Here is a 64,323-nt window from a genome sequence, read left to right on the forward strand (position 1 = left end):
TGAAATTTTTTAGTGTGCAGCTAAACAATTCAGAATGTGGGATAAACGTCAAAGGGACAGCAACCTAGAAATCAAAATAACCAAAAGACATGTTCACGCTTACATTTGAAAAGGATATGCACGTTTTCCTCAATGAAACAACAGCCCAGCGACTAAAACATCCAAAACACGAACGAACTTTTCACTTGGCAGATGCTACCATTTGTATAAGTTTTTGTATGGATTTTATTTTATTTTCCACCTATAAAAACTGTCCACAATGAAAACGCCAATAGTGATAAAAGTGGCATTCAACACCAAGATAGCAATAAATGAAGCATTGTGTATTTTCGACGTTTCCTACATCGATTTTTGGTTTGGTTAACAAAAATCTATTACTCGAATTTTCATTTGACTGAAGAAATATTTTGCAACTCATAATTATTACTATCTTATTGTATTGTGACTGAAATATTTGTCACTGGACATGAATCAGCTTCATCAAATAACACCTCTCTGTCATTACCTTGTAGAATCTATTAACTGTAACTACAAATAGACTATAAAACAACGTTTTGCAACACATATATGGTACTATCTTTTTGTTTTATGATTGATATATTTGTCGCTGCACATGACGCAGCTACATCAAATGGCAATTCTTCATGAATGTTTTGTGAAATAGAAACATTTATTGAGAAAAATTTCAAAATGTTAGCTACCTTCTTTTTTTTAAGCAAGTGCATGTTAAAGAAGTATTACTAGACCAACATATAGGATTGGACGGGTAAAAGCATGATAGGTAGGGCCTAACTTTTAAGGTCATTTAGTCCAACACAATTTAAGGTTGGTGACCTTTTGCTTCAACTTTTAACTTAATTAAACTTTTTAAATGGATAATAAGTCTGTTTTCAAACTTTCGGTAGAAACTTTTACATATACAATTTTTTGTCTTTATAAGAAAGGGTGTGTTTTATGTGCAAGAGTTGCTAAAATTTCTAGGAATATATCGCAATGTCATAATTTTGATGCATTATTTTGTAGCTAAGTAAACATGTCGTTTTAGCAGCATCACATTTCTGAACTGGCTGTGTCTTTTAGATCCTATGTGCAAAAATGACAAAAGGACCTAAAGAGTGAAGTCCCTGCTAAACTGAAGACTACATGTTTCAGCTCTAGAGTCCCCAGTGAAGACATTTCTTTTCTAAAAACACACATTTTAAGATTTACAGTGAAAACATTAAATTGACATGTACTTGTGTGCTTACTTACTATAATCTGTTAAGTGACAAGAAATAAAGTTATTAGAAACATGTTACACGTTGCGCTTTTAAAGTTACGATTGTTTAAAATAAACAGAGTTGCCATCCATACAATTCTGACGATTAGTCCCACAATATAATCTGTATAAGTTTAAATGTAAAATGATGATGATACAAATCACTAAAAAAATATAGCATAACTTACAATTTTAAGCCAACAATGGTCCCCTAAAAGACACATTACTTATAGTTTACATTCATAAAAATGACAGGAACTATATTTGTAGACAACCGATTTACGATAGGCCAAAACAGGTCGGTTTTTTACAGCAAAAAAAAATATACATGTCTTATTTTTTTTACTACTTATTCCTTTGCTCTTCTCTTCTCTTTTTCTCACTTTATAAAACATAAAATAACACATTTACTGCATGTTTGAAATTTTTTAGTGTGCAGCTAAACAATTCAGAATGTGGGGTAAACGTCAAAGGGACAGCAACCTAGAAATCAAAATAACCAAAAGACATGTTCACGCTTAAATTTGAAAAGGATATGCACGTTTTCCTCAATGAAACAACAGCCCAGCGACTAAAACATCCAAAACACGAACGAACTTTTCACTTGGCAGATGCTACCATTTGTATAAGTTTTTGTATGGATTTTATTTTATTTTCCACCTATAAAAACTGTCCACAATGAAAACGCCAATAGTGATAAAAGTGGCATTCAACACCAAGATAGCAATAAATGAAGCATTGTGTATTTTCGACGTTTCCTACATCGATTTTTGGTTTGGTAAACAAAAATCTATTACTCGAATTTTCATTTGACTGAAGAAATATTTTGCAACTCATAATTATTACTATCTTATTGTATTGTGCCTGAAATATTTGTCACTGGACATGAATCAGCTTCATCAAATAACACCTCTCTGTCATTACCTTGTAGAATCTATTAACTGTAACTACAAATAGACTATAAAACAACGTTTTGCAACACATATATGGTACTATCTTTTTGTTTTATGATTGATATATTTGTCGCTGCACATGACGCAGCTACATCAAATGGCAATTCTTCATGAATGTTTTGTGAAATAGAAACATTTATTGAGAAAAAATTCAAAATGTTAGCTACCTTCTTTTTTTTAAGCAAGTGCATGTTAAAGAAGTATTACTAGACCAACATATAGGATTGGACGGGTAAAAGCATGATAGGTAGGGCCTAACTTTTAAGGTCATTTAGTCCAACACAATTTAAGGTTGGTGACCTTTTGCTTCAACTTTTAACTTAATTAAACTTTTTAAATGGATAATATGTCCGTTTTCAAACTTTCGGTAGAAACTTTTACATATACAATTTTTTGTCTTTATAAGAAAGGGTGTGTTTTATGTGCAAGAGTTGCTAAAATTTCTAGGAATATATCGCAATGTCATAATTTTGATGCATTATTTTGTAGCTAAGTAAACATGTCGTTTTAGCAGCATCGCATTTCTGAACTGGCTGTGTCTTTTAGATCATATGTGCAAAAATGACAAAAGGACCTAAAGAGTTAAGTCCCTGCTGAACTGAAGACTACATGTTTCAGCTCTAGAGTCCCCAGTGAAGACATTTCTTTTGTAAAAACACACATTTTAAGATTTACAGTGAAAACATTAAATTGACATGTACTTGTGTGCTTACTTACTATAATCTGTTAAGTGACAAGAAATAAAGTTATTAGAAACATGTTACACGTTGCGCTTTTAAAGTTACGATTTTTTAAAATAAACAGAGTTGCCATCCATACAATTCTGACGATTAGTCCCACAATATAATCTGTATAAGTTTAAATGTAAAATGATGATGATACAAATCACTAAAAAAATATAGCATAACTTACAATTTTAAGCCAACAATGGTCCCCTAAAAGACACATTACTTATAGTTTACATTCATAAAAATGACAGGAACTAAATTTGTAGACAACCGATTTACGAACGGCCAAAACAGGTCGGTTTTTTACAGCAAAAAAAAATATACATGTCTTCTTTTTTCTACTTATTCCTTTGCTCTTCTCTTCTCTTTTTCTCACTTTATAAAACATAAAATAACACATTTACTGCATGTTTGAAATTTTTTAGTGTGCAGCTAAACAATTCAGAATGTGGGGTAAACGTCAAAGGGACAGCAACCTAGAAATCAAAATAACCAAAAGACATGTTCACGCTTAAATTTGAAAAGGATATGCACGTTTTCCTCAATGAAACAACAGCCCAGCGACTAAAACATCCAAAACACGAACGAACTTCTCACTTGGCAGATGCTACCATTTGTATAAGTTTTTTTATGGATTTTATTTTATTTTCCACCTATAAAAACTGTCCACAATGAAAACGCCAATAGTGATAAAAGTGGCATTCAACACCAAGATAGCAATAAATGAAGCATTGTGTATTTTCGACGTTTCCTACATCGATTTTTGGTTTGGTAAACAAAAATCTATTACTCGAATTTTCATTTGACTGAAGAAATATTTTGCAACTCATAATTATTACCATCTTATTGTATTGTGACTGAAATATTTGTCACTGGACATGAATCAGCTTCATCAAATAACACCTCTCTGTCATTACCTTGTAGAATCTATTAACTGTAACTACAAATAGACTATAAAACAACGTTTTGCAACACATATATGGTACTATCTTTTGGTTTTATGATTGATATATTTGTCGCTGCACATGACGCAGCTACATCAAATGGCAATTCTTCATGAATGTTTTGTGAAATAGAAACATTTATTGAGAAAAAATTCAAAATGTTAGCTACCTTCTTTTTTTTAAGCAAGTGCATGTTAAAGAAGTATTACTAGACCAACATATAGGATTGGACGGGTAAAAGCATGATAGGTAGGGCCTAACTTTTAAGGTCATTTAGTCCAACACAATTTAAGGTTGGTGACCTTTTGCTTCAACTTTTAACTTAGTTAAACTTTTTAAATGCATAATAAGTCCGTTTTCAAACTTTCGGTAGAAACTTTTACATATACAATTTTTTGTCTTTATAAGAAAGGGTGTGTTTTATGTGGAAGAGTTGCTAAACTTTCTAGGAATATATCGCAATGTCATAATTTTGATGCATTATTTTGTAGCTAAGTAAACATGTCGTTTTAGCAGCATCGCATTTCTGAACTGGCTGTGTCTTTTAGATCCTATGTGCAAAAATGACAAAAAGACCTAAAGCGTTAAGTCCCTGCTAAACTGAAGACTACATGTTTCAGCTCTAGAGTCCCCAGTGAAGACATTTCTTTTCTAAAAACACACATTTTAAGATTTACAGTGAAAACATTAAATTGACATGTACTTGTGTGCTTACTTACTATAATCTGTTAAGTGACAAGAAATAAAGTTATTAGAAACATGTTACACGTTGCGCTTTTAAAGTTACGATTGTTTAAAATAAACAGAGTTGCCATCCATACAATTCTGACGATTAGTCCCACAATATAATCTGTATAAGTTTAAATGTAAAATGATGATGATACAAATCACTAAAAAAATATAGCATAACTTACAATTTTAAGCCAACAATGGTCCCCTAAAAGACACATTACTTATAGTTTACATTCATAAAAATGACAGGAACTATATTTGTAGACAACCGATTTACGATAGGCCAAAACAGGTCGGTTTTTTACAGCAAAAAAAAATATACATGTCTTATTTTTTTTACTACTTATTCCTTTGCTCTTCTCTTCTCTTTTTCTCACTTTATAAAACATAAAATAACACATTTACTGCATGTTTGAAATTTTTTAGTGTGCAGCTAAACAATTCAGAATGTGGGGTAAACGTCAAAGGGACAGCAACCTAGAAATCAAAATAACCAAAAGACATGTTCACGCTTAAATTTGAAAAGGATATGCACGTTTTCCTCAATGAAACAACAGCCCAGCGACTAAAACATCCAAAACACGAACGAACTTTTCACTTGGCAGATGCTACCATTTGTATAAGTTTTTGTATGGATTTTATTTTATTTTCCACCTATAAAAACTGTCCACAATGAAAACGCCAATAGTGATAAAAGTGGCATTCAACACCAAGATAGCAATAAATGAAGCATTGTGTATTTTCGACGTTTCCTACATCGATTTTTGGTTTGGTAAACAAAAATCTATTACTCGAATTTTCATTTGACTGAAGAAATATTTTGCAACTCATAATTATTACTATCTTATTGTATTGTGCCTGAAATATTTGTCACTGGACATGAATCAGCTTCATCAAATAACACCTCTCTGTCATTACCTTGTAGAATCTATTAACTGTAACTACAAATAGACTATAAAACAACGTTTTGCAACACATATATGGTACTATCTTTTTGTTTTATGATTGATATATTTGTCGCTGCACATGACGCAGCTACATCAAATGGCAATTCTTCATGAATGTTTTGTGAAATAGAAACATTTATTGAGAAAAAATTCAAAATGTTAGCTACCTTCTTTTTTTTAAGCAAGTGCATGTTAAAGAAGTATTACTAGACCAACATATAGGATTGGACGGGTAAAAGCATGATAGGTAGGGCCTAACTTTTAAGGTCATTTAGTCCAACACAATTTAAGGTTGGTGACCTTTTGCTTCAACTTTTAACTTAATTAAACTTTTTAAATGGATAATATGTCCGTTTTCAAACTTTCGGTAGAAACTTTTACATATACAATTTTTTGTCTTTATAAGAAAGGGTGTGTTTTATGTGCAAGAGTTGCTAAAATTTCTAGGAATATATCGCAATGTCATAATTTTGATGCATTATTTTGTAGCTAAGTAAACATGTCGTTTTAGCAGCATCGCATTTCTGAACTGGCTGTGTCTTTTAGATCATATGTGCAAAAATGACAAAAGGACCTAAAGAGTTAAGTCCCTGCTGAACTGAAGACTACATGTTTCAGCTCTAGAGTCCCCAGTGAAGACATTTCTTTTGTAAAAACACACATTTTAAGATTTACAGTGAAAACATTAAATTGACATGTACTTGTGTGCTTACTTACTATAATCTGTTAAGTGACAAGAAATAAAGTTATTAGAAACATGTTACACGTTGCGCTTTTAAAGTTACGATTTTTTAAAATAAACAGAGTTGCCATCCATACAATTCTGACGATTAGTCCCACAATATAATCTGTATAAGTTTAAATGTAAAATGATGATGATACAAATCACTAAAAAAATATAGCATAACTTACAATTTTAAGCCAACAATGGTCCCCTAAAAGACACATTACTTATAGTTTACATTCATAAAAATGACAGGAACTAAATTTGTAGACAACCGATTTACGAACGGCCAAAACAGGTCGGTTTTTTACAGCAAAAAAAAATATACATGTCTTCTTTTTTCTACTTATTCCTTTGCTCTTCTCTTCTCTTTTTCTCACTTTATAAAACATAAAATAACACATTTACTGCATGTTTGAAATTTTTTAGTGTGCAGCTAAACAATTCAGAATGTGGGGTAAACGTCAAAGGGACAGCAACCTAGAAATCAAAATAACCAAAAGACATGTTCACGCTTAAATTTGAAAAGGATATGCACGTTTTCCTCAATGAAACAACAGCCCAGCGACTAAAACATCCAAAACACGAACGAACTTTTCACTTGGCAGATGCTACCATTTGTATAAGTTTTTGTATGGATTTTATTTTATTTTCCACCTATAAAAACTGTCCACAATGAAAACGCCAATAGTGATAAAAGTGGCATTCAACACCAAGATAGCAATAAATGAAGCATTGTGTATTTTCGACGTTTCCTACATCGATTTTTGGTTTGGTAAACAAAAATCTATTACTCGAATTTTCATTTGACTGAAGAAATATTTTGCAACTCATAATTATTACTATCTTATTGTATTGTGCCTGAAATATTTGTCACTGGACATGAATCAGCTTCATCAAATAACACCTCTCTGTCATTACCTTGTAGAATCTATTAACTGTAACTACAAATAGACTATAAAACAACGTTTTGCAACACATATATGGTACTATCTTTTTGTTTTATGATTGATATATTTGTCGCTGCACATGACGCAGCTACATCAAATGGCAATTCTTCATGAATGTTTTGTGAAATAGAAACATTTATTGAGAAAAAATTCAAAATGTTAGCTACCTTCTTTTTTTTAAGCAAGTGCATGTTAAAGAAGTATTACTAGACCAACATATAGGATTGGACGGGTAAAAGCATGATAGGTAGGGCCTAACTTTTAAGGTCATTTAGTCCAACACAATTTAAGGTTGGTGACCTTTTGCTTCAACTTTTAACTTAATTAAACTTTTTAAATGGATAATATGTCCGTTTTCAAACTTTCGGTAGAAACTTTTACATATACAATTTTTTGTCTTTATAAGAAAGGGTGTGTTTTATGTGCAAGAGTTGCTAAAATTTCTAGGAATATATCGCAATGTCATAATTTTGATGCATTATTTTGTAGCTAAGTAAACATGTCGTTTTAGCAGCATCGCATTTCTGAACTGGCTGTGTCTTTTAGATCATATGTGCAAAAATGACAAAAGGACCTAAAGAGTTAAGTCCCTGCTGAACTGAAGACTACATGTTTCAGCTCTAGAGTCCCCAGTGAAGACATTTCTTTTGTAAAAACACACATTTTAAGATTTACAGTGAAAACATTAAATTGACATGTACTTGTGTGCTTACTTACTATAATCTGTTAAGTGACAAGAAATAAAGTTATTAGAAACATGTTACACGTTGCGCTTTTAAAGTTACGATTTTTTAAAATAAACAGAGTTGCCATCCATACAATTCTGACGATTAGTCCCACAATATAATCTGTATAAGTTTAAATGTAAAATGATGATGATACAAATCACTAAAAAAATATAGCATAACTTACAATTTTAAGCCAACAATGGTCCCCTAAAAGACACATTACTTATAGTTTACATTCATAAAAATGACAGGAACTAAATTTGTAGACAACCGATTTACGAACGGCCAAAACAGGTCGGTTTTTTACAGCAAAAAAAAATATACATGTCTTCTTTTTTCTACTTATTCCTTTGCTCTTCTCTTCTCTTTTTCTCACTTTATAAAACATAAAATAACACATTTACTGCATGTTTGAAATTTTTTAGTGTGCAGCTAAACAATTCAGAATGTGGGGTAAACGTCAAAGGGACAGCAACCTAGAAATCAAAATAACCAAAAGACATGTTCACGCTTAAATTTGAAAAGGATATGCACGTTTTCCTCAATGAAACAACAGCCCAGCGACTAAAACATCCAAAACACGAACGAACTTCTCACTTGGCAGATGCTACCATTTGTATAAGTTTTTTTATGGATTTTATTTTATTTTCCACCTATAAAAACTGTCCACAATGAAAACGCCAATAGTGATAAAAGTGGCATTCAACACCAAGATAGCAATAAATGAAGCATTGTGTATTTTCGACGTTTCCTACATCGATTTTTGGTTTGGTAAACAAAAATCTATTACTCGAATTTTCATTTGACTGAAGAAATATTTTGCAACTCATAATTATTACCATCTTATTGTATTGTGACTGAAATATTTGTCACTGGACATGAATCAGCTTCATCAAATAACACCTCTCTGTCATTACCTTGTAGAATCTATTAACTGTAACTACAAATAGACTATAAAACAACGTTTTGCAACACATATATGGTACTATCTTTTGGTTTTATGATTGATATATTTGTCGCTGCACATGACGCAGCTACATCAAATGGCAATTCTTCATGAATGTTTTGTGAAATAGAAACATTTATTGAGAAAAAATTCAAAATGTTAGCTACCTTCTTTTTTTTAAGCAAGTGCATGTTAAAGAAGTATTACTAGACCAACATATAGGATTGGACGGGTAAAAGCATGATAGGTAGGGCCTAACTTTTAAGGTCATTTAGTCCAACACAATTTAAGGTTGGTGACCTTTTGCTTCAACTTTTAACTTAGTTAAACTTTTTAAATGCATAATAAGTCCGTTTTCAAACTTTCGGTAGAAACTTTTACATATACAATTTTTTGTCTTTATAAGAAAGGGTGTGTTTTATGTGGAAGAGTTGCTAAACTTTCTAGGAATATATCGCAATGTCATAATTTTGATGCATTATTTTGTAGCTAAGTAAACATGTCGTTTTAGCAGCATCGCATTTCTGAACTGGCTGTGTCTTTTAGATCCTATGTGCAAAAATGACAAAAAGACCTAAAGCGTTAAGTCCCTGCTAAACTGAAGACTACATGTTTCAGCTCTAGAGTCCCCAGTGAAGACATTTCTTTTCTAAAAACACACATTTTAAGATTTACAGTGAAAACATTAAATTGACATGTACTTGTGTGCTTACTTACTATAATCTGTTAAGTGACAAGAAATAAAGTTATTAGAAACATGTTACACGTTGCGCTTTTAAAGTTACGATTGTTTAAAATAAACAGAGTTGCCATCCATACAATTCTGACGATTAGTCCCACAATATAATCTGTATAAGTTTAAATGTAAAATGATGATGATACAAATCACTAAAAAAATATAGCATAACTTACAATTTTAAGCCAACAATGGTCCCCTTAAAGACACATTACTTATAGTTTACATTCATAAAAATGACAGGAACTATATTTGTAGACAACCGATTTACGAACGGCCAAAACAGGTCGTTTTTTTACAGCAAAAAAAAATATACATGTCTTCTTTTTTCTACTTATTCCTTTGCTCTTCTCTTCTCTTTTTCTCACTTTATAAAACATAAAATAACACATTTATTGCATGTTCGAAATTTTTTAGTGTGCAGCTAAACAATTCAGAATGTGGGGTAAACGTCAAAGGGACAGCAACCTAGAAATCAAAATAACCAAAAGACATGTTCACGCTTAAATTTGAAAAGGATATGCACGTTTTCCTCAATGAAACAACAGCCCAGCGACTAAAACATCCAAAACACGAACGAACTTTTCACTTGGCAGATGCTACCATTTGTATAAGTTTTTGTATGGATTTTATTTTATTTTCCACCTATAAAAACTGTCCACAATGAAAACGCCAATAGTGATAAAAGTGGCATTCAACACCAAGATAGCAATAAATGAAGCACTGTGTATTTTCGACGTTTCTTACATCGATTTTTGGTTTGGTAAACAAAAATCTATTACTCGAATTTTCATTTGACTGAAGAAATATTTTGCAACTCATAATTATTACTATCTTATTGTATTGTGACTGAAATATTTGTCACTGGACATGAATCAGCTTTATCAAATAACACCTCTCTGTCATTACCTTGTAGAATCTATTAACTGTAACTACAAATAGACTATAACACAACGTTTTGCAACACATATATGGTACTATCTTTTGGTTTTATGATTGATATATTTGTCGCTGCACATGACGCAGCTACATCAAATGGCAATTCTTCATGAATGTTTTGTGAAATAGAAACATTTATTGAGAAAAAATTCAAAATGTTAGCTACCTTCTTTTTTTTAAGCAAGTGCATGTTAAAGAAGTATTACTAGACCAACATATAGGATTGGACGGGTAAAAGCATGATAGGTAGGGCCTAACTTTTAAGGTCATTTAGTCCAACACAATTTAAGGTTGGTGACCTTTTGCTTCAACTTTTAACTTAGTTAAACTTTTTAAATGCATAATAAGTCCGTTTTCAAATTTCGGTAGAAACTTTTACATATACAATTTTTTGTCTTTATAAGAAAGGGTGTGTTTTATGTGGAAGAGTTGCTAAAATTTCTAGGAATATATCGCAATGTCATAATTTTGATGCATTATTTTGTAGCTAAGTAAACATGTCATTTTAGCAGCATCGCATTTCTGAACTGGCTGTGTCTTTTAGATCCTATGTGCAAAAATGACAAAAAGACCTAAAGAGTTAAGTCCCTGCTAAACTGAAGACTACATGTTTCAGCTCTAGAGTCCCCAGTGAAGACATTTCTTTTCTAAAAACACACATTTTAAGATTTACAGTGAAAACATTAAATTGACATGTACTTGTGTGCTTACTTACTATAATCTGTTAAGTGACAAGAAATAAAGTTATTAGAAACATGTTACACGTTGCGCTTTTAAAGTTACGATTGTTTAAAATAAACAGAGTTGCCATCCATACAATTCTGACGATTAGTCCCACAATATAATCTGTATAAGTTTAAATGTAAAATGATGATGATACAAATCACTAAAAAAATATAGCATAACTTACAATTTTAAGCCAACAATGGTCCCCTTAAAGACACATTACTTATAGTTTACATTCATAAAAATGACAGGAACTATATTTGTAGACAACCGATTTACGAACGGCCAAAACAGGTCGTTTTTTTACAGCAAAAAAAAATATACATGTCTTCTTTTTTCTACTTATTCCTTTGCTCTTCTCTTCTCTTTTTCTCACTTTATAAAACATAAAATAACACATTTACTGCATGTTTGAAATTTTTTAGTGTGCAGCTAAACAATTCAGAATGTGGGGTAAACGTCAAAGGGACAGCAACCTAGAAATCAAAATAACCAAAAGACATGTTCACGCTTAAATTTGAAAAGGATATGCACGTTTTCCTCAATGAAACAACAGCCCAGCGACTAAAACATCCAAAACACGAACGAACTTTTCACTTGGCAGATGCTACCATTTGTATAAGTTTTTGTATGGATTTTATTTTATTTTCCACCTATAAAAACTGTCCACAATGAAAACGCCAATAGTGATAAAAGTGGCATTCAACACCAAGATAGCAATAAATGAAGCACTGTGTATTTTCGACGTTTCTTACATCGATTTTTGGTTTGGTAAACAAAAATCTATTACTCGAATTTTCATTTGACTGAAGAAATATTTTGCAACTCATAATTATTACTATCTTATTGTATTGTGACTGAAATATTTGTCACTGGACATGAATCAGCTTCATCAAATAACACCTTTCTGTCATTACCTTGTAGAATCTATTAACTGTAACTACAAATAGACTATAACACAACGTTTTGCAACACATATATGGTACTATCTTTTGGTTTTATGATTGATATATTTGTCGCTGCACATGACGCAGCTACATCAAATGGCAATTCTTCATGAATGTTTTGTGAAATAGAAACATTTATTGAGAAAAAATTCAAAATGTTAGCTATCCTCTTTTTTTTAAGCAAGTGCATGTTAAAGAAGTATTACTAGACCAACATATAGGATTGGACGGGTAAAAGCATGATAGGTAGGGCCTAACTTTTAAGGTCATTTAGTCCAACACAATTTAAGGTTGGTGACCTTTTGCTTCAACTTTTAACTTAGTTAAACTTTTTAAATGCATAATAAGTCCGTTTTCAAACTTTCGGTAGAAACTTTTACATATACAATTTTTTGTCTTTATAAGAAAGGGTGTGTTTTATGTGCAAGAGTTGCTAAAATTTCTAGGAATATATTGCAATGTCATAATTTTGATGCATTATTTTGTAGCTAAGTAAACATGTCGTTTTAGCAGCATCTCATTTCTGAACTGGCTGTGTCTTTTAGATCCTATGTGCAAAAATGACAAAAGGACCTAAAGAGTTAAGTCCCTGCTAAACTGAAGACTACATGTTTCAGCTCTAGAGTCCCCAGTGAAGACATTTCTTTTCTAAAAACACACATTTTAAGATTTACAGTGAAAACATTAAATTGACATGTACTTGTGTGCTTACTTACTATAATCTGTTAAGTGACAAGAAATAAAGTTATTAGAAACATGTTACACGTTGCGCTTTTAAAGTTACGATTGTTTAAAATAAACAGAGTTGCCATCCATACAATTCTGACGATTAGTCCCACAATATAATCTGTATAAGTTTAAATGTAAAATGATGATGATACAAATCACTAAAAAAATATAGCATAACTTACAATTTTAAGCCAACAATGGTCCCCAAAAAGACACATTACTTATAGTTTACATTCATAAAAATGACAGGAACTATATTTGTAGACAACCGATTAACGAACGGCCAAAACAGGTCGGTTTTTTACAGCAAAAAAAAAATATACATGTCTTCTTTTTTCTACTTATTCCTTTGCTCTTCTCTTCTCTTTTTCTCACTTTATAAAACATAAAATAACACATTTACTGCATGTTTGAAATATTTTAGTGTGCAGCTAAACAATTCAGAATGTGGGGTAAACGTCAAAGGGACAGCAACCTATAAATCAAAATAACCAAAAGACATGTTCACGCTTAAATTTGAAAAGGATATGCACGTTTTCCTCAATGAAACAACAGCCCAGCGACTAAAACATCCAAAACACGAACGAACTTTTCACTTGGCAGATGCTACCATTTGTATAAGTTTTTGTATGGATTTTATTTTATTTTCCACCTATAACAACTGTCCACAATGAAAACGCCAATAGTGATAAAAGTGGCATTCAACACCAAGATAGCAATAAATGAAGCATTGTGTATTTTCGACGTTTCCTACATCGATTTTTGGTTTGGTAAACAAAAATCTAGTAGTAAGAAATAATTCCAGCAGCTGCGTGTAAATCCCGTATCATACCACCGTATTGTACTAATGCACCTTACTGTAATACAGTTTATTTAGAGTAACCATATGCCGGATGAACAAAAAGTGTGCCATTTATTGCAAAACATATGGTTTGGTAATACAAGAAAACTTCTCTAGTGTTCAAAAACATTTCTCACATTATTGAACAAGTTCATCTCAAATTTTTAAAGCATATACTACACCTCAACTTTTATGTTAAGTTTTCTGGGTTTGTCATTTTATCAGATACTATAAGCAATAGGTTAAATATATTTGATGCATAGAATCAAACATTCTGAGCAAAACTAAAACAGAGAGACATTTTGGCATGTGAAATAGTGTTGGTCTGGAGATACAGATATCATCCTTTGATTTTTGTTTTCTTCAAATAGAGTCCCTAGTGTGGACAGTGTACTACTTCCAAATTTATTTCTTTATATTTTTATGCATACAATAGTAAGTAGAAGGGTGAAATGACATTTTTTTTTAAATTGTGAAATGACTCTGACTTCTTGTATTATGTCACCTTAGCCCACACATTGCCAAAAAGAAACAAATTTTAATTCCTATAGCTGCTGATTGCATATTTATATGGACCTTGGTATGCTATTTTTAACTTTTCTTTCCATTTGAAATACATTAAATATATATATAAAAGAATTATTTATAGAAAAATTACTTTAAAAATTACAATTTGTTTGAAAAAATTACAATTTTATATTAGCCTCCTCCCCCTTTCAATTGAAAATCTCTATTTTCAGGCACAGGCTCATATAAATTTGAATTTTAAAGAATTTTAATACATCTGAGACAGCAAATGAGTGTTTAGCTGATTTAAATACACACACAGTCACATATTAAAAGGCATTTAAAATGCAATTTTGGCAATATTTAAATGATGTAGGCCCAAATCTTGATAGTTGACATTGTTCGATTTAAACGTAAAAAAAAATAAACACCCAAAGTTCAAACATAAGAATGACCTTATAGTCTTTAATGTATATGCTAACTAGGTAAACTGTCTTATAATTCCCTAATCTTAGTTCATGCCAAGTTTGATTAAAATTAGTAAAGTATTTCTACTCTATTACGTCCCTAGTGTACATATTGTATAACTTGCAAATTATTTTCATCCTCAATCCAAATTTCTTTCTTTACATTTTATGGATAAAATAGTAAGAAAAGGGATGAACTTATATTGGAAAAAATATGTGGGCATTTTTTGTTAGGTAAAGTATTGATTGGGTATAGTTTTAAAAGGTCAACAATTAGTATGTGGGAAGTTGTCAAACTGAATTATAGACCCCCTAATCATAAGGTTGTCCATATGTTGAGTTATAATAAAATAAACTTTTCCAGACTAGATCTACAATTGAGTCAACATTGCCAAAGATGTCAGTTGGCTACTCACTGTAGTTATTTTAAATACATGATAATTTTTACACTTTTTATGTTTAGGGTAAGACCTATAGAAGATAAAGAAAAATATAAACAGCAGAAATATACGGCAAAACAAGATTACCAGAAGACAACAAGGCCTAAATAGTAAGGCAACTTCTATAAAAGTTATTGCCCTGTAATGATGACAATTATAAATACATTGAAATATAAGAAGATGTGGTATGGTAAATGAGAAAACTATCCATCTTCTATATTTTGTTATAAATAGTGTGATAGATTTCTAAATCACGGGTGAAACTCTTGCCCCAGACTCTGGGTACCCGTACGTAGTATCTGAGTTTGCCCCGTTTTTAAGTTTTGATAAGTGTAGCTCAATTGACAGGTTACTATGTACCTGTTAACTTAGTCACGTGCCTTCTACGCGAAATATCAACCCACTTTTGTAAGTTACAACAGATTTAGCAGGAGAAACAAACCGTGCAGGACGTCTTCTGAACAACTTGTGTCAACAAGGTTTAGTTTAAATTGTGCGTCAAATATATACACATGTTAGTATCATAACGCATACCAAATCTGTCATCTGAAAAAATAAGAATATTTTATATCTGGTCTCTCAATCTTTTAATCTAAAATGGAAAACAAGAAATTTGAAATATGTTGGCCTTTCAACTCGTCTATGGAAAATCTATGCGTTTTATGCCTTGCGTTTTTGTATATATGGTGATCACATAAGATTATTTCATACTTTAATCAGTAGAAATATTTTTTTAAATTGTATAGCTTCAAAAACATCTTTAAAAGAAAAATAATATGCACCTATATCGATCGATTTTTTTTTTCAAGATAAGTCCTGAATATAGACCTAGTCACATACTAGTTTTGTGTATAGATATTATGTTTGAGAATTTTGTAAATTGTATATCAATTACTAAAAATAAGGAATATATCATTGTATGAAAACGAAAAAGACAGCTGCGTATATAAACTTAATAGTTGCCTGCTCTTTTATAACGTCGTTACTGCCTATTAGCTCACATTATTTATTATGTACAAGTGTGTTTTCCAGGGTAGACATCGGTATAAACATATGGTCACAGGACTTCTTTAATTTAGCAGTTACTTACGAGGGACGTTCATTTGGCTGAGGAAAATGTTTGCATATACAGCCAAGATCTGACAATCTCAACTTTACCTAAGGGAACTACAATTTAACTCCAAAAGAGGGGGGGGATTATGTTTTTTTCCTAAAACAATATTCTGATCCCCAATTTGATGAACAAAAAATTATTGTGGTCAAGCAGATGACAAAAATAAAATATTCTGAATCCAGATTTCATTATACCTTATAGTGTTGAGTTTTGGAAAAAAAAAACAAATTCTGAATCAGACAAAACACCATTACCCCCACCCCCTTTTGAAGTTTAATGGTTGCTCCCGAAGTACACGTTAATGGTCTATAACCAAATGATATCGGATTAGGATCGCAAGACAACTGTTCATGAAATAATTTTAATCGTGATCAGGTTCGTTCGAAGCCAAATGTAAGGAAATTCGAAAATTTAATGTACGCTAGCATTTATAATTTCATCTCCAAGACTTATCCATGATAATACATTCACAGTTAAAAGAATTACTATGTGTTTTATTTATAATGTATACATATTAACGGTAAAACATATTTCATATTTTAGATCATAAACAAGAGCAAAGGACAGACAAGCTGAAAATTACTTTGTTTTCTTTACTTCTACTCTATAGCTATTTGAACCCTTTCTCCAATGACAATGAATAAAATATGGGCAAATATTTTTTCGAATTTAGTTTTTTATGTTTAGTTAGAAAAGAGTCCTTTTTACAAAAACCATTACATGTAATAAACAATATGCAAAAAACCCATACACAAATAAGACGCACAATAAAATAAAAATACTATTGATAAACGCTATAAATAGATCAACTAAAACAATAACAACAAAACCAAGCCTGCGGGAAAATTAAAAAATATATTAATTAATGTTGCGTTATTCATTTGCGTCATTTGTTTTAAAAATAATTGAGATAATAAGTTACGACTTCACAAATGATTTTTAAATCCGCCACATTATTGTAAGAACGTATATCTGACCTAAGGGTTGTAAACCTAATCCAAGATATCAGGGTCATAGTTTTGTACGCCATACGCACGTTTCGGCTATAAGACTTATAAGCATGCAGTAGCACTTACATTAAAACAATTGAAATGACTTGTACATTTGATGCAGTTTAGTTTTCACAATTTCTCAGTCCAAACATATGTCTGTCAAATAAATGTTTGCAAGAAACAATGACAACAAGCAATACTAGAGGCTGTGTAATGGCCTGACCACTAAGTATAACCGACGATTGGGCTCAAGCAGAAAAGACTATCAGGTGCTGATTCTTTAATCAAGAGTCAATCTAACAAATGGTAAAAAGCTGAAAAACAAATGAAAATACACTTTTACAATGTTTCTAGTGTATGGAATGTCCAAAATAATTGATTGCACAGTCCATTGAATCCGAGAAAATGTTGTACTTTCAAGAACGGTGAAATTTCCAGTATTTCACGGAGAAAAGGTTCAATTATACGAAAGGCAATTTGAAGGCTTTAAATACAATGTTATATAATTAACTCCCTCTGTGGTTAGCCACAAATTGTGTCCAAGATGACGTCTCAACGAAATGTTCCTCATGATCGTAATGACCTTGCAGTTTTCCAGTAACGGATACGTGTGAGAGAGGGAAAGTAAGCGATGATACGATGTTTTAACGTTCCTATAAAGTTAAAGATGAATAATCCTCCTAAATGATTAATCTGTTTATGTGTTCCTAGACTGGAACACATAAACAGATTAATAGTGTAATCAAACTAACTACATAAATTAAGGAACGGCGTAACAGAATACTCCCCGTCTGATGTCTTTCTAATATCACTTTTCCAGAACTAAATCGTATATGAATATATGAAATAAATAAATCCAAACATAAATTGATTATGTACAAGAGTAATGTCCACTTTTGTTCGTATGAGAAATATCAGGTTTCAACTTACGACCTTTCAATATAAAGTTTCCAGAATAGATTAATTCCACGGGAAACTGGGTTCGGCACATTTTCTTGTCCTTAGAAGAAGGGTCTCTCCAATATTGTTGCTGTGATTTGCAGAATGTTCCATAGTTGCTGTTGAGAAAGTAGGAACTATTTCTCCAACGTTGTTAGGCGGGGACGACGGTTGAAGGTGTACCTCCGGTAGGTATGACTAGAGCTAATACTTTATCCTTTTGCGGTTTGGCGAAATGTCAAATCTTTTTGAGTATCAGACGAAATTAAACGTTTCGCCCTAACGTTCCATCCTGCTGATCCAGTTGTTCCAGCTGTGAGATGGGGTTCTCTATGTTTAATTTTGTTGTAGTAATGTCCAAGAAAAAGGTGTTACTTTGTGATGATGTCCAGATAAAACTACTGGTTCCTTTTCACTAAAATTCAAGTCAGATTGGGAAAACTGCTTCCTCCTCGGAGTACAGGTTGATTGATCAAAGGCAGATTAATATTGGCAATAGGTCCTTCCATCGGAATAGGTTTGTGAATGCTACTGATTTCCTCACCATGCACTTCAAGTCCTGTTGATTTCGGAATGAAATTTTCTTTATCATTAGATTTGTCTATAGAAGTCATAGATTTTGCTTTCAGTGACGCGATTGATGTCCCTTTAGAGTATTTCGTGCGTTTACTAGGCTTGGTACTAGGTCCTGTACATTCAAAGAATTGTATTGAATGCGATTTTGCGACCCTGGCATTCGAATGAAAGTTTTTGTCGTTAGACTGAACAACAATTGGATTCTTGTCCTTGACGGAAATTTGCAGTCTTGAGGCAAGACGTTGTTCTGATTCCGTTATTGAAAAGTTAGTTATCTTTGTGTTGACTTCAATAGGAACAGTTTGCTTGTCAATGTATGTATTTCCAATTATGACCCAACCAAGTCTCATTCGGGATGGTCCTACATTGTCCTAGGCGTTGTTCAAGGACGTGGTGTGCCTTTATAAGGTCTCTTCCAATTAGAAGTAGAATTTGACAACGTTCCTCTATTGGTGGAATGCTTCCTCTGAGTTCTTTCAAATGGGGATGATGCATTGCGACTTCAGGAGAAGGAATTTCGTCTTGATTATTGGGAATATTATTACATTCAATTAATGTAAGCAGATCAAATTGTACGTGACTATGTGCAGACTTTATGACGAAATCTTTTCCTCTTTTCCCGGAAGTAGCTACTCTGCCGGAGCATGTTGTAAGAGAGTAGTTTCCAGGTTGTTCCCGAACGTTGAACAGACTGAAGAATTCAAGCGAGGCAAGAGACCAGTTGCTTTGGTCGTCATTAATGGCGTATATCCTGATAATGTTGTCTTTCTTGTCCTTGTAGTACAAGTCCACAGGTAATATCTTGGCTAACGATTTCTCGTTCTTATGACCTTTGTAGATCTCTGTGCAGATAGAACTCACAGAGGTTAACTTTGTTTCAGCTGACTCTGTCTGCTCCTCGCCGTAGGCTTGTCTGTGTGAGCTAAAATGAGAACTTTCAGATTGTTGTGGTCTAGTGAAGTGAAGTGCGGTGGTATGTCGTTCACTTCCACACTCACTACAACTGATACTTGCATTGCAGTCCCGACTACGGTGTGTGGTTGACTCACAACACTTGTAGCACACATTGTTTTGTCATAACAGTTCCTTGCGTTCCTCGATGGATTTGGCTCCGAATGCTCGGCATTCAGTCAAGGTATGCTTTGTCTTGTAAAGGATACACAGATTATAGTTGACTGCTGTCTTCAGTTTGCTGTTCAACAGCCGTCATATGAACGTTGACTTTGGAGTACGTCTGAGGTGTGAACCTTGGCGTAGCGTCTTTTGTATTTGGTGTTACTTTTGACCCAAAGATAAACCCAGGATCGTTGTTAATTTTGCTAATTTCCCTGATGAAGGCAGATAATCCTGTGAAAGGTGGAAAGGCAACTTCATATTTGGACTTTTATCTTGAAACCCTTGTTATCCACTTTTCTTGGAGCCCGTATGGCAGTTTTTCCACAATAGGATTTATCCAGGAGGAAGAGTCGAAATAAGCAAGCAAACATCCCATCTTGGGATTTTCCTTGTGATATTCGATTTCTGATAGAATATCAGACAAGTCATAAAGACGTGCGTTATATTTGTTCGTCAAGGTAGGGAAGTTGACGAGTTGACTTGTGAGAGAGGCCTCCGGCATTTCTAAAGCACCATATCGCTCATCCAGTCTCTGCCATAACCTCTGTAGGCATCTTGTTTGGGTTGTTGGCATTTGATACCCTTATGCTCATGGCATGTTTAGTAGACTCTAGCCCTAGCCAATTAATTAATATATTTATCTGTTCCGAGTCCGAAACTTGTAATTCGTCTATGACATTTTTAAAGCTGGCTTTCCATGTATTGTAGGATTCTGCCCTGTCGATAAAGCTTGTTAGCCGGGAGAACAACAGGTCCTTACGCAGGAGAAATCTGGTTATTTCCGACGTAGGATTGATTTGTTGCTGGTATGCAACAGGGGTCTCTTCTATTACGCCTTGTTTTTGTTGTAAGACAGGGATCTCTTTTATAACGTTTCGTTTTTGGTGTAAGACAGAGATCTTTTCTTTAACACCCTGTTTTTGGTGTTCAGCAGGGATCTCCTCTGAAAGGCCTAGTTTTTGTATGCGGGTTACTATTCCCAGATCTTGGATTAAGGTGACTTCCGGTGACTTAGTATCAGAAGGCAAAACTGTAGATGTTTGTGACGGCAGTTTCAGTGCCATGGATGGCACGAACGCTGGTGCTTCATGACTCAGCTCAATCTTAACAGGAATTTCATTTATCTTTTGAGGTTCTGTTACTTCCTTTACAGCAATTGATACAGGAAGTTTATTGACGAAATCTTGAACACACTGTAGCGGGTCTCCCATTTCGTCAGGGAGATCGCTAAACGCTTGGCTGTCATCATATTCCAGAATACAAGCCTCTACTTCTGCGGCTGCAGCTTCTCTCTTTGCTTCAAGAAGGTTAAATTTGGCTTTAAGCTCGGCCTTTTCCCGGCTTTCTCGTGCGGCTTCTTGTTGCATTTGAGCCTTCCTGCGCTTGGCCTCTTGTTCTAATTGCACTTTTCTGTGAGCGTCCTCTTGTTCTAATTGCACTTTTCTGTGAGCGGCCTCCTGTTCTAGCTGAACTGTTCTCTGTGCGGCCTGCTGTTCTAGTTGAACTTTACGTTGAGCGACTTCTTGCTCCATTTCTGCCTTTTTACTAGTCCGAGATTACTCTGACGTCCAACGGCTGTTTTGCCAGACAAGCTTGAGCCGTGGGACGTCAGAGCTCGTCCCATATCAAAAAGTGGATATTTGCCCACCCAAAATAGATGCGCTGCTTCGTCGCTTCTGGTGTCGACTGACGGCCTTGGAATTATATAAATCGGGCATCAATCTGTTCATTTTTCATTTATCTCTTCATTTATGTAAGTTTCACTTACCTGTCAACCTTTATTTTCTCATTATTAGACAGTTTTTACAGTGACCCATCGATTTCGGCATTTTGACTTTCACTTTCAAATGGACGTCAAGTTACGAGAGAGTTCGTGGTCTCGAGACTCAAAATATGCAAATATTTATATTTTTTCACCTCCTTTATAGGAGATCGATGATTAACATTTAGTAGCAAACCATGATTTTCACCTCCTTTACAGGAGATCGGTATGAAGCATTTAGTTCCGACCATGTTACAATCGGAAGCTCTCGGATATTTAGATAACTTGCATCGTAAATGAACGAGGTGTTACATTATGGTCATTTGCATAAATAATCACTGTTTTCTCGTGGTCATGTGATAATCTTTGAAAATGAAAGGCAAAATGCCGAAATCGATGGGTCACTGTGAAAACTGTCTTATGATGAGAAAATAAAGGTTGGCAGGTAGGTAAAACTTACATAAATGAAGAGATAGATGAAAAATAAACAGATTGATGCCCGATTTATATAATTCCAAGGCCGTCAGTCGGCACCAGAAGCGACGAAGCAGCGCATCTATTTTGGGTGGGCAAATATCCACTTTTTGATATGGGACGAGCTCTGACGTCCCACGGCCCCAGCTTGTCTGGCAAAACAGCCGTTGGACGTCAGAGTAATCTCGGACTACCTTTTTACGTGCGGCTTCCTGTTCCATTTCAGCCTTTTTCGGTGTAGCTTCTTGTTCCATTTCAGCCTCTTTGCGTGCTGCTTCCTGTTCCATTTCTATTTGTCTGAACAAGGCTTATATTGTACTGTTATACCACTGTCCCAGGTTAGGGGGAGGGTTTGATCCCGCTAACATGTTTAACCCCGCCACATTATTTATGTATGTGCCTGTCCCAAGTCAGGAGCCTGTATATTTTGTGGGTGTCGTTTGTTTGTGTTACATATTTGTTTTTCGTTCATTTTTTTACATAAATAAGGCCGTTAGTTTTCTCGTTTGAATTGTTTTACATTGTCTTATCGGGGCCTTTTGTAGTTGACTATGCGGTATGGGCTTTGCTCATTGTTGGAGGCCGTACGGTGACCTATAGTTGTTAATGTCTGTCATTTTGGTCTTTTGTGGATAGTTGTCTCATAGGCAATCATACCACATCTTCTTTTTAATATATTGTTCCTCTTCCTGTTGTAGGATAAGGGCATGTTTTTCGACAAAGGCTATTTTAGACTTGGCAGCCTCTGCCTTGGCACGCTTTCTCCGTGCTAGGCTTGACATGTCTGACACGTTAGAGCTTTGAGGTCTTTGTTTTAGTGGATTTGGCCTTTGTTAGGGCGGGGCGATGCTAGTGTTGTTTTTCCATAACCAGTTCCACTTTGGACAGACGAAAATCCAATGAGAGATTATATCCTTCTATTTCTTTTTGACTCTCCGATGTTCTGGTCCTTTTCTGAAAGTCCAGTAATTCATCTGTGATCCTATGATAATTATTACAGGCTTTAAAAAGTTTGTCCTAAGATGTTAGGAGTTGCTGGAGCTCGTTAGGAGGCGCAGTGACTTCCAATAACTGGGATTCAATGTCTGTCCAGAGAGTCCTGACAGATTTTGTCACGTTTTTCTGTAAAAGCTCCTTTTCCTTTTTCCGTGAGGTCACGTACTCGCCTAGTCTCGGGATTTTCATCTGAATGTGTTGTATTAGACGGATTTTCTAATAGTTCAGGGACATCTCCCTCTGGGGGTTGAACCTCGTCTAGCTGTTCTGCTTGACTGGGATCCATGATGGCTCAACGTTATTGGGTTGCTGCCTAATACACACAAGTTATTTAGTCCACTGTCAGTGTAAACGCAGGTACGTTGCTGCGTTATCGTTCCTTGTCTGGATATGTAAAGACAGGTTGTCGTCAATTTACTTTATGCCAAGGGATGACGCGTTCTTGCAGGTCTCAACAGGTTGTAGTGGTTGAACTGACGTGGAGTGGCGTTATCTGTGAGACACAGCAGGCAAGTTGTAGACTTTTTTTTAAGAGTCTATCTAACAAATGGTAAAAAAGCTGAAAAAATAAATAAAAATACAAAATTTGTGTTGAATTAATGTTTCTTGTGTATGAAATGTCCAAAATAATTGATTGCACAGTCCATTGAATCCGAGAAAATGTTGTACTTTCAAGAACGGTGAAATTTCCAGTATTTCACGAAGAAAAGGTTCAATTATACAAACGGCAATTTGAAGGCTTTAAATACAATGTTATATAATTAACTCACTCTGTTGTTAGCCACAAATTGTGTCCAAGATGAGCTCTCAACGAAATGTTCCTCGTGATCGTAATGACCTTGCAGTTTTCTAGTAACGGATACGTTTGAAAGAAGGAAAGAGAGCGATGATACGATGTTTTAACGTTCTTATAAGGTTAAAGATGAATAACACATAAACAGATTAGGAAAATAATCAAACTAACTACATAAATTGAACGGCGTAACAGAATAGGCTGTGATGTGGTAAGTACCACGTCTTAGATTAAGGTTTACCATCTACGTCGTCTGGTTTGCTAAATACGAAACCTATTCCCGGTTATGACTGTTTAGCCGAGTGAACTCGCAATGCTATACGACGTGTCTCGGTATTTAAACCTCCAACATCAATGTATTTAGTTATAATGTTTCTTTTGTACGCCTAGTTGGATATTGTGTTATGTCTTATCGTTTGTGGTATAAATTCTCTAGTTTCTCGTGGTTCGTCTACAGTGTTTTCGTTTTATATAGTTCGTTTTTAAGTGGTTACTGTTTGGTCGTACATCATCTTGCCTATATTACAGTTATTTTTTGCACATAATTGATTTGTTTATACACTGTTTTGATTTATGATAAAATCCGACATGGTTAGAAAGTACAAATGAAAACATCATTACAATCACGCTTCCATTTTGATACCCTGATCATGGTTAGAAAATACACAGAATAACACCATTACAGAGTCAATCCCAATTGCGTATTTGTGTACGTGTCTGCAATTAAACAAATCTATTCTATTTTCAAAAATTTCCCTTTGAAAATATAAACATCACAAATAAACGTCACTTTTTGTGGCGTTGATTCATTCGTGTATGGCACTCATACAACATCGTATCTATATTCACTATAAAAGATAATTGCAATAGACTGTAGCCGAATTATTTTATTTTTATTTATGAATCAAACCATTATAGTCTGGGTATTATACAAACCATTGATAGTTTTAAAATTCAATGGATATTGAACTTTTCCTGCAATTCTATGATGTATAAAACATTGATTACGCAGTATCTACAAGTGGCACGGTAGTATTTGCATTCCAGAATTTAGGTTGCTCTTTTGTGTACCCTACTTAGGTAAATGTATCTAAACAGTGTGATTGGACAAAAAATACAGTATCAACTGAACATACTTTCCCAAACTGAGGGATGAATCAGGTGTAGAAAAATATGAAATGATTTTACATACAGATGAAAATGAATGTTTGAGATTTTTTTAAATTTTGTATTCACTGCACCATAAAATACCTAAAAGTACTAGTGGCCTTAGGTTTTTAAAAATAGCAAAAAAAGTAAACGGTCATGATACATATTCAAATTCATTTCTGAATAGTAAAATGAAAGTACTTCAGTTAACTGTGAATGTAGAATTTTTTGCAGTGTTAGAAAGTGGTGAAAATTCTAAAAAGGCTATCATTATCGCTTATGGGCCAGGAAATACTACCGTGCCACCTACAGAATCAAGACGATATAACTAAAAGACTAGACTACGGTAAAACACAACATAATCCGTCTTTACTTTTATTTTACCTAGTATAAATGTGTTACGAAAAATAATTTTAGTATTTTGTGCGTTTGTGTGAAGTTATATAAAAGTGCATGCACAACTAGTTTGTCAACAAATGCAAAGCCAAGTTTATGCTTGTAAGAGTACGAACGAGTATAATCTGAACTATTCATATTTCAGTTGGAAACCCTCTTTTGTTTTCTACATCTTCCAAAATTGTTCTTTCAATACAGTATGACAGATTTTTAGTGCAATCATTAAACCTAACAAACTCCAGACCAAAAACGGTAAGGTTATCTTCTTCGAAACGGTGTGACGATAACCTTTTAGTAATACATCTTATTATATAATCGTTCACCGTGGCAAAGTACTGCATACATTTCTTTCGTTGTTTGGATCATTGATTTATAGATGATTTCGTAAGTACAATGTACATTAGTTTATGCATGTTAAAGATGAGAAAATAGTAACAACTAATATAATGGTCAGTTCACGGACAAGTCGTCTTGGGCCAATTTCAGAAAGCTGTTTCAGAACTAAGACATTTCTTATGATGGTCTTACGGCATATCTCAGTCTTAAATGGGTTTTACAAAGTGGTTTAAATTAGAACATCTCTTAAAGCTGGTCATAACGTTAGGACTATACGAGAGGTGATCTTAGGATAGGCATAGTGTTATGTTTAAAATTTATACTCATTTTTTATATCATTTTTGCAAATTAACCTATTATATAGTCTCCTTTTCTTGATCATTACTAAATCTTTGTAGTTTGACGGTTTTACATGATATGTCAACAATGAACATTCTATGTATTGATATCAAGAATGCACGTTTTTATTCTTTAACCCTCTTATAACCAATACAGTGACAAGTTAAATTCAGCTAATTTTTACAAAAAAAATTGTTTTATTCTTTTTTTTTCAATTATGTATCTAAAGTTGCATAAGTATATTGGTGTATTATGATATATTATTTATAAAAAAAAATACAATCATTTTTAGTTTTATTTTGCAAATTATCTAATTATAATAATAAATACGTTTAGTAATTTATGGGAAAGACGTACTACATTTAACAGATTGTTTCTATGAATCCATGTTAATATTTGGAAATTTTAAGAACTTGCGACAGGTTTGGGTTATCTTTGCTAAGATCATCCTTAGACAGCTTCGAGGCGAGGTCTAAAATAAGTGATAAGATACATGTAGCCATAAGAGGATCATAAGACATGCCCTAAGATATATCTTATAACAGGTCTTGGAATAGATTCGTGAAACCGACCCTTGTTTGCTAGAAAATGAGTTTATATTTGATACAGACAAAAATGAACCCTTGCAACAAGCCACTTACTGAGAGATGCAGCACGGTTTATTAACGCGCGCAGAATGGCGCATTCTGTATCGTGTACTCAAGGTGTCAGATCTTATGTCCATATTTTGACCAGACTCTTTTTGGAATTCATACAAAAGACGCCCCATTTAGCAGGTGTTTTACTGCATGTCAGACAGAAGAAGACCAAACGTGACCATATTTCTTTACCCCAAATACTTTTAGAGTACATCTTCTTTGTACATGAATTGTCATAACAGTTCACCGGTTAATGGGTCGAAAGAATATCCGATTTACCGGTATCATAAACTTATTCAATTAATCTTAACTTTGAGCACCTGTTTTCTATGACGGCTAAAGAGAGTTCTAGCTCATTCGTTAATAACACATTTTGTTTTTTTGACAGATTTCTTGTTATTAGAATATGCTGGTAAACTATTTAAAAAAATAAGTAATTGCCATGGTTAATGAATTGTACATCTTGCATCCTGTTTGGTCGTTCACAAGAATAAATCTCACTCTGATTTTAAATAAAATATCAGTTAATATACATACAACAAACACTGATTCGTAACATGGGGCCTGTTTATCGAGGCAGTCTTAGGATTAGGACGTTTCCTTAGACCAACTTAGTCCTAACTTTAAGATTTATTTAGGATGGTTAGTGTATAGACAAATATGGCCTGTGTTGGTTTGCATTTACTTTACTGCATATTGAATCCCTATCCTCTTTTCACCACCATTGGTTGCAACATTTGACAATTTACTAAAAAGCAAAGTCTTACTCTTTTCCACACGGTCCAAGAGAGTCTGTAGTTTTGCATTGGTAAAATTCGGATTTCGTCTCTTGCTCATACTCTCACGTATTTTGTTTTTTGTTTTTGTTTTTGTTTTGCAGTAATAAAATAGTTGAAGTAATCCGTATGTATATGAAATATGCACGAGCTTTGCCTTTGAATTTTTAAGTACGAATTCGTGACACTTCGATTTTAACTCACTCAAAGCATATAATGATTTTGCCGATAATATATTTAGTTTTAACTATTTACAATGTGTTTGTTAAATTCTTATATAAAACATAGTTATATTTTTTTTTGTGTTATGATTTTGTTTCATAGAGCTTAAATGTACAATTATAATATAGAAATTATTAAGACCTCTAATTTTAAAGTAATAATTATTTTTCAAATAATTATCCTTTTTTTTAAGATTAAAATTATTGGTTAAATTTTATACAGTATTTTCATATTTTTTTTCATTTATCATTTCCTATTTTCTTTTACGCCAATACTTGGGACAGCGGTTAGGACATCCAGGCTAAGATAATCCTAAGATGTCGTAAGTCGGTCCTAACTTTATCATAATTTCTGATTCGTGTGATTACTAATTAAAACTGGTTTTTTTTCATTCCATTAGACGTGAACATTTGCATATTCACAAAAATTTGGTAAAAGCATCCGGATTTTCTCCGTTGTACTTGAGTAGTAGATAATTTCCAATCGGTCCAAGCAGCATAAACGAATTATTACATTTACAGCGCAGTTCTTAATTCGAAAAAAGACTGATTAAGATGTCATGAACCTATTGCGATACATACAGAACCATCTAAGGCAACTACAAGCCGAAATTCTAACGTTAAATCATTTTTTTTATGTGTTAATTACTTCACTTTCATATGCATTTTTGAACTTGAAAAATATAAGGGAAAGAACACGTGGCAATCTTCTCATAAAGCTATCAGTTTCTGATAAAATCAATTTGATCTGTTCAACTCTGTATTTTAGTTTATGTCATTCCTGATAAGGAGTACCATTTGAAGGTTATTATTTTCAAGTTTCAAGAGCTTAATTGTTTATAACTTATGATGACTATACAGTTATGATATAAGCAACATCTGATATTTTTTGAAGAAAGAATTCGATAAAATAAAATATGGGTTACACGTACATGAAAAAGAAACCAATGACACTAATAAGCAAAAAACAGCTGGGGGTCAACAAAACAGATGTTTATACAGGGGAGATAACTTCTAACCTCTCATTAGTACTGTCAGAATAATCTGTCATAGAACTGTTCTAAACTGTCCTAGAACAGTTCTATCTAGAACAGTTCTACCCTAGTAGAAGTAGAAATTTCAGAATCAGTTCTAGGTAGAACTGACCAAATCAGTTATAGGTAGAACTGTCAGGATCAGTTCTAGTCGTAGAACTGTCAGCAGAACTGACCAAATCAGTTCTAACCGTAGAACTGTCAGCAGAACTGTCGAAAACTGTTCCAGCCGTATAACGGACCAAACCTGTCAGGATTGTAGAACGGTTCTAAATGACGTCACTGCAGTTAGGGCATGTTAAAACAGTACTGTGATGATAATTTTTTAATATATAGTATATACTTTTGACCTATTTATATTTAAGACAAAGAGTTCTTAAAACTGTTCTATGGATAGAACTGACTAAATCAATTCTAGCCGTAGAACTGACAAAATCAGTTTTAATCGTAGAACTGTTATAGTTGTGAATGTCAACACCAACTTTCAATTTCGATACAGTTGTCGAGCCATTTACATGTTTTATCTGAATGAAAGCTGATACAGGGCAAGAGTAAAAGTTATCAATCATAAACTTACCTGTGATAACTCATTCCATGAAACATTTTGGGTAAAATACTTATAAACAAGTGTGAAAATAAGGGTTTTCTGTACGGTGTACATTCACTTAACTATGCACCGTACAGAAGAATTTATGTGGTCAGCTATATATACACCGTACACAACGCTTCTTTTCGGAATAAAATATCGAAAAATAACATATGTTTGAAAGATTGCAAGGCCAATTATTGAAACAGCACTACTTATTACGCACACACAGTGGCCTTCTATCAGAAAAAAAAGTTGCAATTAATATAGAATCATATCGGATGAGACGAGCGTCAACTTCTTTGACAAGTATTTGCAAATGTTTTTAGTAAGCGTTCTTGTTTTGGGAAAATAATGAGACATCTCTAATCATCATCCTACGACCAAATCATTTCTTAAAACAAAAATTATGTTTAGATTAAAGTACGCATTGATATTATATAAACAAAACAAAGATTTTCTTACCGTGTCATGTCAAAATCGATCACGCTCGCTTGGTTAGTACCTATATATCCGCTGTACCGATGATACACGGTGGCAAAGTCAAACCAATATATATATCAACACTGAGAAAACAATGGACCGAAAAAATTAAGAATAGAGAATTATAAATTGTAGAAATATAAAGAATAGAAAATAATGGGAAAAAGTAAAAAGGAAAAAAGAAAATAGCATAAAACTTTGAGAAAATACTATGGACGGAGTTTACATAATAGAGAATAATTGGGGAAGAGTGCAAAATCAAGGACAAAAAAATATAAAGAATAGAGGACAATCAATAAAAAAACCGGAATAATGGGGTGCTGAAATATTAGGAATAGTGTACAAAAGTCAAAATAAATAAAGAACAGAGACAAATGGTCTCAAAAGTAACGTCTCTTGCATGTAGATTGAATAGAACATATTCAGTTTCTTATAAAAAAAAATCAATTAGAAAACTAAGAAATATTGTAACATGAATCGTAAATTTTTCCTTTGATCTTCGAGTGAGTTAACTTTTTATTTTTAGAGGAGTGCATCATGTGAATGGTCTTGTTTTAGTTATTTCACTCTCCAATCCCGCCGTTGACCGCTTATCATAGATAAGCAAATAATACGAGGAGCTAGGACGAGTGCTCTTACCAAAAATGAATGATTTGCCTAAAATCGCTACGTTTTTTTCGCGAAAATATTACATACGGATTTTTCATTTGTTTTAGGTATCATACAATGGTACGATCATATATATGTAAGTATGATAGATCTTCTACTATACAGACTACATGTTTCCCTTGTCCATTTGTATGTCCGTCTGTCTGTACGTCTCGAAGATGGTTTCAGGTATCTATAACTTGTGTTTTCCTCAACCAAATGCTATAAAACTTATATACAATGCTAATTCCCATAAATAAAAGATCAATTTCGAATTTGGTTGGCGCCACTTTTACCATTCAAGAGTAATGCCCTTCAAAAATGGACAAAATGCTGAATTTTTCGTTTTCTTTCTCTAACTTAAGTTTGCCTCAACAAAATGTTTTGAAACTCATACAGATTGCTAATAACCACCAAACTCAGGTCAAGTTCGAATTTTGGTGGTGTCACATTACCGTTATTAAACTATGTCACTTTAAAACGTTATAGGTGTAATACCACCAAATCAAAGTACGTCACATCCGGTTGGATACGAAAATAGGGCAAAACAAATATTCCCTTGAGTTTGACAGTTGTAGCTTATTAATCCTACATTTCATTGCAGTAAAACATTTCTGGTCATAAATATATATCTTTGGTATTGCAAAGCAACCATTATTTCATAATTTAGGGTTTCTATAGAATATTTTGGAAACTTGAGGTTACATGGTTACTAAAACTTGTACACAGATAAAAAGAGGTGAAAATGTGATTGGTTAACTTCCAGTGATGGCTATGTTCTTATATGCAATGAAATGTTATGTCATTTTTTTTCTATAGTGCTGGACAGGATAAAACTTTACTCATGCCAAGTATTTCTTTATTTGAAACAAAGATAAATTCTGCACATTTTTTTGAAAAATGCAAATTTAACAAAGGCTAATAGGGGAAAATCAGAAGTGGTATTAAACCTAATATTGGAAGATGTACATGCACCTTTGACCTTGTTAGTACTCTCATTTGTTAAAATTTCTTGCTATTCAAGTAAAATATTATAAAAAATGAAATATTCTGAGTGGATTGAGTCTCTAAAACACATTTTTTTGAGAACTTTCCCTTGAAATAGGACTCTGTCATGAATATTCGTAGACAGAACAAGCAAGGTATGCTTAGTGTTTTGGGGAGCTTTTTCTCCTTATTTCTTATATTCTGCAATAATAGAAATTTTTTCCTAAATAATACTTTAATAAATATATGGTTATAATTGAATGCAATTATTTTTAAAGCAGTAACAACAAATCATTGACTGAAAGAGAAGCTTTTTATGTCCCTCTCTGGACACGGCGTTAATTCAAGTTTTACGTAAGACTTATTGAAACCTCCTTGGAGTCGGCAAACTTTTTTATGGATAGTTCTTTCTGCTGAAATACTTCAATTACCTATTTATTATAACATTTCTATCATAAATAATGAAAGTTACCCCAATATTTTTATTTATTGGCCAAGGAAATTGAAATTTTGAGAAAATGAGAGGTAAAAATGGACCAGATGAGCCCTTATAAGGGAGACAAGTAGGTCCATTATTGGTATTTATCATCCTAAAGTCATCTTTTGTATTAGATTCAACTGATTGAAATATTGGATCATTTATTGGTCCACATTATATTCTATCATGATGATAAAGTTCAAATTTAACAAAGGTTAATAGGGGGAAATCAATGGTGTTATTACATCTATATGCCAGAGGGGTATCATCTGTGTCCCTGGGAAACATATTCCATTTATATTTATCTAGCATTTGTTTCTTCAAGTCAACAGGGAGATGTAGTATTCTTGAAATTGGATAACTATTCAAAAAGCAACAATAGTCCTTCCTCCCCCCACTAAAAAAAGAAGAAAATAGAAAAAACAAACATTAGTGATTATCCACATCTTTACATATGAAAATATGAATTTGTTATGATAAACAATTAGCTACAGCTATCCACCACAAACCATGGAAAGGCACTATATATATATATGTATGCGATCGTCCTGATCATATGAGTAAGTATACCACAAACTTCATATTTAAATCAGGATCTGCGTTGCTTCCCGTAATTTCTGTTTTGTTGCTGTAAGGTAATAAAGGTATAAATATTAAAAGTGTTAAAAGTAAAAATAGCAAGTGTAAAACACAGAGAGAGTTAAGCATTGGAAGACAGTCAAAAGAAACAAAAAAAATGCTTTTATGCTCTATCAACATATTTTCCTTCAAATTATTTTAATCTATTATTATTTTCGGTAACATTGTTTTACACGTGAAAAATAAAGTCAACTTATTTCACATATAATTATTTAATCATCATTTCAGTTCTTCTCGTTACTGTTACGTCCATCATATGGAAGATGTCATTGGGTATGATAAAATATGCTTTTATTCATTTTTGTTTAATTACTTAACACGTATGTTTTGTTATATTACAATGTTTTGATTGGCTAACAGATTTCATGGTTACATAAAATAGATAACTATTTTTTTTTAATTGACGTTACTAGGCGGAAACCCAGTTAAAATCAAACGAAAGAAATGAAACTCTTTGTAAGATAAGGCGAAAAAAGCCAAATTTGTATATTTGAATTGTTTACATTTGTTTCTATAGGCTTAAAAGTTTGATAAAAGTGCATAATTTAGGATTGTTTGAATTTAATATACATGTTTTGACTTGCATTATAGAATTGAGATATTTGTAAACTTTTAACTTATAGACAAATTTTATAAAACAGTCGATTGTTGTAGGTTCAAATCCAAGTGGATCTTGTTCAGGCATAAGCATAAATTCCGCCGAAAAAATTATACATATAGATACAAGGTTGGTTTTTCTAAAGCATTAATTTGCATTGATGCCCTCGGCGATAGTTATTTGGGACCAAATCCCCAAAAATGGGCAATATTTCATCAAAAAGAGAAAGTCGAGTGCACCTTTTATGTTCGGACGTGTTTAAGGTGACTGTAATGTCCTAAAAACCTTTAAAGCAAAAATATGTGATACATAATCTCTCTTCAGATTCTATCATTTTCATAGGCCAAGTTAATTTAATAACACTAACTATTTACAGTACTAAAGAATGAAATATATGGGTGCAATACTTTTTTAATGAGTCAGAATAACAGTAAAGGTTGGTTCGAAAAACATATTTTTACCAAAAGACCTTGACGCCAGACTTTACAACTTGATCTTAAAAATGCATATTTTTAAAAAAAAAATCATTATTTGTGTGTGTTATCAAGGGTTATAAGTCTTCAACCTTTGAACTTTTTTAGTCTGCCCTTCCACGAAATATTTAATTAGAATGTTTTTAAATGTTTTAGAATTTTCGAAATTCCAACTGACAACCCATCAGACAATAGTTTTTAAAAGTTGGCTGAATGCAGAAAAGTAAATTAAATGATGCTCAATAGATAGTAGATACAGTTCTCTTGAAAATAAAACTGGCGTATAAGGATCGTAATGGTGCTATGTGAATAAATTTATTAGTTTCTAAGAGCTAAATTGGCAGTGCGTCATCTCTACAATGGCTTCCATTTTTAAGATTTTATAAATAGACTGACGTAATGGGGGAGATAATTTTGACTAAGTAGAATCCTGATTGTTACAACAGCCAACCAAATCACTAGTTTGGCATATCTAAAAGGGATAAAAAAAAATTTAAATCTTACAAATTGTCTTCTGATAAGAGGCAAACTAATTAGTAATACCTCCTACTTTGGGCACACTCATTAAAAAGAGCCCACCTTGTCAGAGAGTAATACATTTTAATTAACATCGTTGTTTAATATAGTTCATAAAGTGAGAAAATACTATAGATTGAAACAGAAAAAGGTATAGATTAGTTAAGATTTGGTCGAGTATGGTGCACACTAGATAAAGCAGGGTTCAGACTTGGTCGAGCATGATAAAGACTTAGTCGAATATTGTTCGACACGTATACAATGGTTAAGTACTAGCGAGTAAAGGTCGAGTACAAGTTCAGAATGTTAATTATGGTTCAGACTACAGTCGAGTAGTATCAAGTCAATTTCAGACCAATGCAGACTATTCAATTAAAAATCAATACAGTCGAGTACAGATATTGGTCATTTCAGACATTTACTGGTTTGTAGTGTTATCTCATTTGTAACTGTTTGTTAAGGATTCAGTTTTGAAATAGTAATTATAATGCTAAAATTTAAGTTAAGGGGGGGAGTAAGAAAACATTTTTAATTTTAAACGAAAGATAAAGTTATGTTACTTGGCGAAAAAAATAATAAAGTGGCGAAAAATATATTGTTTTGGAGAAAAAGGTGGCGAAAAAAATAATTGACCAAGGGGAAACCCTGTTTAACGGTCATTTCTACGTGAAATTCTTTTACACCAGAATGATTTACAATGTGAAAATATAATCTAATTCTATATTTTAGGTCTGTCTTGTTTATCATGTCATAGCGAATCCGATAAATCCAGGTGTTCGACACATCAAGTACAATGTCGGGAGGGTTTTGAGGTAAACATTTCAATGCGTTTCTCATTTCAAATATCTGAAATAACTGTTTAGCAGAGATTGAAAGTTGATTTCGACTTGAAAGAAATGATGCATTTTAATTCTTAGTTCGATGAAAACAGAGAAGCGCTTTGTCTTTCACTTGCAGGTATTCAAGCATCAAAATATTTGAAGTTACTGTATTTTCCTTTTAACCAAACCAAACAAAGAAGACGGAACATAAATTAAAACAACACAAACCAAGCAAACAAACAAAAACAACCTACTTGTCATGAATTTCTTAGATTATGTCAAAATTTCAAAGTTTTATATTGGACTTAAGTAGTAAAAGTTGATATATGTGGGTTTTTTTTGGATGAATCAAATAAAAGAATTCAACTAAATACACAATGGAAAAAACCCACACAAACAAAATACGCATATTATCACACCATCACATAACACATTGTCAGACCCTCAGTGTGATATAGCGGGTAGGGTATCAGGGTCACATGCTTTACAGACGATCTTTGTCATATTATCAAATTGTGGAACCCAGAACATTCTGTAGCATATACACGTTTCTTGCTATGACTTATATTGTACGGTAGATCTCAATCATGTCAATTGGTAGCATATAACTAAGATACTTTTCATGAAACATTTTCTGGAAAGGAAAGTTCAATGGTCCATTTGTATATATGCTTGAAAGCACCTTCTGGTTTATCTTTCAGGAATGCTTCTTTGATAAATCCACATTGCAAAATTCTGCGGTGGTTTACTCTGCAGGCTGCAGGGCAAAGGCGGTAAGAAAACATTGACTTTACATAGATTTTCCAATTATTTTTTCGTAGGGAGTAAATCATTTAATATTCGGAGGGAGAAGGAAGGACAATTATGAAAATGATCATTCTGCAACACAAATTGCGGGAATGTGTGTATAAAAGGCAAAATGAAATTCAACCCGCAAATTTAAGCATGTGCATGGTCAATTGCAAACAAATTTTGAAATTATGTCTATATTAACTTTTGTATCCTTTAACTGCAAATGTGGATTTATCTTTTTTAACATGTAACATGGGTTCCCTATCGAAACCAAATTATGTCCAAAATGAATGTACTATATGTTGCTCAAAGTAAAATCCGGGTTGTGGAAGTCTATAATGTTAAAACAAAAAGGGGTATAAAATCAAAATATTTATCAAGATTAATCACATGAATCAGTCAGATTAAAATACATTTAGTTTCGAACTATTGATTATATATCAATTTCGACATCATCTCGAGTGAATACAATAATGATGATAATTTGGTGTTCAATGTCCAGATAAAAAAATAGCATGTGTTCAAGGACCAGAACATGTTTGTGTGAAAGGAATTTTACCCTGCTGATCGAACCGGAGATAACAGGCCAGTGGAAGACATGTGTCAACTTCTCAGACACATTATCGTGATTCCAATCCAGACATTCTGTGCTTGAACTTCAATGCAACATGCTGAGTGTAAAAATATAGAACACAAATTTGTAAGTTTTTGCTTTGCTCCGGCCAGGGGAACAATGACCTACCATACACGAGACAAACACGATACAACGAGATCAATGAGTTAATCCCGATTCTAGACATAAAGTAAGATAATGAAAACAGAAAACATGCTGATGGTTGTGACATACATGTATTAAAACTACTTATTTAATTTAAGGTTTGTGAATTGTTAGAAAATGCCGTAGGGAAAAGAGACGTTATAGGTCGGTCACGGAGGACTTCAGTTCTCTGTGCACAATGCTGTAATACAGCTCCAAAGAATAGCATTCCATGCAATGCACATTTATGCGACAATCGTAAGTGTTATTTTTTTTTTCTTATGAAAAAGCAAATCATGTATTTAAAAAAAGCATATATGCATTTATATCAATTGCATTCGTCAATATATATTTCTAATATTAGCAAAACTGTAAGATGTTACTAAGGCGACAATACACCCTATGTCTACAACGGACGGGGAAATGCCTAGAAGAAAATAGAAGGAAATAAACTCAACTTAGATACCAGGATTAAAATGTTGAACGCAAGACGCGCGTTTCGTCTTCAAAAGAATTACTAGTGGCGCTCCAATTAAAAAAAAATCAAATGGCTAAATAAATCACATAATTAAACATGTTGAAGAGCATGGATGACACGATATCCTTAGAAAGGTTTTGACAAATACAATGCACAGTTAATGTAAATTATTCCAGGGATAGAAACATCCTTAGTAACACGAACACCACATAAAGGCGATTGAGACCGTGTAACCCCTGCAAGGGAACTACTAGTTGTCACGGACATAACGTGCCAATAACACAGCATAAATTATTTTATGTTGAATCTGCATTATTGGGACGTGTTGTCCTTAACAAGCTTAAGATAAGTCAAATTTGGTATTGAAACAAAACTCTAGTGGAGAGTTTCTCATTGGCATTCTCACAATATCTTGTTTTTCTTAATAAGTAGATAAAATCGGAATTGTTGCGACGACGAAAAGAACAATATCAGTTTTCAGTGTTATCTTATTGGTATTCAGACTGTTCAAGTTCAAATCAGTACAGTCGAGTACAGATATTGGCCATTTCAGACTTTCACTGGTTTGTAGTGTCATCTTATTTGTAGCTGTTTGTTTTAACCGAGGGACATACAAATAATGTGTAATTGTTTTATTTAACCGAGGGTCACATAAATAATAATAATGCTACTGCTACTGCTGCTTTAGCTAATGATGTGATTGAATGAGGAGGAGAGGAGGAGGAGGAGGAGGAGGAGGAGGAGGAGGTGAAAGATTACAAAAAACAACAACAATTAAAATAGATATAATTGAAAAAAACTTTTTTTTGTATAAAAAACAAACGAAGACAATTACGCATATCTGATAACTTTATACCGAAACAGTTTTAAAATAATAATTGTAATGCTATGATTATTAATAACACGTCATTTCTACATGAAATTCTTGTATACCAGAATGATTTCACAATGTGAAAATATAAAAAGTAAAATCACAAAAATACTGAACTCAGAGGAAAATCAATTTGGAAAGTCCATAATCACATGGCAAAATCAAAAAACAAAACGCATCAAAAACGAATGGACAAGAACTGTCATATTCCTGACTTGGTACAGGCATTTTCAAATGTAGAAAATGGTGGATTAAACCTGGTTCTATAGCGCTAACCCTCTCACTTTAATAACAGTCTCATCAAATTCCGTTACATTTACATGATGCGTTAAATAAACAGTCACAATCAATAAAATAGTCAAAATATGGGAACATCAGTCATCATCGTATAACAATTTAACAGGACACAACAACATCTACTATCTACGAACACATGGATTGATTTGAGTGTCTGACGTCAGAAAAATTATATACGTCACATAAATTTGTCGTTCAATGTGCATACAATAGTTATCAAAAGTACCTGGATTATAAACAATTTTAAATTTTACATAGGCAATGAGCGCAGACAGGGTTAAAAAATCAAAAGTATGTAAGAATAAATTACAGAAATCAAACTAGTCCAAAAGTTATACATAGAATTTATGAGAATCCAAAACTTTTAAAAGGAACAATTTAACAGGACACAAAAACCTATCCACGAACACATGGATCTACTTGAGTGTCCGACGTCAGAAAAATTATATACGTCACATAAATTTGTCGTTCAATGTGCATACAAACAATTTTAAAATTTACATAGGCAATGTACGCATACAGGGTTAAAAAATCAAAAGTATGTAAGAATAAATTACAGAAATAGACCGAGATTCAAACTAGTCCAAAAATTATACATAGAATATATGAGAATCCAAAACTTTTTAAAGGGAACAATTTAACAGGACACAATAACATCTACTGTCTAAGAACACATGGATTGATTTGAGTGTCTGACGTTAGAAAAATTATATACGTCACATAAATTTGTTGTTCAATGTGCATACAAATAATTTAAAAAAATTTTCATAGGCAATGTACGCATACAGAGTTAAAAAATCAAAAGTATGTAAGAATAAATTACAGAAATAGACCGAGATTCAAACTAGTTCAAAAGTTATACATAGAATTTATGAGAATCCAAAAATTGTCAATTCCACTACGCCATTGATTGATTTTGACGTTTGTGGTTCAACGTATATAGTAATTCATAATAGAAATATATCATAATGACATATTATAGACAAATATCATACTGACGGGATCTTTTAAAGTACAGAGTCACGTTATAAGCACAAAAGAAATACAAAGAGTCACATATACAAAACAAATCACCAAAAAAAATGAAAGCCAATACAAACACATTGACGAGATGTATAAGTACCGAGCCACGAATTTTATATTTTAGGTCTGTTCTGTTTATCATGTCATAGCGAATCCGATAAATCCAGGTGTTTGACACATCAAGTAGAATGTCGGGATGGACTTGAGGTAAACATTTGAATTCATTGTTCATTTTATTTCAAATATCTGAAATTGACGTATTTACACATTTAGTAATTGGCTGTATTTTTCCTCCGAATGACCTTAGATCTACGCCGAATCACCTTTTGACGTTAAGCAACAATCACTTTTAAATTGTGACGTCAAATGTTTTGAATTATTATTTCAAAAGTTACGAGAACCTATGTGATTTTACGTAATGGCGGACACATTTGCATACAAGAGGCTTTGTTTTTCACAGGCTGGTATTTAAGCATCAACGTATTTTAAATTACTGTATTTTCCTTTTAAACAAAGCAGACATCAAAGACGTGCATAAAAGAACACAAATCAAACAAAGAAACAAACAAAAATAACTGCTTACATGTATTATGAACGTCTTAGATTATGTCAAAACTTCAAGACTTATATTGGTGTTTAGTAGTGAACAGTGATGTAAGTTGGTTTTTTAATGAATGTCAGCGATTCAAAAGAAAGCAAACAAAAAAACCCATCACAATACACAATGAAAAACAAACACACACATTATCACACCACCACACTACACATTTTAAGGCCCTCAGTGTGATATAGCGGGTAGGTTATCAGGATCACACGCTCAACAGACGATATTTATCATTTTATCAATTGGTGGAACCCAGAAGATTTTAATATTATGTAACATATACACGTTTCTTGCTATGACTTGTAGTGTGTGGTAGATCTCTATCATGTCTATTGGTGATATAAAACTTAATAGATACTTTTTATTAAACAATTTCTGGAAAGTTCAATTTGTATAAATGCTTGAAATGACTTTCTTGTTTTGTTTCAGGAATGCTTCTTTGACAAAACCACATTGCAAAATTCTGCTGTGGTTTACTCTGCAGGCTGCAGGGAAAAGGCGGTAAGCAAAACATTGACTTAAGCTAGATTTTCGAATTAGCTCTCGGTTGGGGACAAACCATTTGATATTCGGACGGGGAAGGCAGGACGATTATGAAAATGATCATTCTACAACTAAAATTGCAGGAAATTGTGTAAAAAAGGCAAAATGAAATTTGACCGGCAAAGCAGGTGCATGGTCAATTGCAAACAAATTTTGAACTTACGTCTATATTAACTTTTGTATCCTTAAACTGAAAATGTGAATTTATCTTTTTTGGCAACTTTTTACATGGGTTTCCTATCAAAACCAAATTATATCGAAAATGGCTGTACTGTGAGTTGTTCAACGTAATTTCAATCTGATATGGAAGTCCATAATGCTAAAACAAAAAAGGGTATACATTCCAAATATTTATCAAGATTAAACAAAAATTCAAAAGGCATTTAGTTTCGAACTATTGAATATATGTCAATCTCGACATCCCCGGTACCGGTGTATATAATGATGGTGATAATTTGGTTTTAAATGTCTAGTTACAAAAATAACATGCGTTCAAGGACCAGAACATGTTAATGTGAAATGAATATTACCCTGCTGATCGAGCCGGAGCTGAAAGTACAGTTGAAAACATATGTCAACCTACTCAGACACATTATCGCGATTCCGATCCTGCAATTCTTTGTTTGTACTCTTATGCTCTCATGCTGAGTGTAAAGGTATAGAATATAAATATGTAAGTCTTTTGTTTGTCCCGGACAGGGAAACAATGATCTACCACACTCGACACAAACATACTACAACGAGATCAATGAGTTGATCCCTAGAATAGACATATAATGAAATAATGAAAACAGAAAACGTGCTTATTGGTTGTTGGTTGTGACAAACATGTAATAAAAATACTTATTTTGTTTAAGGTTTGCGATTTGGTAGGAAATGCCGTAGGGAAAAGAGACGTTATAAGTCGGTCACGGAGGACGTCGGTTCTCTGTGCACAGTGCTGTAATACACCTCCAAGGAATAGTATGCCGTGCAATGCACAATTATGCGACGATCGTAAGTGTTATTTATAATGTTTAACCATTCCCTTGTCTTATGAAAAAGCAAATAATCATCCATTAATATCGATTGCAAATCTACGTCAACATATATTTCTAACAGCAAAGCCGTAAGATGTTATAACGATGACAAGACAACATAGGTCGAATACGGTCAGAGCCATGCCTAGAATTCAATAGAAGGAAATAAACTCACCATAGATACCAGGATTAAAATATCGTACACCAGAAGCGAGTCGGAGTTCCTTCAGACACTTGTCAAAAACAAGAAAAAGCCAGATCATTTAATTTAGATATATCCATGATTTTCTTTCCATTAACAATCCAAGCTTTTCTGATTTGGGTCCATTTATATATCCTTCAGAACTAGAAATTAAAGAAACAACAGACACGGATTCCTCATGTTTAGACGGACACCTCGAATTTGACATACGCGGTCATTTCAGTACCAGAATCTATGACAAACAAGATGATTTTGATTTAGAAATTATCAATTTCCCCCCAATCTTAGTTGCAATATACCAACTTTATCTGCATATGAGATATACATTTGCGGTATTCAAAATCTTGAAGCTGCTACTTAGACTTTGTAAACGTCATCAGAGTCTGAGCAGAAAGTTGATGAACCAGGGGGATGTAAAAAAACGTCTCTTCCTTTTCTAAAAAAAGTTCACCGGAAGGTGCCAATACATTGTTTATAAATATCCTGTATCAACTTCACAAATGATACACGATGGTCTGGAGTTATGATTACTGACGTTGTTCATCATCTTAATAACGTGTTAACGTATTCTTTTACCTGTCTTTGTAAATGATACTTGTACTGTTTAATCTATTTATGGCGATACTATTTGACACTCGGTACTTATACATCCGTTGTGTTATTGCACTATGGTAATTTTTTTTATCATTTTTGGCTAACATGGCTAATGTGCTAGTCTATACGATCTTTTTGTGTGTTTTTTTTTATGTTGTTGACATATTTGTTTGTTTTTAAAGTGATAAAGATTATAACACAATAATGACTGCTTGACTCCTATTTGTGACATGTGTACCTATTATGTCTGTTTGTTTTGTTCACACATCGTTGTCAATATGATGAAATTGTTTGCGACTATCATACAAGTGATAGGTTTATCTAGCTTTAAAACCAGGTTTAATCCACCATTTTCTACATACGAAAATGCCTGTACCTAGTCAGCAATATGACAGTTGTTTTCAGTTCGTTTGATGTATCTGAGCTTTTGATTTTGTCGTTTGATTAGGGAATTTCCGGTTTCAATTTTTTCTCGAGGTATATTTTGTTATTTTACTTTTTACGTCCACTAAAAACTTATTAGTAGCGGTTTAATAAAAAAAACCAAAACGCCAAATAAAATACAAAGTTTTAAGAGCATTAAAGATCCGATATTCAAAACGGTAATGGCATATACAGCTAATATAATTTATTCTTGGGATAGAAAATCTTGGCATTTGAATAATTCAAAAGTTTGTTAACAGTTAAGATCACTGTCCGTAAAACTGTCTCAACAAAGCAAAAGATTGAGCATAACGAACACCACATAATGCAGACTGATCCCTTGTACTCCTGCAAAGTAACAACTTGTTGCCAAGGACACAACGTGCAAATGATACAGCATAGTAAAGTTTATGCCGAATCTTCAATTCATGGACGTGTTGTCATTGACAATATAAGTCACATTTGGTAATGAAACAAAACTCTTGTGGAGACTTGTCTCATTTGAAATCTCAACACATAGCATGTTTATCTTTTGTCATCAATATTCATAATTTCAAATAAAATTAGTAAATTTGGGTAACTAAGTTGTTATAATTTAGTAAATTAACATTCATGTTTAGAGGAAAATTGTGTGAACGTTAACTAAGCTCAAATTAAAAGTCAAGAATATGAAAGTTGTTATCCATTCGTTTGATGTATTTAAGATTTTGATTTTGCCATTTGTTTAGGGACTTTCCGTTTTGAATAAATTTAAGATAACTCTGGTTAATTTTCCCAAAATTTTATCATTATCGGGGGATAATATAATTCGATTTTCATGTATAGTCTTTTTCATAAAAGTTCAGATGCTATATATTGGTTTCAATCATAATTTCTCACTAAAGCATTTGATTAAATGCAATGCATGTAAATTAATATGTTTTTCTGTATATCTTTGTCCAATTTAGGTGACAACAGAATAAATTGATATACTTAGGTTTGTAGTTTCTGGAAAAAAGTGGTGGTTATGGTGTTCTGTTTTTGTGTTTGTGCGTATGTTTATCTTGTGTTTGTTTGTGTTAGGGCTGTCACATCATACATGTATTTGTCTTTAGGAAATCAAGTAATGCAACTACAGCAGAATGAATACTGGTCTCAAAAACACGTATGTTGTTCACTTGAATGATTTACCTGAAATTATAAAAAGACAGAGGACATTATATATACTATATTACAATAATGCGGCTATTAAAGATTAAGACAAATGCACTATCTGCACTCTTTCAGTAAGTTGCCTCATTAAACCAAATATCTTTTTTGTGAGGGGGGTTTATAGCGACCTTGATAACCCATGAGTTTCTTGCACTGTCGGTGAGCTTATTACTTGAATGTAACTAAATAATATTTAAAAAAATATAAATTGTTCTTTATGTTGGTATATATAATTTTTAAACGTTTCAAAACAAATATATAAAATTAGAAAGTATACATGAATGTCTTTAATAAACCAATAATAAAAACTAAAATCTGTTGAATTTTGTAATTATTCAAAATTAAATCAAATAACTATACGCGTAAATATAAAATTATGAATCTGTTCAATGAAGACAATACACGAATATATTCAATATACTTTTTCGAATTGAAATATAGTAAAAAGGAATGTCACTCATGCATACAAATGACACATCAAAAGAATTTTAAAATTAACACTTCATTCGTGCTCCACCTTTGATGAAGATTCTAAAGTATCAATGTATCCAACAGTTGTTAATCTAACAGATCGTGACAGGTAACGCACAGTTAGGTATATTTGTGCTAATTTTTTAAAAACGTACTCAGAAAAATGCACGTCCTTTATATATATAGCTACTTGACCTTTAGAGATCATAATAAACGTGTTTGCACATTAATATAGTATAGTCGTTAAAGATTATTTGCCTCTAATAGTATAAGACACAATACATATCGTAAGCTTGCATCAACTTACCCAAATACAAATCTAGATTTAATTATAGCCTGAAAAATTTGACATTGTTTATTATTCTTATCCGTGTCGGATTTTTAAATATTATCACAACTTCCTGTAAAGATTTGATTAAATACCCATATCCTGATATAGTCTGGTAAAAGCGCTACTGAACACATCATCTTATTGTTTATAAGTAGATGAGTACGGAATTGTGGCGACGACGAATAGAGCATTATCAGTTGTCATCTGTACAATGTAAAACTAATATTTCCCCTTTCTTAACAAAAACTTGTTTTCGAAGATCACAAAAAAAGTGATTTCATTTTCAAAACTGTTGGTTATTATTTTTGTGTATCATTGCGTTTTGAACAGATATATCATGTTAAGGAGGGGTATTTGCGAAAAATACCAGTCGAGAGAATGTTAAATTTCGCGAGCCGTAAGGCGAGGGAAATTCATTCTCAAGACTGGTATTTTTCGCAAATACCCCTCAAGAACATGCTATATCTGTTTAATTACACCGTATGTCTAAAACGCATTGATGATCGTGACGTAACAAGCGTCCACTCGGATAGAGTATTTTTTGGCAAATACCATGGCAGAGAGGGTAAAAAACGCATATCCTTTTTGCACATACCCCGGCAACGTTAAAAATGAACGATATTCATTTGATAGCAGTAAATTGGTGAAAAATACACTGGCTATCAACCAATCAAAACCCAGGATTCTTACATAAGGTGTAATTATATATTATATTATTAATTAACTACACTGTTATTGAACTTAATATGATGAAAACTGCCTATGCAATATAAGGCGTAAACTCGGCCAATACAGAATAACTCGGCCAATATAGATTTTTTTCTGTATTGGCCGAGTTATTCTATATTGACCGAGTTGGCACAGCAGGATTTCGGAACATCCCTAGTTTTTACATCGAAAGTCATGAAAAACAGAAACTGAAGGTGAACAGTTGTTTTGAAGACGCAGTTGTCATTTAGTCATCTTAAACATGCTGAAAATGTCAGTATGGCATACATTTCAGGCTAAAGACGCTCACATTCATTTAAAAAGTATTTTGAAAGCAGACGATAGAACTATTTCAGGTTTGGGGAACAAGTAGATTATCACAAAGTTCATTTCTTGACGACCTCGGACTTGTTTACTTTCGCTCTTATTTTTGTAAACTGCATTTATTTTTAAACCCGAACCAGGCATTCTGTAATTATGAAAATCTCTGTTCTTTGGTAATTTGGCTTATGGATAGTGGTATCACTATCTACTCCTACATGATTGGCGGATCCAGGGTTGGAACCCCCCTTTTTTTGGGCCGATCAATGCATTTGAATGGGGACATATAGTTGGAACCCCCCCCCCTACCCCTTGTGTCCTTGGTTGGGAACCCCTTTTTAAAATGGCTTGATCCGCCCCTGTACATTTTTTTAAGTATATTCAATTTGTTTCTGCATATAAATACATGCAAAGGCAGTGCCTTTCCAATTACTATTTATGTGTTGCGTCTAAATTAAAATTGTAACACTTTTTAGTGACTGGAAAGGGTAGAAAAAATCATCAGATGAGAAAATGCTGAAGACACCTGGAAACAGCACCAGATCATTATATATATTGCATCTAAAAGTAAATTGAGTTTTGGATAGTTCCACTTCAAGGTAAAAATATTTATCTCTTGTGAAATGAAAAAAAATAAAATGTAACTCTGTAGTTAATTAATATAGATACTATTACGTGTATTTCTGTATTGGCCTTGTTATTGGTCCTCGGCCAGCTGTATTGGCCTCCGGCTTCACCTCAGGCCAATACAGCAAGCCTAGGACCAATAACAAGGCCAATACAGAAATACTTACGTAATAATATCATAATATAAACTTCATCCAAATCTGTCACTATTTTGAAGACTATATGACTGTTATTGTATTAATAGCTTAAGTCTACCTGTTATTTTTTAGCATTTACACCTGACACATCAACAACACCTGGCATATCTTTTGTACGTTACAATCATACCGGTAAGTAAAAATATAATTAAAATAGATTCATTTAAGTATGCAGTCAGGTGAATAAAAAAAATAATGAATTAAAACTTGATACTAAAAATCAGAAGAACATAATATAATTAAAACAGAAATGGACATTCTTTTAAGTATGCAGTCAGGTGAAATTAAAAAAATGTTGAATTTTAACTTGACACTATAAATCAGAAGAACATTATTTAAGGAACAAAATAAGTTAAAAATATTGATAGGTTATTGAACTCCTTTTCGATACATTTAATGTTTATGTTTAGCATTGGCATAATTTGGGTCTCAAATCACAAGAAAAGAAATATATAATCCTCTTAAATAATTATCCTCCATTGTAGGGAAAAACCCCAAAAGTACGAATATCCGACAAAAAATTTCAAACCTGAATCGACTACATCCTTACGGTATAAACCACTAATTCATAGCACTTTTGCTTTCCATGCTAAATTCAGCAATTTCAAGCATTAATGGCTACTGTTTTTTAAGTTCAAATACAGTGGTAGTCATTTAATGTCAAAACTTTACCTTATCCTGACTTGTGCTGAAATATTCAACACACCTTTAATTGCATATTAGAGCGTACTGGTTCCCGGACGTTTGATAGTTTGCACGTATGTATAAATAGGCAGCCGTGTCCGGTCGGAATTGGAACATCTATCTCTCGATGTATTCGGTATGTTTACCTCTAGTATTTGTGTCTTATTGTTGTCAATGGGTCGCTGTCTCATTGGCGTAAACTCATCACTCTATGTATTCGTATTAATAGACCAACGATATTTTAGTCTGGTAAATATAAAAAGGAGATGTCGTTTGAATGCTAATGAGACAACTCTCTACAAGAAACTCAATGACACAGAAATTATAAATCACCGTACGGCCTTCAACAATGAATAAAGTTCATACCGCATAGTCAGCTATACAATGCCCCGAAAAGACACATGTTAAACCATTCAATCCAGAAAAACTAACGGCCTAATGAATGTAAAAATAATGAACAAAAACAAATATGTTACACAGCACAAGCGACAACAAATGGATACAGGCTCCTGATTTGGGACAGTCATTTACATAATGTGACGGGGTTCATTAAACTCGTTTGAAGTCGCCCAACCTCCCCCTAACATGGCACAGAGGTGTAACAGTACATTATCACAAATTTTAAAATTAGTTGAAAAAGGCTTAACTCATCAGATGAATACAAACAGTAAAAAATCTAAATAAAACACAGAGTGGACGTGGATGGGTACTTATACATCCCTGCAACAAAAAGACACTAATTACAGATCTAAGAGTACTCACTGTTACTGATAACTAGTTGAAAGCTAATAAAAAGTTATTAAAAAAATCATGCATCTAAGACTTAAATATCAATCAGTACACATCCAGCTTCCAGTGGATTTCTTATAAAGACGTCATGAACAGTCAAACAAAAACATGACCTTGTACAATGACAAGATACAGGTATCGACAGATTGTAGAGGCATGAATATGCATATGTATATAAAAAAAATATTTAGTCTTTATTTCATTTCCTGATAACAAAATCAATATTAATACCAATAAAAAAATATTCAAAGAAATAATACAGTGTTGAATTGATAACATTTAAAAAAAAGTTTAGTTAAAGGATCGATAAGTTTACCCTGTTCGTTTCTAAATTTCTGGGCTCGGTACATACACGGTCATAGCGAACAAGTTATGATATACAAACACCGTAAGATGGTGACAAAGGCATAACATCGTCCACAAAAGGAAACTAAACTATAGATACCGAAAAATCGTCCCTTTTGTCGTAAATGTTAGTGTATTGTGCCTTTGTAAAACTGAAATATTTAAACATAGGAAAGGACAGTTATTACCGTTTATATTTGATTTATTTGGAGTAAGTGCCATTAAGTATATGTCTGCAGTTTATTTAGAAAATTCTTTACAAAAACTTGCTTTCGAAGATCATAAAAAAAGTGATTTCATTTTGAAAACTGTTGGTTATTATTTTGATGTATCATTGCATTTTATATTATAATATGAACTTCATCTAAATCTGTCAATATATTGAAGACAATATGATTGTTATTGCATTAATGGCTTATTTCTACCTGTTTTGTTTTTTAGATTTGACCACTGACACATTAACACCTAGCCATTTTACAGATTACAATCATAACGGTAAGTAAAAATATATAAAACAGAAATGAACATTCTTTTAAGTATGCAGTCAGGTGAAATTAATAAATGTTGAATTTATACTTGATTCTATAAATCAGAAGAACATTATTTAAGGAACAAGATAAGTTAAAATTTTGATAGATTATGGAACTCCTTTTCGATATATTTAATGTTTATATTTAGCATTGGCAACATTTTGGTCTCAGACCGTAAGAAAAGAAATATATAATCCTCTTAAATAATTTATCCTGCATCGTAGGGAAAAACCCCAAAAGTACGAATATCCGACAAAAATTTCAAACCTGACATGACTATATCCTTAAGGTAAAAACAACTTATTCATAGCACCTTTGCTTTCCATGCTAAATTCAGCAATTAAAATCATTAATGGCTACTGTGTTTTAAGTTCAAATACAATGGTAGTCATTTCATGTCAAAACTATACCTTATCCTGACTTGTGCTGAAAAATTCAACATACCTTTAATTGCATATTAGAGCGTACTGGTTCCCTGAAGTTTGATAGTTTGCACGAATGTATAAATATGCAGTCGTGTCCGTTTGGAATTGGAACACCTACCTCTCGATGTATTCGGTATGTTTACCTCTAGTATATTTGTCTTATTGTTGTCAATGGGTCGCTGTCTCATTTGCGTAAACTCATCACTCTATGTATTCGTATTAATAGACCAACGATATTTTAGTCTGGTAAATATAAAAAGGAGATGTCGTTTGAATGCTAATGAGACAACTCTCTACAAGAAACTCAAAGACACAGAAATTATAAATCACCGTACGGCCTTCAACAATGAACAAAACTCAAGCCGCATAGTCAGCTATCAATGCCCCGAAAAGACACATGTTAAACCATTCAATCCAGAAAAACTAACGGCCTAATTTATTTACAAATAATGTACGAAAAACAAATATGTTACACAGCTACAAGCGACAACCAATGAATTACAGGCTCCTGACTTGGGAAAGGCATTTACAGAATGAGACGGGGTTAAACTCATTTGAAGGCGTCAACACTCCCCCTAACCTGAGACAGTGATGTAACAGTACACTATCACAAATTTCTTATAAAGACGTCACGAACAGTCAAAGAAAAACATGACCTTGTACAACGCCAAGATACAGGTATCGACAGATTGTAGAGGCATGAATATGCATATGTATATAGAAATAATATTAAGTCTAAATTGTATTTCCTGATAACAAAACCAATAAAAAATATAATTACTGTGTTGAATTGATAACATTTAAGAAAAAGTTTTGTTGAAGGATCGATAAGTTTACCCTGTTCGTTTTCTACATTTCAGGGCTCCAAAAAACAACATCTCCGTAAAATGAGGATGTGCTTTCCCGTTTGCTATAAGTTTTCTACATGTACAAACTTGCAAACCAAATCTTTATATCTAAAATTTAGTAACGGTTTTGAGTAATTTGTGTGGTAACGAAATCCGGAAATAATAATTCACCAGTAATACATAGATTACTTTTTATTGAAATCCAAAACGTCACGCCACACACGGTCATAACAAACGAGTTGTGATATAGAAACACTGTAAGATTGTGCCAAAGGCATAACAACGTCCACAAAAGGAAACTAAACTATAAATACCGAAAAATCGTCCCTTTTGTCGTAAATTTTAATGTACAGTGCCTGTGTAAAAATAAAATATCAAAATATAGGAAAGGACAGTTATTACCGTTTATATTTGATTTTTTTGGAGTAAGTGCCATTGGGTTCATTTCTGCAGTTTATATAGAAAATTCTTGATTACTTAAAGAAACAATCATCAAGATAACGTTAAGGGTTGTTGGATTTCATTAGAGAAAAAGGCTTAAAATGAGTTGCAGCACAATATATTTGCATTTAGATTTACCAAACAGGCATTTTATTAAATAGGAATCCTTTTGTTTGATAGGATAATTTGGAAGTGTAGTGTAAAGAGTTGAAAAGTCACAACTGTCAACAGAATTAAAAGGACCATCATATGAATGTGAAATAACATTTGCTGTAGATAATAGAATATCACATTTTGAAAATAATTCAGAAATAAATAAAAGAGTACATAATTTGCCTATGTCCAGAATAAGAAATAAACTTCAAGAACTTTCAAAGCGGTTTGTGTTTGTACCGACCGACAAAGCAGCCAACAGTGGTATGCCATAAATACTACACGGACGTTCTTAAGAATGAAAATTTTAATTCATCTTCATTCAAGTCCGTGCGCTCCACAGACAGTCATATAGTAAACAAACATATCATAATCACATCACAGCTTAAGGCTTCTTCTGAACATTTGAAGGTCCCTACTATGTATTGGTTACCTAAACTACACAAAAAACTAATAAGCTATCGTTTCATCTCGGCCTCTAGTAAGTGTTCTACAACTAATCTTTCAGTGCGTTTAACAAGTTCCTTAACTACTATCAAAGAGCTTATCATAAACTATTGTAATAAAATATATGAAAAAAGTGGAATTAACTATGTTTGGAGTGTACACAATTCTTTGGATGTTTTAGATAAATTTAGTGCTTTTGATGGTCCTTTTGATTCTGTTGACAGTTTTGACTTTTCTACTCCGTACACTACACAATCTTATCAAACAAAAGTTTTCCTATGTAATTAAGTGGTCGTTTGGTAAATCTGAATGCAAAAATATTTGCTGCAACTCATTTAAAGACTTCTTCTCCAATGAGAAAGGTAAATATGCTAGATATACTTATTGGAGGTGTGATGAGATGATTGAAGCTGTTAATTTTCTCCTTGATAATATTTATGTACGTTTCGGCAACAAAGTTTATCGACATGTTGTATGTATTCCAATGGGCACTAATTGCGCTTTTTAATAGCAGACTTGTTTTTTGTACTGTTATGAATCACAGTTTATTACCAAACTCAGAAAAGCCCCGTCTAAATTGCATTTAATTGATAATTTCAACAACATTTACCGTTATTTTGATGATATTTTTTCGTTAAATAATCAAGAATTTTCTAAATATACTGGCGAAATTTACCCAAAAGTACTTACTTTACATAAATCAAATTTAAACGGTAATAACTGTCCTTTCCTAGTTTAAGATATTTCGGTTTTACACGGGAAACTCCACACTAAAATTTACGACAAAAGGGACGATTTTTCGTTTCCTATTATAATTTTCCCTTTTTGGATAGTGATGTTCCTTTGGCACCATCTTACGGTGTTTATATTTCACAACTCGTTCACTATGCCCGTGTCTGTTGTGCCGTTTTTGATTTTAACGAACTTAATCTATGTATTACTGGTAAATTATTAAGCCAGGGATTTCGTTTCCACAAATTACTTAAAACTTTTACAAAATTCTTCCATAGATATAAGATTTTGGTTTTGAAGTTTGGTTGTACCTGTAAACAACTTATTTTAAACGGGATAGCACATCCTCATTTTTACGGAAATGTTGTTTACCTTGCCCGGAAATTTAGAAACGATCCTGGTAAACTTATCGATCCTTTAAATAAACTTATTCTAAAAGGTTACCAATGCAACACTGTAATTAGATCATTGAATATTGTTTTATTGGTATTAATATTGATTTTGTTTTCAGTAAATTAAAAGCAAACTAACTATTATTGATATATACATATACACATTCATGGATCTACAATCTATCGATATATGTATCTTGGCATTGCACATGTCATGTTTTTGTCTGACTGTTTATGACGTCTTTACACTAAATCCATTGGATGTTGGATGTGTACGGATTGATAATTTAGTCTTAGATGCATGATTTTCTTAATTAGTTGTTAGTGGCTTTGAAATAGCTGTCAGTAACTGCGACTACTCTCAGAACAGTACTTAGTGTCTTTTCGTTGTTGGGATATACAATTACCCGGCCACGTCCAATCTGTAAAGTATTTTTGTTTGTATCCATCTGATGAGTAAAGCCTTTTTCAACTCATTTTATAGTTCGTTCTTATGTTGTACTGTCACACCACTGTCCCAGGGTAGGGGAATGGTTGGGATTCCGCTTACATGTTTAACTCCGCCACATTCTGTATGTATGTGCCTGTTCCAAGTCAGGAGCCTGTAATTCAGTGGTTCTCTTTTGTTGAAGTGTTACATATTTGTTTTTCGTTCATTTATCGTACGAAAATTAAGCCGTTAATTTTTTCGTTTGAATTGTTTTACATTTGTCATTTCGGGGCCTTTTAAAGCTGACTATGCGGTATGAGCTTTGCTCATTGTTGAAACCGTACGGTGACCTATAGTTGTTAATTTTTGTGTCATTTGGTCTCCTGTGGAGAGTTGTCTCATTGTCAATCATATCACATCTTCTTTTTTATATTTGCAATAACTTGTTTAGTTGTCTGCATATGACATGTTGCCATGCAAAGTTTCTGTCTGTATCTAACTTGCTTTGTTTTTCTCTTTTTCATCTCCGTCCATTTACTTTGCAGTACCTACCAATTGGATCAATTGTTTATCTTAACTCAACATAAATATGCATGAAATATTTACCACCAAAAGAAAAGCAAACGATCAAAAATAAAAAAAACCCAACATATTTCATTTCATGTAAACATGCAAAGTGAGAAAATATAAATAGAGGGAGGGTTCAGATCTATATAAAAAAATCAAAGTTAATCCCCATCACTGTTCTGAAATGATGAGATGTTCAGTAGCGTATTTACCAGACTATGTGCCTGAACCTTAAGCTTACTTGAGGTTGTCTCATTTCATATTCTTTTTTGGTTTTTTTTTTTGTTCATAATTTCGATAATTTGCTTATAACGGCAGATCTTTGATTTAATGAACGTAATCACAACTTTGACAAATGCCTATCCATTTTTTTAAATAACAATTTTTACAGACTCGGGATAATCCTGAGATTAACATAGTGTATAGACACCCGTCTCTTATTGAATACTGTAGGTTACATTTCCATAGGAACTCCTTTCACGGCTAAAAATGAAAAAAATTATATCCTAGAATGGAAAGTTCATCTGCTCTACTATTTTTTTCAAAGGTCAAAATATAGGGCTGTGCGGCATATTTTCAACGTATATATGCCCCGAACTTCTAAGAGTTTAAACCTACATTAAAATTCTTTACTACTCCTACTTTAACTTAAGGATTTCCACAGATTTCAATTTTATCGCTATGAATATGTATATTTACTGGTAACATTCTGAAGATATGTCTCTACGAGATAAAAAATAGAGATCATATCTGGGAACCAGTACGTAAACAAAATTAATTATCTATGAATATTATATGTCTCCCCAAAAGAGGCCTGGTTTGGGAAACAGCTGTTTTTACAAAGTGCAACCTGTATGTTGCCCCGCTCGAAGTATTTTTTTTATTATCATAATTTTAATTGTCGGGTTGCTCTCTGATTGAAATACAGCCCACTTCTAGATTTATTCATGAAAATACTTTAAACCCTGTTTTCGTAATTTAGATTGTAAAGATTTGATAAACTGTCGCCCGTATCCGAAAGAAAGGATTTGTCCAGCCAATAGTAGTTATCATGCTTGGGCAAATGTAAGATGCAGAATGTATTGTGGTTTTTGTATTGGTAAGTTATCAGTATACATTAGCAATAGAAATATCAAGACAGTACAAATGGTTGGGAGTTTTACAACAACACAAGGAAAGAAAACCGACAAAACGCAAGCAACGAGATTGGTTGAAGGTCAACAAATTACACTGCTTGTCGATTTTTATGGCAGGCACAGTGCTGTTTTGATAATATTGTATTAAAGTTATGACTATGAATGTATTCTTGGATTTTTTTGTTTTATCTCAAAAGAATTCATAATCAATACAAGGTTACAATTAAGCGTATTGATCAATTATAGAGACTTGTATTTCACGGTGGGTATGGTTGTCCTGCGAGAGAACGTACTGTGCTGGTGATTTGGTCCTGACGGGTGCTGGTGGGTCCTGATTCTGTGCTGGTGGGTTTGTTTACATTATATCAGAACGGCAATAAAACGACCGTTTTGTTGCTTAATTTTTCTCTGATGTGTCATAAGTACCATGCAAAGTATATTACAACAATATTATATTGCAAAAGTCGTGCAAGTTCGTTAAACGGAATTGTCCTGACGCTGTGCTGGTGATAAGAAAAACGGTCCTGGTTCTGTGCTCCTATGTCCTGGTTCTGTGCTTTTATATTTTAGTTAAAAGTGGCATATATTCAAGATCATTGATGCTGTACTGTTATTGACTTATTAGCTGTTGACTGCTTTCTTGAAATTGACATTGTTGTGAATCTGTTTACTGTTATTATGAGAGAAAAAATACCCCTATTTTTTTTTAAACTAACTGTAATCTTATTTATTGGCCTGTTAATGGAACCCTTCTTGCCCCCTTTTAAGATAAGAAAATATGTTTACGATTTTCGGGATTACGATAATTTTGCAAGATCACCAAAATACGTTGTAATTTATACAATACTTATATAAAGTAGATGATGTGGTATGTTTGTTGTCAATGGACAAATTTCCATAAGGAACCAAAGGAAGTATGTGTTAACAACAGTACGTCATCGTACGACCTTCAACAATAACCCATAAAATAAAAATGTAAAAGGTTTTTCATAAAAATGGAGAGCAAAAATATAGAACAAAGGACTTTCTGAGCGTTTGAATCATGTCTTTAGCAGCTTAAAACACATTTGTTTGTGAACAATTGAGTGCTGACTATAAGAATGACAATAGTATTGCGGATTTGTTTGTTCGGTGGTTTTTTTTTGGGGGGGGGGAGGGATGGGGATAAGATAGAGCGAGGTTACAGTGAAAGCTTGGAACAGTTTCCCGTAAGATTTAAAAGTTGTATTGTAAAAGAAAAATGTATCTTATGGCTATTAAGAATCACTTGCTGTAAGATTTTTCCGACACATTATTTTTTTGTCTAAACGGTTATCAGGTTTTTTTCTCGAAAGTTCGAGATAACACTAAAACAAAATCACTATTTTATGAAAGGGCAGGCTAGAATATGTTAGAGAATGAAGACGAGATAACCTAGAGAACACTAATAAAATTAAGATTTCTTAGCTTTTTTCATTTCAAAATAAATATTTTTGATAAAGAATTACGGGGGAGGAAGTGAACAATGTGTCCTTCTTTTCTATATATAGCCAAGGCTCCGTGTTGAAGGCCGTACTTTAAACCTATAATGGTTTACTTTTTAAATTGTTATTTGGATGGAAAGTTGTCTCATTGGCGATCACACCACATCTTCCTATATCTATAAATATTTTTCATGAATAAAAATAAACTGTGCCTTGATTATAATTGAAAATGAGTAAATGGAAAAAATACCCAACTAAAATACACTTTTATTTTAATATTGGTAATATCACTAAGCTTTTAAGTTTTGTGTGTCAAACACACCATCTCTGTAGTATTGACTCCTTACTAAGATATTTCACTTCATTCATTTGTTTTTCTGCTTTTTTTTATATTGTGAATTCATAGAATTATTATATTAAAATGTAGCCTTAATTTATATTTAAAAAAAAACTGAATCTAAAGCCAGATATATCAAACATTTTTGTTTCCATCCGTCCGTTTTCAGGACTTTAACAATCAACAATAACCCGCCTGGAAAGTAAAATGCGTACACGGCTGTCTGTAATCGACCATTTTTGTCACCACAGGCTCCTAAAAAAACAAGCCGGGATGGGGGTTCAAAGATGCAAATTAAGTACTTATATCAATATTTTATCTTTTCGTGTACGGTTTATGACCCCTCCTGTGGCCTGTCAATTCCGAAATGTGCAAACTGCAATAGTATCAAAACAGCACAGACAATGAATAATAGAGATATAAAGGGGAAACTTCTTGGTTAGCATGGGATCAACACAATGGTTCATTTCCGAGTAAAAAAATCAAAATGTCTATCTACCTTGCACATTTCAGAAAATTGAGATCAGGTAACGAAACTGGTTCCAGCAACATTTATAAGCAATTTAAGATTGTGACCCTCACAGTTTCCATTCACCACAAATATTCTCGTTACAACGAATCATTTTAAATACAAAAATACGTGTTGCATGCAGCATTTTGTTTATCTACTAGTATTAATATAGGTATACGGATAAAGTTATGAAAGGCAGCAGGATCATCAGGGTGAGGAGTCCATGTCATCTGAAATAAATGCTAAGCATAGATCTAGAAAGCGACATATAATCATGACATTAAAAAAAGTCTCTTCTTTTCGTCTTTTTTCGAACAAATTGACACATAAAATGAATTATATAGTATTGTGGAATTTTTAACTTATTTTAGATACTATATATTGTTATCTGATATTGGACGAAAGATGCTGCCCTTTTATGTTATTATGTAATACAAGTTCAGATCATTTGAAAACACATATTAAACAGCCAAATGGATGCACAAGAGCTAAAATAGGAGTCATAGATCCTGTTGGCAACAATTATCTGGCTAATTTTATTGATTTTGTAACATTTGTTTCAAATATGACAAAATTCTTATCCAAAATCACCAGCATCGTATCAGGACCCACCAGCACAATGACAGGACCCACCAGCACAGTATCAGGACATGAATAAATTGAGAAAATGCTAAATTTTAATAAATTGCAATGTTTTTTCACAAAATTGTTTTGTCGTGTGGATTGCGGCATAGAAAGCGGACTCTATGAGCATTTTTGTTTTATTTTTTCAGTTCCAGATTTTCTGAAAATAAGCATTTTTGTGTTACGCTTACTGAAACAGTTTAGAGGGTCATTTTTTCAATGGTTTATATATGAACCCATAAGAAACGAAATTGAAAAATCTCAACTGTTTTCTTCCATTTTTTATGAGTGAAAACGTAAAAAATTATCATTTTCGTCTTTGTTTACATTTTTTCATTGATCACCAGCACCCGTCAGGACCGAATCACCAGCACAATACGTTCTCTCGCAGGACAACCATACCCACCGTGTATTTGAGTAGGATAAACATAAATTCCCTAATTCAAAGTTTGAATCATGAATCGCATGTTTCTTTTACTTTTTCTGTGTCGAAATTGTGTCGATTTTATTTTGTGAATTTAAAAAGATTTTCTTCTTAAAATGTTGATATAAGGGTATAAGACGGCATGATTGAAAAAAAGTAGTATATACTTTGATCTTGCTTTCAGTTACAGCGAATATGATGTTTTTTCGGGTTTGTTTATTATCGTCTATTTTGACTGTGCCGGTGTTTTTCGATTTTATTCACTGGTTTTCTATAGATAATAGCTTATACTGTGCTGATTTTTATCGTCTGTTTCTTTTCGTTTGTCTTAAGTCAAATCTTCTATTACTTTTTCAAGAAATAAAATCTTAAGATAGAAAAAATGTTGTTAAAGAATCAAGTAATATAACAAAAAATAGAGAAAAGGATAATTATTTATGCAATTTATCCAAATGAATTATAATAAGGACTTAATATATATTTCAGTCAGTACACCACCATCATCATGCGCCGACAAAATATCTAACTGTAATGAGTATGATGCAGATCTCTGTACAAACCCCTTATACAGACTCTTTAGAGAAGACAATTGTCAACTGTTTTGTGGACTTTGCAAAATAGCAGGTAATATTATAATAATTATAGTTTTAAAATTGAGAATGGAAATTGGGAATGTGTCAAAGAGAAAACAACCCGACCATAGAAGAACAGACAACAGCAGAAGGTCACCAACAGGTCTTCAATGCAGCGAAAAATTCCCGCACCCGGAGGCGTCCTTCAGCTGGCCCCTTAACAATATATATACTAGTTCAGTGATACTAATTGTTCTGTTATAATTAGGGATGCCGCCGCGTACTTCCTCAAGTATTTCTCGAAAAGTCAGAATATCAAATATTTAAATATGATGATCTTACTTTTATTAGTTTTGTGTATTTTCATTGAGTTATTAACACATTAGATGCCATTAATTTTGTTAAATAAGATGACTTCAGAAAATGTCTAATTATTCAAATTATTACCGTTTTTTAGCCAATGATAAATGATCAATATAATTAGGTGCATGCATGTATTTTTAATAATTCACAGTTTCAGAACCTAAAGAACTATGGGTAATTGCAGTGTTCACTATTTCCATGATTAAATTAACGGCACGTCATGTGTTGAATTTCCATTTGGACAATGTCAGCCAATTTCAAAGTTTTATAGCTTTAGAAAATATTACCCAGTCGCATTAGATTCTGACGACTTTCATCACTTGGTCCACATTTGAAAGGAATCAAGTCTGAAATATAAATTCTACAGATACAGATACTGCGTTTTATGTGCGCAAGTTTCATATCGTCCGTCTTAAGTCAAAATTTCTTTTATTTTTCAAAAAATCAAATCTTGAGATAAAACCAAAATACATGGTGTTAAGGGATCAAGTGATCTAACAAAACATAAAGATAGGGATAACTATTTATGCAATGTATCCAAATATTTATAATAAGGACTTCATATGAAATTTCAGTCAGTACACCACCACCATCATGCGTTGACAAAATATCTAACTGTAATGAGTATGTCCCAACTGTTCCTGATATGTGTACAAACCCATTATACAGGCTCTTTATAGAAGACAATTGTCACCTGTTTTGTGGACTTTGCAAAAAAGCAGGTAATATTATAATAATAATGGTTTTTCTCATTTTAGGGCACACTAATTTCTCTGTTATGATTAGGGATTCCGATGCATATTTCCTGCAATATTCCTCGAAAAGTTAGAGGATCAAAAATATAAATATGATGATCTGCCTTTTAATTAGTTTTTTTGTATTTTCATTGAGTTTTACGTACATTAGATGCCATTAACTTTGTTTAATTAGTTGACTTCAAAAAATGTCTAATTATTCAAGTTATTACCGTATTTTAGCACATGATAAATGTTTACTCCTAATGGTGAAATTAAATGATCAAAATAATTATGTGCATGCATGTATTTTTAACAATTGGCCGTTTCAAAACCTAAAGAACTATAGGTAATTGCATTGTTCACTATTTCCATGATGATATAAGCGTTACTTCATGACTTGAATTTCCATTTGGACAATGTCAGCCAATTTCAACGTTTTATCGCTTTAGACATTATTACCTGAAGCGCATTAGATAATGAAGACTTTCATCATTTGGTCTACATTTGAAAAGAATCAAGTCTAAAATATAAAACTTCAAATACAGATACTGTTTTTTTATGTGCGTAAGATGCCTATCGTCTGTCTTAAGTCAAATTTTCTTTTATTTCTTTATAATCCAAATCTTAAGACAAAAACAAAAATACATGTTGTTAAAGGGTCAAGTTATATAACAACAAAAAAAGATAGGGAGAACTATTTATGCAGAATATCAAAATGCATTAAAATAAAGACCTAATATATATTTCAGTCAGTACACCACCACCATTGATCTGGCTGGACCAGTGAGTGTAACCAAGATGACTGGGTTTAAGTAAGGATAAAACAATCAGGAGCTGACTTTTATTTTACTACCAATCCGAAAGGTGAAAAACTGAAAATAAAAAATATAAATACAATTTTACAATGTGTTCAATGATAATTAAAGTCCATTAAAATACGGATAAACAGTTCGTAGATATATAAAGCGGTTAATGATCTTTATAATAATAAATAGATGAATATTCTTGCACACGTCGGGTTCTGTCTTGAACTAAATTGTGTAATCGCAGATACGAAAAGTTTGAACGGTGAAATGTTCGTAATTTCTTTATAACATGGGAAATATATAAAAACAGTTCATGTTGATGTAAAGACATGATTTGTAAAGATGTAAATGTAACTCATGCTGTGGTTAGCCACGAATTGTTCCTTTTGACATCTTGTCCGCTGAATGTTACTTGCAGTTGTGCACACGGCCTGATGATCAGTTTTCGTCTCTTAGAAAGAGGGGAAAGTAACACGGATTCCTACACTTTCCTGTATAAAACTCCTAAAACTGGAGCACGCAAAACGATGTACGCAATGAAACATTAACAATATAAAATGATGATTAAATGAAGAACAAATGATGAATTAGTTACAGAACACTTCCCGTCTGAGGTCTATCTGACATCACTATTCCATTATCAAAAACAAATAAATTGCTAAATATATAACAACAGTCCGATGGTCAACTTAGAAGTAGTCCAAGGGAAGGCTGGGTATTTCACAGCTTCTATTCTAGATAAGGCGGTGTTTCCGACGAGATCATGGCGATCTAAGATCCAACTCCATGGCTGTAGGTCTGATTGAAGAATTTCCTTTTTGGTTTCTTTTTATATTAACAATACCTTTTATAGAATTTTCCGATTTAAAAATTGATGCCCAGTCTTTTGGTATAGATTTCCTTACTAAATTAATTTCAGCTATCCAGTTTGATTTATTTTTTAGTTTATTTAAAATGATTTCTTGAGAAATACAGCCTTTTTCATCTATGATATCATTTACATATATAAGATCGCTTTTAATCCAATTTTATAAAAATATAGCTTTATTTTCAAATGTAATAAATTTATTGTTCCATAATATTTGTTTTCTTATCTCTGTAAATGTTTCTGGGTTTTTGTTAGACCTCCACCAGTTAATTTCCAACATTTAATAATATCTTTATAAAAATCTGGGATATTTTCAATGCTTTCGTCTGTCTTATCCCGACTGTTTTGAAACACTAACCAGTTTGACCAAAATTATAAAAAAATAGTGTTGATGTATAATTGTCCACCCTCCTTCACAATCATTTACCAGTCTGTTTACCCACATAGCTTTTAACAGAGGTGATGATCCATTATCTCTGCACCTATTAATGTCTGCCTTATTAATTAATAACATCTCAACGACTTCAATATGTCCATTTTGACAAGCAATATACAGGGGTGATGCCTCTTTATCATTGCACTTATTAATGTCTGCATTTTTGCTGATTAACATCTTTACTACTTTAATATACCCTTTCTCACATGAAATATACAAAGCTGTTGCTCTATCATCATTACGACAATGATTTACAATTTACATATGCAATCATACAAACACCAAGATACCAGATCAATTTCTCCAATGAAACAACATTGTATTAAAGGAGAGCTTTTGTTATTTTTGTCATATGAATTCGCCAATCGCTGTTGTTGTGATAATGTTAATCCCTTTATATGTGCCAGAAATCTTTTAGTAAAGATTTTACTTTCTGTATTGATATTGGAGAAAACATCTACAACGTTTCCTCTAGACCAGTCATCTATCATCCTCTTTATATACATTTCCTTATAGTTCTCTGGTACAATAATGATAAACTCATCACTTTTTCTCTCAAATAAAAACCTCTCACGAATCAATCGACTAGTAGCATTGTTGATTAAACAATCAATCATGACACTGCCAAAGTAAAAAGCTAAATAGTCAAACAGCTTATCGTGAATAGTTCGATACACATCACCATCCTTTTTCATAAATGTTTGTGTAATGGATAAGCGTAGATTACAGGCTCAGGGTTTCTTTTTCAAGAATCTACGCTTATCCATTGTATATATATTACCGAAAGAACAATGGATTCGAATGTTAATTGATTGCAGTATTTCATCTCAATGTTTATAGAATAGAAAGTAATATGGTTTATAAATATAATTGTACATATGTTAATTATTAATTGATAGAAAGGGAAAACATTATGTAAATCCACAGAAAGCTGTTTGCTTAATTTCCGTTCTATTTTCAAATAATACCGCTCAAATCAATTACGTAGGTATACATATATATATTTCATCCATGTTATGCCTGAATGATTTTTTATCTTTGAAACGACCCCTCTATTTCTCCTTTTAACTGTAGGTGTCATAAGTCGGTGTCGATAGTTGTTACAAAGGTCTTATACCAGGAGTGCAAAACATGTTCGTTGCTGTTTCTCCCCAAGGCAAATATCATTTAGTCGGAAGGACTTCAGCTTAGCCGGGTAATATTTCAGATGGAGTTCAATATCTTCTTCTTGTGGATTATTACTTTGTGAGTTCAACAAATATTTAAGTCTATTGGTCTGTAACAACACATTAAACATATTATTAATATGTTACTGTTTCATAAATACATGCGAAATGCCTGTTTGCAATTAAACATTCTGCATGTAATAGATTTACATATGCAACATGTGGTGTTTCCAAATGAGACACAACCGTCTTCATAGATATGTCTGCTATTCCTGTTCATTATTTGAGAAAGTTTGAAATTGGACGACTATTTCCGTTCATTGGTGAAAGATTATGCTTGATGTTATGTATTGCTTAAATAACCTAAACGATAAGGTTTTGAGTGTATACGCTGAAATATTTTTATTCCAAAATGGACTTAAATAAATTTGTTTTGAAATAACACTGTCAATATAATATATATAAATTATACATCAAGGTTGATATGCATAAAACTACTTAAGTTAATATTTGTCCCGAACGGAGAGATTTTTCTACATGTTCTACGATAAATTAGTACTACGATTGGATATCTTAACTTAAGTGGTTTTATGCATATCAGGCCCGGTTATAGGACTAAGAAAACTTGACAAATATATCCTCTGGCAAGAATTAACATTTTGGATTGGATAACTCATATAAGTATTTAATGATGACGGACATTACATGGAAAAAGAGAGAAAACGTCTTCATGATAGTTTCAATAAACTAAAAAATCTTGCAAGTCTTTAAACATTTCAACAGTACATAAAACCTAATATTTATAGATTCGATAATTAGGAAAATAATCGAAAAATAAAACGTCTAAAACGACTGACAATTTGTCGTTACACTAGGTCAGGTTAACAAAGATTGTATTAACAGTTTGTATACAAATAAAAGATTACCTGACTTCATGTTTACAAATTAATGTAAATCTTTTTTTTCTAAAACAAGTTTGAACCACATGTCTTTAAATAGGTAGTATCTGTATGTCCTTGAAATGTTTACATGTGCGTTGAGCGTTACACCATTTGACAAATGACTCAAATAAATTATTATAAACAATGAATTAAATAAACAATAGCATTGTCACTTTGAATATATCTACGCAGAAACGATGTCGAAATTGGCTGGATTATTACTGTGCAGTTTTTGTGTTTTATTTTTCTTAACTTCTGCTGTCAGTGGTGCAATACCAAATAAGTGTACCGCTTTTAGTTTGCTCGATGTTTTCTTGTTTGATTGTTAGTGCGTGTGTGTTTCAACTTAATGAAAATGTAATATTTATCAAATTTCATTTTCTTTTACTCATGAATATTATAAGGTTGATTGTTACATATTACTTTTAATGATTTATATTTTATATTATATAATATCAACCTCTTTTGATATATATGAAATTTTCGAAACATAACTAACAACGCCATGGCTAAACAAGGAAAAGACAAACAGACAAACAATTATATAATTAGTACACAAAACACAACATAAAAACAAAAAACTGA

At 32.7% G+C, this 64,323-nt stretch overlaps 1 protein-coding gene across 2 annotated transcripts; it reads left to right on the top strand.

Annotated features, from left to right (window-relative positions):
* The first annotated feature begins 25,855 nt into the window (after positions 1-25,855).
* Positions 25,856-60,398, top strand: LOC134681839 (uncharacterized). 2 transcript variants are annotated; one of them, XM_063541478.1, is made up of 15 exons: positions 25,856-25,933; positions 30,679-30,707; positions 32,943-32,987; positions 35,031-35,113; positions 35,824-35,895; positions 36,791-36,929; positions 39,465-39,547; positions 40,374-40,445; positions 41,345-41,483; positions 46,644-46,703; positions 48,831-48,884; positions 54,337-54,453; positions 58,336-58,473; positions 59,360-59,506; positions 60,271-60,398. In XM_063541478.1, exons 1-15 carry the CDS (start codon positions 25,926-25,928, stop codon positions 60,306-60,308), a joined length of 1,224 nt encoding a protein of 407 aa, XP_063397548.1. In that variant the 5' UTR covers positions 25,856-25,925; the 3' UTR covers positions 60,309-60,398. The 2 variants fall into 2 exon arrangements, with proteins under 2 accessions (XP_063397548.1, XP_063397549.1); XM_063541479.1 differs by lacking the exon at positions 58,336-58,473.
* Positions 60,399-64,323: the final 3,925 nt, after the last annotated feature.

This window comes from Mytilus trossulus, chromosome 8 (genome assembly GCF_036588685.1).
Source record: "Mytilus trossulus isolate FHL-02 chromosome 8, PNRI_Mtr1.1.1.hap1, whole genome shotgun sequence".
NCBI lineage: Eukaryota > Metazoa > Mollusca > Bivalvia > Mytilida > Mytilidae > Mytilus > Mytilus trossulus.

Bases quoted from the DNA above. Each gene is read 5' to 3' on its own strand.
- LOC134681839 (XM_063541478.1), top strand. The intron at 35,114-35,823 runs GTAAACATTTCA...TTTATCTTTCAG, and splicing joins AATGTCGGGAGGGTTTTGAG to GAATGCTTCTTTGATAAATC. The intron at 48,885-54,336 runs GTAAGTAAAAAT...TTCGTAATTTAG, and splicing joins TACAGATTACAATCATAACG to ATTGTAAAGATTTGATAAAC.